General features: G+C 49.5%; 1 protein-coding gene across 3 annotated transcripts; it reads left to right on the top strand.

The window, feature by feature from the left end:
• Window positions 1-18,421: 18,421 nt before the first annotated feature.
• Window positions 18,422-69,735, top strand: LOC149369623 (snRNA-activating protein complex subunit 1-like). 3 transcript variants are annotated; one of them, XM_089559121.1, is made up of 8 exons: window positions 18,422-18,652; window positions 18,727-18,754; window positions 45,952-46,080; window positions 54,147-54,287; window positions 58,158-58,265; window positions 58,964-59,073; window positions 62,924-62,972; window positions 68,956-69,735. In XM_089559121.1, the coding sequence occupies exons 1-8, from the start codon at window positions 18,513-18,515 to the stop codon at window positions 69,079-69,081; spliced, it is 831 nt and encodes a 276-aa protein (XP_089415247.1). In that variant the 5' UTR covers window positions 18,422-18,512; the 3' UTR covers window positions 69,082-69,735. The 3 variants fall into 3 exon arrangements, with proteins under 3 accessions (XP_089415247.1, XP_089415251.1, XP_089415240.1); XM_089559125.1 differs by lacking the exon at window positions 68,956-69,735 and adding an exon at window positions 63,315-63,444; XM_089559114.1 differs by having other exon boundaries at window positions 18,425-18,652; window positions 68,981-69,735.
• The last annotated feature ends 1,792 nt before the right edge of the window (window positions 69,736-71,527 follow it).

Below are 71,527 nucleotides of genomic sequence, written 5' to 3'. Positions count from 1 at the left end.
AGATCAGATCATCGCAAGGCTAATCGTAAGTTCACTTACCAGCTTATCTAAACGCGAATGTATGCCTGCTACTGTGCGTGCATGTCGTAGAGTGCTTTCGCGACGCGATTGCTGCTGTGATCGTTGTCTTTGGGCTACGTGCGCTTGCATGCGGAGCTTCAGGTGTTGTATCTGCCATGCCGACGAGCTGTGTGTCGGGCTCCACGAGCGGCTACAGAAACAACAAGACTGCGAGGCATTTTTTCGCGGCTCATCGTGACGCGGATATCCGTGCGGCATGGGATCGAGCCATTCGCCGTGTTGACAGAAAACTCTCCGACAAATCACGTGTGTGCGATCTTCATTTTCACGAAGAAGACATACTGAAGACGTACACCCATGTTATTAATGGGGAAGAAGCAAAAATCGAGAGCGGTTAGTGGAGCCTCGTCGAGGAATGCGTGCGCAAAATGTGTTGTGAATAAAATGTAAAAGTATCTCTGTATTTCTGTCCAGCAGTAGTGCACTGCGTGAAGGATCGAAAAATATTGTTGGAACGGCAGCGCAGGCTAGGATCAATACACTGAGAGCGGTAAACTCAAAATACTGAAATTTCTTGTCTGGAATTGGCGTCAGACATCCTCGCTGTTGCAGGGAAAGAGAAACTGACGACACAGGAACCCGAGGAAGTTCACTGCCTTCGCAGCTCGGGTTGTGAGCAGCGCGCGGAATCATTCACGACGCTGTGCGTAAAATCTGCTTATTTCGGAAAACTGAACCACAGAAATCGTAGGTACTTGTGGTCTGCTTTTGAGTGCCATAAATGCGGGACTTTGCGCTATGAAGCTATTGCTAATTTATGTTTAAAACACACTGCACCAATGCCAGCCAGACATTCGCGTTTAGATAAGCCGGTAAGAGCGATGATCTGATCTCCACCTTTCAAGTAGATGTCTAATATGCTACTTTGGTGAAGAAACTCTTATAACCACGCTCCTTTCAAAATGGAAATGAAGATCGCACACACGTGATCCGTCGGAGAGTTTTCTGTCAACACGGGGAATGGTTTGATCCCATGCCGCGCGGAGATCCGCGTCACGAAGAGCCGCGAAAAAATGCCTCGCAGTCTTGTTTCTGCAACCGCTCGTGCAGCCCGGCACAGAGCACGTAGGCATGGCAGATACAGCACCTGAAACTCTGCATGCAAGCGCACGGTAACACAAAGACAACGATCACAGCAGCAATCGCGTCGCGGAAACACTCTACGATATGCGCGCACGTACAGCAACTGATCGGACCGGCTGAAGCCTGGTACGACTGCAGCGCCACTCAAAGCAGCCAGTGGTGGCGGCGCCGCGAAACCGCTCTGGGTTTGGCAACTGAGTTTAGTTCTATTAACGTTGCCCAGCAGGGAATGACGGCCATCGCGGTAGTGCACCAAAACAAAACAGTGGACGGACTAGTACTGGCTAGCCAGGACATACTGGCTGCGGGAGAAGTGGCGATTGCTTTAGCTGCAACATTCACAAACAGCGTATCGCAATTACCTCAGGGCTAGGATCGCACCACTAGCAGCTAAAATACTGCAAGACAGCTACAGCCGTGGCTACCAACCCACACACAAACACTTAATATGGGTGCCAGGCCACCAGGGCATCCCTGGGAACGAGAGCGCACATGCCTCAGCCCGAGCATTTCTCCCCCGGGCACCCAGTGCGGATGCCGTGGCACCTCCCACCCCACTACTAACTCACAAAGACATACTTCAGCACTTAAAGATTATCCCGTCGGATATACCCTTCGCCGGCTAAGACACTGGACAAAGGGGAGGAACTACACCTCCGAGAGCTACAGACGAACACTTACAACAACCCACGAAGACTACATGCAATAGACCCAGAGTCATCTGACTCACACTGCAAATTCTGCGGGGAGAAGGTGGACCTGTACCATGTGGTACGGCCTGCCAACGAAATCAGGCGGTCACTGTCAATAACCAGCCAACGCAGGAGGGGTGGAAGGCAGCTCTGACCAGCTCGGACGAAACGAGTCGAAAAGAAATCGAAAGAGCGCAGACCTACGGCAATGGGGTTCCGGAATGAGAGCTTCACCCGCCGCTACAACCCCCTAAACAGTTTCATTAAAACATTTTGACCACCACGCGTGGCTAGCGGCCGCCGCTGCATGACGACTGAAAGCGTGTTCGGTAATTTTTTATGCGAAGCATACTAGCCGCACAACCGAGCTCTTCCTTGCTGCGCTCTTCCTTGCTGCACTTGACCTTCATCGGCGCACCAAGTGATATGACGTCACAACAGCTGTGAAAGCTGGGGCCTCGTGCGCTCGCTTGCGGACGCGCAGCCTCCACCGGCGGCCTAACTCCCGCTCCTACCGCTAGGAGATACTGACGTCACGCAATTGTATACAAGGCGACGCACTCGTTGAGTCAGTTGAGCAGCGAGATGTCGGCCAGGGAGAGGGCGGCTCGCCAGACCGCAAAGCGTATGTTACAAAGAGCCATGGGAACGGGAGAAGAAGGAGAAGTACGGCTTGCCAAGCGACGTGCACAGTATGCAGCTAGACGGCAGCGTTCGACAACCGATGCCGTATGCTTCGCATCCTAGGCTTAACCATAAGCTAAGCCAGGCCATTTTTTATATTTTGTTTTTCATGTTGTTGCGACTGAGAGAAAGAAAACAAATGGCTGAGGCTTAGCTAAGGTTAAGCCTAGTCTGATGCGAAGCATATTGATGGCTAGGCTTGGTAATACATGGCTTTCCTTGGCTGACGTTCATCCCGCTCTTCATCGGTCTCTGTGGCACGCTGAAGCTTTCGCTTCTCGTTCAAATCAGCCCTGCTTCTAGGCGGCATCCCAACACCTGGCCGCTATTAGGATCGGGTGAGCGTGGTCGGGCCGGTGAAGGGACGAGGAAGGCGGGAGACGGGGTTACGAAGAAGAAAACAAGGAAGGAGGACTTTATACAAGAATATTTACATGATTACAGAAGAGCAACTGAGAGTGGTGGTGGTGGTGAAAAACTTTAATCAAAGAGAGCTTGAGGGTTAAAAAAAGAACCCTGCTGCATGGTCGGTATCCTTAGTCCGGGACACCGCATGACGAGGCCCCGTCTCGCGCCCGCTTGACCAGAGCCCTTTGGGACTCCAGTGTGGAGCAGTTGAGGAGGGCAGTCTCCCATGCCTCTCGGGTGGGGGTGGGGGAGGGGGGAAGGTGAGGATTCTGAGTACATGCCCACACCATGTGAAAGATATCGCAGATCTCTCCACAGTGCGGGCAGCGCCCATCTGTGTTCGGATCGAAGTGTTTTACTATTGCAGGACAGAGAAGGGTTCCTGTCTGCAGGCGCCGCAGAGTTCGCTCCTCCGCCTTACTCAACCCCTTGGCAGGTGCCGGGTAGAGACGGTGGCTGTCGCAATAATAAATTAGGATTTCGCGGAACCGCAGAAGCGGTTTATGAGCTTCTGAGCCATGAGAGCTAGGATGAGGAGCCCGGTGTGTGAGCGCTCGGGCGGCCGCATCAGCGGCCTCATTGCCTCGTATACCCTGGTGGCCAGGAGCCCAGATCACTTTTGTGCGAGTTGGATCGGCGAGAGCACGTCTTAGAATTTGCGAGGCAAGAGGTGATATTTCGCCTGCAAGATAATGTTCACAGGCCCGGCGAGAGTCTGTGATAACCGTTTTCGATTTTGGATCGGCGGCAGCGAGAGCTATTGCGACTTCCTCCGCTCGTGTTGAATTTGGGGCCTGAAAAGATAGCCCATCGACATTCATTCCCCGGTGGACTACGGCAGCCGTGAAGAATCCCGCGGGCGACGGCCCTGTGATGTCAACGTAATAGACGCCCTCTTTATAGCCATATTGCCTCTCAAGCGTGCGAACCCGCGCTTGTCGTCTGCCTTCATGTGAAGCCATGTCCATGTTACGCGGGAGCGGAGCGACCAAGAGCATGTGGCGCCACAGCACCGGGATGTTCTCCGTCCCCTCTGGTATGCATGTGTGTTGGATGTGTAAGCGGTTTAGCAGGCGGCGCCCAGGCACCGTCTGCGATAGCCGCGTATATTGGTTCACGAGGTGGGCCTCCCGCAACTCCTGATAGGAGTTTACCACTCCCAACGCCTTCAGTTTGGCGTTAGAGGCAGCCACCGGGAGGTCCAGTGCTCGCTTTGTTGCCTTCCTGATGATGGCGTCAATGCGCTCGTCTTGTTGTTTGGTGGTGCGTAGGTACGGCACGGCGTAGAGGATCCGGCTGGTCACGAAGGCATAGGCGAGCCGTAGCGCGTCCCTGCCCCGCAGACCACCCCGCTTGTTGGAAACACGGCGGATCATGCGCCCTACCTGTTCACCTATGCTCTTGAGTTTCGCTATAGTAGAGTCCGGCCTAAGTTTGTTATTGATGAACAGACCCAGGATCCGGAGCTCCGCCACTTCTCTGATGGGACCGCCCGACAGAGATATGTGTAGAGACGTGTTGTCCTTGTGGTTTGTCCTGACGTGTAGAAGCTCTGATTTGGCGGGAGCACATTGGAGATCACAGTCGGCAGCATATGCTTCGACTATGGAGGCGGCCTGCTGAAGGCGGTCCTCCATCTCCCCAAGGCTCCCCTCGGTGGTCCAGATTGTAATGTCGTCTGCGTAGAGTGCGTGTTTTATGCCATCCACCTGAGCCAGTCGGCCGGGCAGGTGCATCATGGCGATGTTGAAAAGGAGCGGTGATAACACCGCCCCCTGTGGTGTACCTCGTGTACCCATAGAGTACGGGCCGTATTCCTCGTCCTCGATCCGGAGGAGTGCCTGACGCGCAGAGAGGAAGTCTCTGACATAGGCGAAGACCTTCGCCCCGCAGTTAGTGGTGTTCAAGTTAGAGAGTATGGTGCCATGTTTAACATTGTCAAACGCCCCCTTAAGATCGAGGTCGAGAATGGCCTTGTCGTTTTGTTGCATGGCTGTGGGTCGTATTATGTCCCTGTGTAGTTGGAGTAGGACATCCTGTGCAGACATGTGCGGGCGGAACCCGAACATAGTGTCGGCAAAGAGTCCCTTACCCTCCATGTATGGAGAGAGGCGATCCCGAACCATCGTCTCCATGACCTTTCCCACACACGAGGTTAATGAGATGGGTCTCAAGTTGTCCGTAGTCACGGCTTTACCTGCTTTGGGAATGAACGTTACAAGCGATGTTTTCCATTCGAGTGGGAGCGGACACCCATCCCAGATCTGATTTATGTATTGTAGCAAATGGAGGTATGCAGAGTCGGAGAGGTTCGCCAACAGTTTCACTGTTATGCGATCCCGACCCGGTGCCCCACCTCGGCGCATTTTAGCCAGGGCCGCCTTAAGGTCATGCAACTCAAGGCGGCCCTGGCTAAAATGCGCCGAGGTGGGGCACCGGGTCGGGATCGCATAACAGTGAAACTGTTGGCGAACCTCTCCGACTCTGCATACCTCCATTTGCTACAATACATAAATCAGATCTGGGATGGGTGTCCGCTCCCACTCTCAGTGGATGAGGACTGCTTCGCTAACGGGAGTGCACTGGAGTCCTCAAAACAACACCCGTTAAATAACACACGGATTCCCCTGATCCCTGTCTGGGGAGTATAGTTCGAAGGATGATGTCCAATAGCATGAGCAGACGTAGACTCCGGAGGTACCACCCACGGCTGGGGCGGCGTCGGGCTGTGGGGGTCTCTCGCAGCTCGGTTGATGGGAGAGGGTAGAGGCTCAGTAATCAAACACTGCTGTCTTTCACTCAGCACACCACCACTCTGTTCGTTGACCCGAGGGTCGACTCGGCCACGGAACACCGCCATCGTCGCCGCATCTTCGGCCTTCGGTGGTCTTTGACCTTCGCCGCTGCGACCATGGTCCCACGGTCCTGGAAGTTCGCTGCCTTAATCCACTTAGGCAGGAGGGGAGGCATCACAGGCTCTACAGCACCCCTCTTTGACCTTCGCCGCTGCCACGTCGCCACCACGTCGCCGCTGCTTCTGCCGCTGCTGCCGTCTTTGCCAGCCCCCGCCGCATCTTCTGCCTTCGCCGGTCAGGGTCCGCTGCCTTAATCCACTTAGGCAGGAGGGGACCGCGAGCTGCCTTAATCCACCCAGGCAAGAGGGGGGGGGGGCATCCCAAACCCAACACCGCCTCGTAAGTGCCCGGAGAGCGAGGCAAGCTCAGCTTTATACCGCTGCTGTAGCGTCACGTGGTCAGCTGCAGCGCCTCTGATGTGGAGAATCCACCGCCGCGGCCGACCGCGCGAGCCGGCAGCCCATCTCTCCTCTGCTGTGACGTCATGTTGTCACGTTGTCAGCCGCCGCGCCTCTGATGTGGAGCCTTCACCGCCGCGGCCGACCGCGCGAGCCGGCAGCCCATCTCTCCTCTGCTGTGACGTCATGTTGTCACGTGGTGTCACGTGGTCACGCTAAAGGTCAATGGTAGCTCCACCGCCGCGCTCGACGGGATGTAGTGTAGCTCTAGTAACATGCTTCGCATAAAAAATTCAGGGGGCACTTTGACAGTGCGTAGAGGCGAAAGAGTTTTCCGCACCACTTTGCCTATGTGACAGTGGTGACGTTAGCACTGGATGACGTCTCACACATAATTGATGACGAAGTAATGACAAATTAGTAATTAATGACTAATCACTGATTAGTAAGTACTTATTGACTGCTAATTAATGACGCTTAAGCTTCGCCTTTAGTGGAACGCGACAGCGTGTTGTAGCGCTGCCAGGGTCCACGGAACGCCACCACCTGTTCGGCGCGATGCCTTGCCCTTTGAACGCAACGCTTTATGAGGAATGGAAATGGGGCAGTAATTCTCTGTAATCTCGGTAGACACCTTAACCGCACCGTACAGGAAGGGAGGAAGTGGGAGTGAAAGAAGAAAGAGAAAATGGGGCAGTAGTGAAGAAACTGAAAATTGTATTTCAGGAAACGAGTAACTCTCTCACATAGGGTGTATCTGTCCTCCCTTCGGCGAGCGCAGCTTCGGCCGCTTATCTGTTTTTTTCAGCAGCGTCCGCTCCGGCGGACGCAGTTGTTGCTGCGACGCGCGTCTGTTCTTTCCTTTTTCTCTTTCCTCTGATCTCTTAACTCTCCTCTATCTGCACGTGGCAGCGGTGGTGGCTTGGCTCGAGCCAGTAGGCAGGCCCGTGCAATTTCCTTTTCATCGTTCTCTCAGTCACAACACTATCTCACATATCTCGGTGGACACCCGTCAAAACGTGGACACATCTGCCGACACGGCTTCTAACGACAGTATGAGGCATTAAAGGCTTCCGCCTTAAAATTGGCGGGGGTTTAGCGTTGGTTAAGCCTGGTAGGTTGCGAAAGCGAAAGCGCAGCGCCTCCAACTAAGGAACGCAGTGCGCCGCGTCTACAGGGGACGCGTGGTGGTGGTGGTACAATTTATCACCAGCGGACCCGAAGACGCCCCCCCGCTTAAACGGCGGCCGCTATCCCTTGGGCAGCGGCGGCATCTTCAGCCTGCTGGAGGAGCTTAATCTGTGTCCCTGGGTCGGGGCTGAGCAATAGAGCCTCCCAATGAGCAGAGTCGGTAATGGAGTGACTCGCGGGTAGGGACTGCGGGCAGTTCCAGATCGTATGATTTAGATCGGCTTTCATATCACAATTTTTGCATTTGTCTGAGTGGAGTCCTTCCGAATAGAAGCTACACAATTGGGGATTTGGATAGGATTGATTGATTGATAACAACTTTTATTTCCACCGATGTAGGAGGCCCCCACTCCCCGTCCCTGGTACGCAGGCCTAGGGGACGGGGGACAGGACCTCCGCGACTAAAGACTGGCGAAAATACATTGTCTCTTCGCGGCTTCAGCCGCCAGGCGGACAGCTCGTTTCTGGTCGGCGGGGACCTCGCTTCGCAGAAGGGCCTCCCAGGCTTCTCTACTCTTAATATTGTCCTCAGCACCCGGGGATCCAGGGCATTGCCAAATTATATGATCGAGGGTCCCCCTCGCTCCGCAGGTCTTACATTTGTCACCTTTTTTATCGTCTAACGTGGTTTGAAATAACCAGACAGGGTTAACGAAATTTCCGGCCTGTAATCGTCGCCAGGCGATGGCCTCTGTATTGGTTAAGTTTGGATCTGGTGGTGGCATTAGACGCCTGCCTAACCTGTAGTGCACGGCGATTTCCGCGTATGTTTGCGAACGTTCGTCCATCCCCTGGGGGTCGGGTGGCTCTACAGTTACCCGGAAGTAGAGATCTCGGGCTAACATGTGGGCCGCCTCGTTACCGGGGACGGATGTGTGTGCTGGGACCCAAATTAAGGTGATCTTGCGATCAATTTTGGCTGCGGACAGAATTCGAGCCGTTTCTGGCGAGACCCTGTCCTTTCTTATGTTGCAGATTGCTGTTTTGCTGTCACTAAGAATCAAACTAGCCTTGGTTCCGGCGCAAGCAAGCGCTATTGCGACCTCCTCGGCCGTATCTATGTTTCTACTCCTAATAGAGGCGGCGGCGACTGGTGCACCTCGGCCGTCGACTACTGAGGCGACCGCCGCCCCCGACCTGCCACTCGCTATGTCCACGTAGGCAACCTCATTTGCCCTGAAGTTCCCGGCCCTTTTAACCAGCGCCTCCGCCCTCTTCTCCCGTCTTTCCCTGTGATGTTCTGGGTGCATTATGCGGGGGAGGGGGGGAACGATGATATTCTCGCGAGATTGTGGCGGTAGGGCGACCTTGTCGCATATGCCCCTATCTACTTTTCGGCCGACCCACTCTAAGATGGTCCGACCCGTATTCGTTGTACTCAGTCTTTCGAGCTGGGCGATTCGCACCGCCTCGGCTAGTTCAATCCAAGTATTATGCACCCCCATTTCCAACAGGCGGTCTGTAGAGGTGGAGATAGGTACGCCCAGCGCCCTCTTGACGCAACGCCGAATAATTGCGTCGATCGTCTCTCTCTCGTTTACCCTAATATCGAGGAATGGCGTGGCATAGCATATTCGGCTAATAATATACGCTTGCGTCAGTTTCAAGAGGCTACTTTCTTTGAGGCCCCTGTCCTTCAGCGCGACCCTCCTGAAGATCCCTGTTACTTGCGCAGCGTAGCTGCTGAGCTTCTTGATCGTTCCTTCATTGTAACCGTCCTCTTGGATAAAAAGTCCGAGGATCCTGATGTGATTAACTTTCGGTACAGCTTTGCCCTCTACCTTAATTTCAAAATTCCAGTCGCGCTTGCACCGGAGCGCTTTCGGATTGTAAACAAAGAGTTCCGATTTCTGCGGCGAACACACAAGGACCCTTTCGGCCGCGTAGGACACTACAGTGTCTGCTGCTGCCTGCAGCCGCTCTTCTATGCTACCGTCACTACCACTGTTCAACCATATGTTGATGTCATCTGCGTACAAGCTAAATTTTATGCCGTCTATATTCCTGAGCGCGGCGGGAAGGCCCCTCATTGCCACGTTAAAAAGGAAGGGGGAGAGCACCGATCCCTGTGGCGTTCCCTTACTTCCCAGGTAAACCTTGGGGAATTCTGTCCTGAAATTTTAATTTTATCGTCCTGTGCGACAGGAAATCCTTGATGTAATTATACGTCCTTTCGCCGACACCTATGTCCTGAAGCCCCGCAAAGACGGCCGCATGCTTAACATTGTCGAAGGCTTTGGTTAGATCTAAACCTAAAATCACCTTTGCGTCTTTGGATCTCGAATTTATAATGTCATGCTGCAAGCGAAGCATCACGTCCTGCGTACACAAGCCCGGCCGGAACCCGACCATCTCGTGCGGCCACAGGTCGTTTTGCTCCATGAAGCGTGTCAGTCTAGCCTGGATGACGCGTTCCATAAGCTTTCCTACGCACGAGGTTAGGGAAATTGGTCTGAGATTTTCTAATCCGGGCGGTTTACCCGGCTTAGGGATTAGCACCACGTTTGCAGTTTTCCATTGCTGAGGGAGACGGCCGCTACTCCATACCTCCTGCATGTATTTCGTGAGCGCCGTTATGGACATGTCGTCCAGATTCCTTAAAATTCAGGGGACACTTTGACTGTCTAAAGTGGGTAGAGGCGGAAGCGTTTTCCGCACCACCTTCGCTGTTTCTGTGGCACTGGTGGCGTCACATATAATTGAGTACTAATTATTAAGTGATGACAAATTACTAATTAATGGTTAATTACTGATTAATGTGTAAATACTAATTAACTGCTAATTAATGACTCTTAAGCTTCGCCTTTAGGAGTGGAACGCGACAGCGTGTTGTAGCGCTGCCAGGGAGTCTACGGAACGCCACCACCCGTTCGGCGCGATGCATTGCCCTTTGAACGCAACGCTTTTTGAGGAAAGGAAATGGCGCAGTAATTCTCTGTCATCTCGGTGGACACCTGAACCGCACCATAGAGGAAGGGAGGAAGTGGGATTGAAAGAAGATAGATAAAGAACAGCCGAAATGAAGAAAATGAAAATTGCATTTGAAGAAAGGAAATTACGCAGTAACTGTCACACAAAATTCAGGGGGGCACTTTTTTGACCTAAAATGTGGTCACTGATGTGTGGTTAAGATGTTAAGCTTCGCCCCTAAGAGTGGAACGCGACAGCGTCTTGCAACGCTGCCAAGGAGTCCATAGAACGCCATCGCCCATTCGGTTGTACGCCTCGCTCGTCGGTAAATTGGTTTTTTAGGAAAGGAAATGTATCTGTCTCTCATTTGTCGGTGGACACCTAAACCTCACCGGAAGGGAATGAAGGAGGATGAGAGTGAGTGAAGACATCGTATTCACTAGACGCGCCTTTGTTCATTCCAAACCATCGAGCTGGCATGGCGGAGTGGATAGCGTGCTCGTCTCTCACGCCGAAAACCGGGGTTCGATTCCTGAGCTCGACCAATTTCTTAATCGGTTTTATTTATTTATATCGCCTGACTAGTAAAGCTAATTAGGCTAATTTGGTAATTAAGCAATTAACTAAGCTCAGTCCCACTTACTTGGAGCATCACTATACGACCCCTTCAATTGGTCGCATGGTTACTAGCCAAAGTACAATTGGCCCAGTTTGAAATTCGCGCACTGTGACGTCACGACTGTTTCCACCAATTGAAAAGCGTGACATTTTCTGTCGACAACTCCTGCTTACAACGATGAGACATTAAAGGCTTCCGCCTTAATAATTTGTTCGTAACCCCGTCTGGGCCGGGGGCCGATCGCGTCTTTAAAGTCAAAATTTCGGCCCTAACCTCCGCCTCTGTTATGGGCACATCGAGAGTCTCGTTAGGAGGGCCCTTGTACTGCGGGAGGGGGAGGGATTCTGTGTCGCCGATGTAGGTGTTTACTAATTTTGCCACGAGCTCCGCGTCCGTCCCCTCGAACGCGTGCCTGGCCTTCGCCAATCTAGTGCCCGATTGCGTTTTTGAGCTATCAGGGTCCAGGAGATGTCGCAGCAGGCCCCACGTCTTGGAAAGGCTCATATTGCCTTCCATTTCATCACATCTACTACACCAGTCTTGGATTTGGATAGGTGTTCGAAGTTTACGCCATGCTTTGGCCTGTTGCTTGGAGAGGGTTTTATCTGCTGGAGGGAATCTGAGTCTTGCAAGCCTGTAGTGCTGCAGGATTTCTCTGTAAGAAAACAGCCTGTCCTTGCCAGAGTATAGGGCGGGTGGGCTCGCGACCCCGCTCGGCGGGACAGTTCTCGAGCTAGGTTATGAGCCGCCTCATTATCAGCAAGGGAGGCATGAGCAGGCGTCCAGATTAGGCGAATGCGCCGCGTGGGCTGTGGCTAACGACATAAAGGTCGGCGCCTGGCACGAGCGGAAGCGCTAGCCCGATATTATGGCAACAAAACAGGTGTATACTACGAGGACGCCTCCGGCCCTCACCACGGGAGATGGTACACGGCCGCGGTAGTTCACAACAGCAACACAGTTAACGGCCTCACTTTCAAAGCCCGCAGTGCAACACAAGCAGAAGACGTCGCGATTGCTCTCGCGGCCTCACATTCCAATTCAAAATACATAATCACCGACTCGCGAGGGGCCTGTCGGAACGTCGAACAAGGCTGCACTCCCTTCCTAGCCTACCGAATATACCAAAATTGCATACAGGATACGGATCTCGTTCACCGTTACCTTATATGGGCCCCTGCTCATCAGGGGTTGGCAGGAAACGAGGCAGCAGACGCAGCCGCCCGCGCGCTCTCTCACCGGGCTGTTTTCTCCTCCCTACCGGATCAGGAACCCGATTTTAATTCGGTCAAAGATATTCACAACACAGATTCAAAGATATTCACAGATTCAAAGATATCACAACGGATGAGCGGCTCCTTCTCCGCTTCTTCACCAATACATTGCTGTGCCCAGCAGTCCTAAAACATTTCGACCGCTCCTTTAGCGGCAACTGCCCGCACTGTAGTGCGGTGTCTTCGGACACCTATCACATGATGTGGGCCTGCCCCTCCAACCCGGCCATTCCCCCCATCCCCAACCCAACCTGGGATTACTGGGAGGCGACCCTGCTCGGCTGCCACGACTTACAGGCCCAACAAGCCTTAGTCGGGCGCGCCCGGGCGGTGGCTACCGGCACTGGGGTCCCAAACTAGGGACCTCCATCTAGTGTTTTTAAGGATCGGTCCCTTACTGGCTGATCCAAACACCTCCTGTCCGTTCTGAATAAAGGTTTTCACCACTACCACCACCGGCCACCCCTGCGCGACGACTGAAAGCGTCTTGGAACGCAGTGCGCCGCGTCTACAGGTCACGCGTGGCTACCGGCCGCCGCTGCGCGACGACTCAAAACATGTTCGGTAATTTTCCAGGTCACGCGTGGCTACCGGCCGCCGCTGCCCGACGACTCAAAACATGTTCGGTAATTTTTTTTATAGTAAGCATGAAATGCTTTTAGCTCCCGTTGTCGGCAGTGTGGTGACGTCACGCCGAGACCGAGAGCAAACATCCGGGCACTGAATTCCACTCATCCGGGCACTGAATTCCACACATCCGGGAGCTGAAACGAGATGGATGGAAAACTTTATTGAGCAAGTGAGTTTGGACCGTACAAGGTCTCAGGGCCACCGCACAGCCCTCACATTACGCGCATGTGTCCAGGCCACGTAGGGCCATGGCGCATCCGGGCACCGTACGAGATTTAACGAGATTTAATGAGACTCTCTAAGCCCTCCTACAGGACCGGCATACAAGCGCCGGTAGCTTCGCGCCGAACGGGTGGTGGCGTTCCTCCCTTCCTGTCCGGTGCGGTTCGTGTGTCCACCGAGATGACGGAATTACTGCTCCATTTCCTTTCCTCAAAAAGCGCTGCGTTCAAAGGGCAAGGCATCGCGCCGAACGGGTGGTGGCGTTCCTCCCTTCCTTTACGGTGCGGTTCGGGTGTCCACCGAGATGGCAGAGAATTACTGCGTAATTTCCTTTCCTCAAAAAGCGTCGCGTTCAGAGGGCAAGGCATCGCGCCGAACGGGTGGTGGCGTTCCGTGGACTGCCTGGTAGCGCTACAACACACAGTCGCGTTCCTCTCCTAAAGGCGAAGCTTAAGCGTCATTAATTAGCAGGTGATGAGTATTTAATCATTAATCAGTAATTAGTCACTAATTACTAATTTGTCATTACTTCATCATCAATTATGTGTGACGTAATCCAGTGGTGACGTCACCAGTGTCACATTGGCAAAGTGGTACAAATAACCGAGGAATGAAAACAACTATTACAAAGATGAAAGGCAAACAGAAACCGGATACAGCTGACGAGGCAGAGCGGAACAGATTCCCCAGACACACACAGGAAACGATTGTGTCCACATGGACTAGTGCACAGTATGTGTGGTGTGGTGTGTTGAACACTAGACCCATTTCAAGATTTTCATTAGTACTATCTACAACCAATGTGTTAAGCCCGTAAACATTTCATGCTTACTCTACTCTCGGTTACGGGAGAGGTAGAGTTTTTTGTTTTTGATGTTGTTGCGACTGAGAGAAAGAAAATTGGCGGGAGCTTAGCTTTGGTTAAGCCTGGTAGGTTGCGAAAGCAGTAGCGCAGCGCCTCCAACTGAAGGAACGCAGTGCGTCGCGTCTACAGGTCACGCGTGGCTACCGGCCGCCGCTGCGCGACGACTTAAAGCGTCTTGGAACGCAGTGCGCCGCGTCTACAAGTCACGCGTGGCTACCGGCCACCGCTGCGCGACGACTGAAAGCGTGTTTGGTAAGTTTTTTATATTTTGTTTTTGATGTTGCGAATGAGAGAAAGGAAACATAATCTACAGCTGGTATGACGTCACAGCGGCAGTAGCGCTACAGGTGCGCAGCGCGGCGAACACAGACCGTAACTGCAGCCTGGCTCTCTAAAGGAGCGAGTTGGTCGCCCATAATCTACAGCTTGTATGACGTCACAGCGGCAGTAGCGCCACAGGTGCGCGGAGCGGCGTAACTGCAGTAGTAGTAGTAGTAAAAACATTTATTTATTTTTTTTTTCAAAAGGAAGAGTTAGGGAGTAGGGGGATGGGGATAGATAGATGTGGAGCTACAGTGGTCGGTCTTCCCTAGTCCAGGATACCGTTGGCCTCCGCCGCTGCCTTGGCCCTCGTCACCAGCATAAGCTGAGTGCTCGGGTCGGAGTCAGCCAGGAGGGCCTCCCACTGCTCTAGACTAGGGCTATTTACCTTTGGTAGTAAAGGGCTTTTTTCGCAGCCCCAGGTGGCGTGGTACGTTGTGGCGTAGCCCCCACACCACACGCACTCTTTCGCGTATCTGTTCGGTCACATTTTGTGATACATGGCTCTGCTTGGGTAGGTGTCTGTTTGTAGTCGTCTGAGCGTGGTGCCCTGCTCTCTGTCGAGGATATCCGCCGGAGCCGAGTACTTCTTGCGCGCTCCCAACAACGCCTTCATTGCCTCCCCGTAAGATTCTGGCGTGCTGAAGGGTTCCACCGGCAAACCCGCCCTCCTGTTCGTGAACCCTCGGACAACGGTGTCTGCCATGAGATTTCCCTCAACCCCAGTGTCAAGGACCCAAATGATGGTGTGTTGAATGTTTGTGTTGTTTGATCCATGTCTGTGTTGTTTTTGTTCGAAGAGGATACTCGCGGCTTTTCGGCCGATCCTTCCATCTCTGTACGCCCTTGCTGCAGCCTGAGAATCCGTGGCTATCCAGTAACTCAGTCCCTGCCGATTGGCTTCAGTCAGGGCTAGAGCTATGGCGATCTCTTCCGCTGCTTGTGTTGTCCTTGTGCGCACTGATGCACCAGTAACTATATTCCCATTGGCGTTCACTACTGCTACCGCCCTAGCGTTTTCCTTCGTTCTGTACTTGGACGCGTCAACATACAGAACCATCTGTTTCTTCTTTAGGAACCTGTCCAACTCCAATGATCTCGCCGCCCGTCTTCCTTCGTGGTTCTTCGGGTCCATGTTTCTGGGCACTGGTTTAACCAAGAAAGTGCTCCTAATTTGGCTGTCAATGTCTGTCTTGTCTTCGCCCTCGTCTTCTGCCGGGTATCCTAGCTTGATCAGTAGTGCGCGGCCAGCGGCTGTTCTTTTCAGTCTTTCCATTTGAAATCTGAGCATGGTTTCGCTGTGCTCCTCATAGGTGCCGTACACCCCCATGTTCATCAGCTTCTCTGTCGAGGCGCAGGTCATGACGCCTAAGGCTTGCTTATACGCCCTTCTGATGCATGTTTCCATTTTGTTCTTTTCCCCTTTGTTAGGTTGTAGGTACGGAAGCGCGTACGTCATCCTCGGTATGATGAGCGCAGAAGTGATCCGTAACGCATCTCGCTCCTTCACCCCTTTTCTCTTGTTCGTAATCCGGCTTAACATCCTGCATATCTGTTTCGTGGAATGTTCCAAGAGCTGGATGGTATGGTCCCGTTTGCCTTTCTCCTGCAGCCACATTCCCAAGATGCGAAGCTTATTTGTCCTTCTTACGGGTTGTCCATCTATCTCTAATTCTATCGTTCCCCTGTCCTCTCTATTTTTGTGAAGTCTAATAAATTCTGATTTTTCTGGGGAGCACTGCATCCCGCTAAATAAAGCAAATTGACCGATCTCATCCGCCGCTCTTTGCAGTATTTCTTGCTTGTTTCCCGTCGATCCTTTTGTCGTCCACACTGTGATGTCGTCCGCATAAACTGAATGTTCTACATCTTTGATGTTTTGCAGTCTCCTAGTTTGTCCAATCATTGCTATGTTAAAGAGCAAAGGTGAGATGATGGATCCTTGTGGCGTCCCTCTGTTTGGCGTCGTCTTCTTTTCTGACCTAATGTTGTTGATGCCGATCGTTGCTGTTCTGTTAGACAGGAAGGCCTTTACGTATGCGAAGATCCTTTCCCCACAGTTTGTTGCCGAGAGTTCTGTGAGAATGGCATTGTGGCCGATGTTGTCGAAGGCCTCCTTGAGGTCTACGGCCAAGATTACGCCTTCTCGAGTGCCCGATATTTGTTTTAGTACCGTGTCTCTTAACTGGAGCATCACGTCTTGCGTGGAGAGCCCCGTTCTGAACCCGAACATGGTATCCGGAAACAGACCGTTGTCCTCCATGTAAATGCTCAGTCTAGTCTTGACCACTTTCTCGTATAGTTTACCGAGGCATGAAGTTAGTGAAATGGGCCTAAGGTTCTCCAAACTGGGTGTTTTCCCTGGTTTAGGTATCACGATAATCTCAGCGTGTTTCCACTCCGCCGGGACCGTGCCCCTCTCCCAGTGCTCGTTGATTAGTTCAGTCAGGCTTTCGATTTGGTCATCACTGAGGTTTCTGATCATTCCATTTGTTACTTGATCTTTTCCCGGTGTTGTGTTCCTTGTGAATGACCTGGCAGCCGCGTATACCTCGTAGTCTTTTATCGGTTCATCCAGCTTCGAGTTCCTTGTCCCTGAATATACCATGGTGCAGGGTGGCACTTGCGTGCTTCCGACGTACCTGGACCAAAGAAAATCTGTAATCTGGGCGTCCGTTCCCTGAAAATTGTGCGTGATACGTTCTATCGTTTTGCTGTTTTCTCTTTTCGATTTTGTCGGGTCTATGAGGTGCCTGAGCAGCGCCCATGTTTTAGTGCTACCCAAGTTGCCGTTTAGTTCATTGCAAATTTGGTGCCAATTATCTCTAAGTAAGTTTGCAGTGTGGTCTTCTATCTCCTTATTGATCTGAGCTATTCTGAGTCTCAATTTCCTGTTATGTTTTTGTTTCTTCCATCTTTTCGTCAGTCCCCTACGAGCCTCCCAAAGATGCAGCAATCGTTTATCCGCACGTGGAAATTCATCGGTGACCTCTAGCTCTGTAGTATTGTCTCTGTGGACCTCCCGTAGTCGTTTGGTCCACTTTTCGATGTCCGTTATCGCAGTTCTTCCGGCTTCATTCTCCAACTGTTCACGGAATTTTTTCCAATCTGTGATTTTTGTCTTTCTCTGGATTGTGCTGAACCTTGTAAGTTTAATTTGCGTTTGAATTACGTAGTGGTCGCTTCCGAACTGCTCCCCGGTGTTAGACCATTCGTAGTCTAGGATATTTCCTATGATGGTCAAATCAGGGCTAGTCTCTCTTGAAACGCTGTTTCCGACCCTAGTAGGGTATCTGCTATCGGTAACGATTTCCAGCCCGTGCGTGTCCACTCCATCTAGGATGGTTTTTCCTTTCTTTGTATTCATCTTGTAGCCCCACTCTTTGTGCGGAGCATTGAAATCTCCTACAATCACAAGGTGGTTTTGTTTTACCAGGCCGATCACCGCTCTAAAGATTTCTCTGAAGTCATGTCTCTTCTTGCGAGGTGGTGAATATATGTTAAGTACGAATAGGCTCTTCTCCCCGCGCTTCTTAGGTATTACCTCTATTAAAAGGTGTTCTATATCTTCTTCTGGTGTCGTGTGCTTGTGCGTAGTGACCCCCTTCTGACATAAAATGGCCACTTTTTTAAATCTTTCATCTACTATGGTGTCGTAGCCGACTATCTTCGGCGAAGTGTTAGTTACTTGCAGCGCAATTACAGTGGGAGGGTGTTTATGCTAAGCGGCGAGTTGGTCGGCCATATTCACTCCGCTAAAGGTCAAACGTAACTGCGGCCGGGTCACGCGAAGGCTTGAAAGTGCGAGTAGTATTGCTTTCGCAATAAAAACAGCGAGAAAAATGGCTTCACAAACAGTTGGCTTGCGAACGCTGGCTGCGTGACGTCACGCTCCCTCCTCAGTTTTCTTTCCTCCATGCTTACGGCGTTCGGGTGTCCGCCGAGATGTGACTGCTCCATTTCCTTTCCTCAAAAACCAATTTTCAATTTTTCCACTGAAGTTGGCATTCTTTAGTTTTAAATTTAACGCCCGTTACTCTGCTCCTACTCATGTATTTGGCTTTTTTTTCTGAGTACTTTCATATTCTCTCTCTGCGTCGTATATCAATTTTTCGCACGCAAAAACGCTCCTCTATTTTGTCTCGAAAGTAGCGCCATCACAGCACCTGGTGGTGCTTTCAGCGCGGTTTTGAATCTTCCTCGGTCCTGGCACAAAGCGACGAAGGAAGGAGACGCGACGCAGACTAAGTGGTCCTCAGGTTCCGCGGATACTGCAAGAATGACGTCTGTGCGCGAAATCTCCGCTGGTTTTAGCACTGACATGAACGCTCTTTTGGAAAAATTCCTGGCAGCAAAAACTACCCGTTTCACGGAATTCTCGAAACTTTGGAGAGAGATGAAATTCTCGCTGATTTTCTGGTAAGTTTCCGTTTTGAGTGGCTGAAAAGTTTCCTAGAGAACGCAGTTTCTTTTAATGACTTTTTTTATTTCAGCGGAAGGAAAAAAGAAGAATTGCGAGTGGTGAGTACTTGACATGCATGCGCTCGTGCACATTGCGCGTGCTTTGTTCTTGACATGCATGCGCTCGTGTACATCGCGCGTGCTTTGCTCGCTCCTGTCGTAGCGTACTCCTCCAGCGAAGGCATACTTTACTGGTCAGTTCAGAACAGGGTGCCGGGTCCACCCAATCCCTTTTCAGTTTCCCATGACGCTCGGGCGACGGACACTTCCATACACGAACTTGGGTTTCCTTGTTCTGTAGTCCTTGTAGCAAGATGGATGATGCGAGCTCCAGCAATTGCTGAACATCCTTAAAACGAACTAGTAGGAGCCGGAATACTAGGGATCCACGCAAAGCTGACGGGATCCGCATGGGCTTTGTGTTTTTACAGTTTTTGGCTGGCCTTGCGGCCCTACTATCTAAAACGGTACGTGAATACCCCATCCCATCACGGAACCTTTTGTTTTGGACTGTGTCAAGCCCCAGTAAAGAAAAAAAAAATTTCCCGCCGAAGCGGCGGCCGCCGCGCTAGCCTAGGCCAGGCGCAGACGCGGCCGAACCGGCTTTCGCAACGATGTAGTGCGCTGCTGAGGGGGAGGATATTATTCCAAAACAGCTTGCCGAAGGACACTGGGAGACGATTCGCCACCACCATGACCGCTTCCCCACCACCGGGATAGAAGCCCAACCAGCAAGCCGCCGAACGCCGTGGCGGCAGCAGCGAACGCGGTGTCAGCGTCTCCCTCCTAAGCAGATGCGGCAGCTTATCGAGCCACCGAGCTGCGAACGCGAGGTCAGCGTCTCTCCCTCCTAAGCAGACGCGACAGCTTAACAAGCTACCGAGCAGCGAACGCGGGGTCAGCGTCTCTCCCTCCTAAGCAGACGCGACAGCTTAACAAGCTACCGAGCAGCGAACGCGAGGTCAGCGTCTCTCCCTCCTAAGCAGACGCGACAGCTTAACAAGCTACCGAGCAGCGAACGCGGGGTCAGCGTCTCTCCCTCCTAAGCAGACGCGACAGCTTATCAAGCCTCCGCCGCTCCCGAGAGTGCCTCCAAACGACTTCGAAGGCGTGGTACGTCCGCGGGTTGAACTCGCTCTAACCACATTTAGCCGCAAGAATCTCACCATTTTCTTCTAAGGACTGTACATCCCTCTGCCGATAGCCTTCGACACTGACCGCCGCAGAATCGACCCCAACACGTTCGCCATAAGCAGCCTGATTCAAGAGAGGGCTTCGGTGTATGTGCAGCTGAAAAGTCTACAGCATTGGGGCCAAATGTACGAGATGGCAACGTATATCGCTCGCCCTGCCCGACGACACGGTGAGAGGCATATTAAGGCGAAAGCCTTTAATGCCTCATACTGTCGTTACCAGACGCGTCGGCAACCGTGTCGACAGACGCGTCGGCAGCCGTGTCGACAGACGCGTCGGCAGGAGTGTCGACAGGCGCGTCGGCAGAAGTGTCGACAGACGCGTCGGCAGGAGTGTCGACAGACGCGTCGGCAGCCGTGTCGACAGACGCGTCGGCAGATCCGTCCGCCTTTCGGCGTCATTGCTTAAAAGGCTCAAGGTTCCAGCATGAATAAAGGCGCATCTATTGAATGCATGGGCTTCATAAATAAAATAAAAGTAGTACAGTCAAGAAAAGGAAAATAGAAAATAAAAATAAGAAAATAAACAAAAATAAAAAGAAAAGCTAAGATGTGAAAATAAAAATAAAAAACACTAAAACTAAGAAAAGGAGCAAACCAAACAATATATGAAAAATAAAAAACAGTGGCCAGGAAACGCTTTTGCCTTGCAGCACTTTACAGAGCCAAAGTGCCCCCTGAATTTTTGATACATGTCTCAAGTGACGGCTGCTTTCCCGCCAATCTGTACTCTGCCACCGGCAGTAAAGGATGGGCACGATTGGGGAATACGTTCCGACGGAGGCGACGTCTTGGCCCCTTGTATTTGGAGCGCCTCGAATTTTTCTTTCAAGCGAACGACACCGACGGTAACGAGAGAAGTGAGCAATGCTCTGCAGCGTTTGCGGCCCAGCAACGTATGCCATCGTTCGCTCCCTTTATTCTCCGGATGCGCCGTCGGTGGTGGCCTACGATGAGATCGTCAGTCGTCTCTCAAACCACTTCTCGCCGCTACCGTCGGTGACAGTACAGCGTTTCAAGTTTGGCACACGTTAGCAGCAGCCCGTTGAGTCAATTGTCGACTGCATCACAGAATTGCGACGTCTCTCGGAACATTGCGATTTCGGTGCGTCGCACTACATGTTGCACGACCGGCTAGTGTGCGGGGTGCGAAGCGAGACTCTTCAGCGTCGGTAGCTTGCGGAGCCGGAGCTTACGTTTGCGACAGTTCGGGAGAAAGCCATTGCAATGGAATCTGCGCAGCGATAGATGGAGCAAATTCGCGGCAGTGCCGCGACGTCTGAAGTTTGCAGTGTCAGCGGGAAGCGTTTCGACCCATGTGTTGCGAAGGTCTCTGCGCCAGTTACAGCCAAGGAGGGTACCCAGAAGCAGGCTGGTTCGCCTGGGAGCACAAGCAGATGTTTCCGCTGCAAGGGTGCGCATTCGCCAAGCAGTTGAGCATTCATTAATGTGCAGTGCCACTTCTGCAAGCAACGAGGGCACATAGAGCATGCGGGAGGAAGCGGCTGAACCCAACTCTCAGAATAAAAAAAACGAGCCAATGGAGGCCGCCTCAAGAATGCTGCATCGGACGTTTACGACGTGTTCGTGCTGTCTGGTGAGGAGGCAGGGCACTTTTTTTCTTATTTATTTTTAAGCCCACACTAATATCTGTCTGGTGAGGAGCCAGTCGTGAGAGTGGAAGTGCGCGTAAATGGAAGTCCCCTAGAGGAGGAGGTTGACTGGGGTGCAGTGTGTTCAGTCATCAACGACCGGACTATGTGGAAGCTGCGAATATCGAAAAGGGCGTTGGGCCCAAGTGATCTTCATCTGCAAGCTTACAATAACAAGGAACTGCGAGTGTTCGGTGAACTGGCCGTGACAGTGGAATTCAAGGGGCAGGAACATCGCCTTTGATTGGTGGTGGTTAAGGGTGCTAGTATCGGACTTCTCGGTCGGGACTGGTTCAAGTCCTTGGGAATAAGTCTGAGTGGCGTTCACAGTGTGTGCGAGCCGAGTCGAACTGGCAGTAGGGGAACAACGGCCTTGCTCAAGAAGTATTCTTCAGTTTTTAAGCCTGGACTTGGGACAAGTAAAGGGCCTCCTGTACGCATAGAGGTGAACCCGGCAGCTCCGCCATGATTTCTGAAGCCACGACAAGCACCGTTTGCATTGAGACCGAAGGTCGACGAAGCACTGGACAAGTTGTTGAGCCCAGGCAATTTCCAGCCTGTCCAGGCACTCGAAGTGGACAAGACCCGTAGTTCCAGTTGTCAAAAAAAAAATGGATCGATAAATATAGGCGGGGACTACAAGAGCACAGTCAATTGTGTAGTGCAGTGGGAAACGTATCCCCTGCCGACACCAGAGCAGCTGTTTGCCAGGCTATCCGGTTGCTCGAAGTTTTCAAGGCTAGACCTCGGACAGGCGTATCAACAGAAGACTGTTGACGAAGAAACAGCAGACTTGTTGACGGTTGCAACACATCGGGGACTGTTCCGCGTAACCCGTCTTCAATTCGGCGTGGCAGTGGTAGTGGCTATTTTTCAGAGGTACATGTAAGAACTGTTGCATGGAAGTGATGGTGTTCTTGTGTTCTTGGACAACATCTTGTGGGAATCCTGGCTTCCCGCCGTTGCCTTTGCGCGGCTGTTGCCGGCTTCCCGCGTTGTTTCTCCTCTTTCCCTTGCTCCCGCCTCAGGCGGTGGAGAGGCGGCTGAGTGACTAATCACTGTCATTTAGCCACAGCTCCGCCCCGGCTCCCCAAGGGCCTTTGCCATTGGCGCCTTTTGGCGGGAATTCGGGACCCGTTTGGGGCGGCCGCGCACCGCGCGACCGTCCGAGCGGTGCCCAGAGAGAGAGATCCCTCCGAGAGAGCGTAAGGTGCGTACGCTACTGTTTGTCCGTGCCGGCCTTTGCCGTTCGCGGACCAGTGCATATACTCGAGCTCGCCCGCACGTGTCCTCTGACCTGCAGCGGCTCGAGCCTGTCCAGCGGGGTCCAGCAACCTCCGACAGGCGTACCTTGCGTTTATTGCCCGCTCTCTCTCGCAACCGGCCCAACGGTCGACACGAGAGAGAGATCACAGCACTGCCGCGGGGACATTCTCCTGCAGCGGCGTGCTAGCGGCGCGCATTGCTCGAGTCGCTTCGTGCGCGCAGCGGAGCCTTGCTCCTCGCGCGCCCCCGGGACGGGGTGACTATTGAGTGTGTGTGTATCAGCTGGAGGACGACGTGAATAAACGTCTCCTTTGTGAGATTGGAGGCCTATTTCTTTGCGGCGAATCGCTCTCCTCCCAGCGGAGGTTGAGAGCACCGCATCGGTGTCCCAGTGTGTGTGTGGTGACGGCTGATCGGGGCCCTTGGCTCGCGCGAAGCTCGAACCGGCGGTGGGTGGTGGCCTGTGTCCACTTAGAAACCCACAACTGGCGCCCAACGTGCTTAGTCATTGGCGCTTACGCCTTTGATGGCACATTAGCCGAGCAGGTCGCCTTGCCGATCACGCTTGCGCACCATGTCTAATACCCCCAGCGAGGCACTCGGCAGCTACATGTCGGCTCCCTGCGGAGTTGTAGCGTCGTTTTATCCGCTGGCTGCTGTTCCTTCGAATAGCTAGACACCGTGGTTGGCCGCGGCCCCATTGGGATTTTTCGGCGACACAACCCAAAATGTCGACCACGTGGCTCCCATTGGAGCTGTATCGGAAGCACCCTGCGGTGCACCCGCTGGTCACATGCCTCAGCTGTACAAGCTTTCCGCCCAGTGCGAAAGCAGTTCGTGTCACGCTGCCGCAACCGGCAGTGTCGAACAGCAGCAGCCGTGCCCCGCGAGCAGTCAATTCTGCTCTGGAAACGGCGAGGCGCTGGCCCGGTTCCCTGCGGAAACCGCGCCGCTCATCGAACTAGGAGCCTTGTCTCCCTCGTTCGTGCAGCACGCCCAAGCCTCCACTGAGGCAGGGGCAGTCGCTGAGGCCGGGGCTCCATTGAGCCAGATGCGGAGAAACTTCGAGCCATACTCGGATTTCCCGCGCCCAAGGACGTACGCGGGTGTGGGAATGGCCAACTATTATCGTCCTGTGCCCGCGTGCAGGCACCCTTGACCGAGCTCTTGGGAAAGACTGCCGCGTGGCGATGGGAGCCCGAGCAAGAGCGATCCTTTCGCCTCCTGTCTAGTGCCATTGCCGAGACAGCGCAGCTCAGGCTACCCGAGCTGACCAGACAGTTCGTAGTCAAGACTGACGCGAGCGATCTGGGTTTAGGAGCAGTTCTCCTACAGGAATTCGATGGCGTGCTGCAACCGCTGGCCTTTGCCAGCCGCTCCTTGCTGCCCCCGGAGAGGAATTATTCCGTGACCGAGAAGGAGTGCCTCGCCATCGTGTTTGCACTGCGCAAATTCGACGTCTACCTTGATGGAACGCAATTCGTGGTGCAGACAGACCACAGTGCGCTCAGCTGGCTGATGCGGCTCCGCGAGCCTGCGGGTCGGCTGGCGCGCTGGGCTCTCCTGATACAGCATTACGACTTTTCGGTGCAGTATCGAAAGGGGAGCACAAACGTGGTAGCTGACGCGCTATCCCGTGCCCCACTCGCCAGCGGCGCCTTGACGCCTGTAGGCAGAGGGGGCGAAACAGCGGACGAGCCGCCGGGCGGCAAGGAGGGGCAGCCCGCAAACGGGTTAACCCATTCCGCTAACCAGGCAAGCAGCGCTTCGCAAAGCGGACGAGAGGCAAAACTCTTCGTGAGCGCCTCGGAGTTGCCGACGCGAAGGGACGAGACCAGGCTCCCCTCTGGGATGACTGGAATCGTTTTCAGCCGTAAAGAGCTACTGAAAGCCCAGCAAAATGACCCATTTTGTCGCGAGGTGAGCGACGGTCTCAGGGAGACGGAGCGCCGTGACGCTACTGGTATTGTAGCGGGCGCAGGGGGGCTGAAGCCAGCGTGTGTCGCGGCGAACCCCGGGGATTCATATTTGCTGGACCATGACGGGCTCGTGCTGAAGTACATAGCCACCGATGACGAGTCCATCGACCCGTTCAAGGTGGTTATCCCCAAAAGTCTGAGAGGCGCCCTGTTGCGATTCTCTCATGACGAACCAGGGGCCGGTCATCTGAGTGGCTCCAAAGTTTTTGCAAAACTGAGTCAATCGGTGACGTGGCCCGGCATGAAGCGTGACATTTTCCGCTATTGCCGTTCCTGCCATGTCTGTCAAGCGGTGAAGTCACGGGGTGGCAAGCCGCCTGGAATGATGAAACCGCTTGACAGTGTGCGTCCGTGGCAGATGGCCACCTGTAATTTGATGGGGCCTTTCCCCAGGAGCAAGCAGGGGTTCATAGACCTGAAGGCCTACGCGTTACGGTCTGACGAGCTTGCGCCGGTACCCATTGGTATCAAAGGCAAGCGCAAATGCACAACTGGTGCTGCGGAACGGAAGCGTACGGAGCACCGGTACAATCTGAGGCGACGGTCACCGGTGTGATTGATGCCGGACGGCGGACTTTTCCGCAACCGAAGGCACGCAGCCTCAGCTAGCTGGCGAGCTTTCTCGTCAGGCCCTGCCCAGGTGAAGCACGGTGTGTTATTTTTTTTGATGTTGTTTTGGCAGCATGCTCAGTTCCAGACTTGTGTGTTTACCAGTTTATTTATTTGTTTGCTTGAGGCAGTTTCTAGCCACTTTCGTTTCCTGCTTGTTCGTCTGTTTTCGTTCTAACGTACCGAGATGTGCAGAGGTGACATGCGTCTGCGTTGGCGTTCAGTTTTTTTTACCAGACTTGTACATAGGCAAACATCAGCCCGCTCGTGCTTGCTCTTATCTTCTAGAAGGAATAGATTGGATTAGGTGTCGTTTGTACGGCGCGCCTTTTGTCATTTCCGGCCCGACTGTGGGTGGTTGGCTCGTTAAGGAGCCGTGTGTCGCGGTGCGAGTTTTGTGCGGCCCGTATGGAGGGGAAGTTGGCGGGGCGTTTGGGGCGATGGGGGGCGGAAAGTGCACCCTTTGACCCTCGCCGCGGCACCTCTGGACGCTTCTGATGAGGGGATCGTTGTCGCCGACCAGCGTCCGCGCACTTGCCGGTGTATGCGTGGTTGTGGCTGTGACTGTGTGCGCGCGTAACCATGAGCCAAGGAGACGCCGGTGAGTTGTGCCGTTGTGTGCTTCTGCGTGAGCGCGAGGATGAGAAGGACCCCTCGCTGTGGCCAAGGTTACACATCAGGACGCCGCCGAACGTCCTCGCCCGTTTCAGCCGGCGTGAAGGGGGTCTAACTGTTTTGTGCCGAACGTGATGTCGTGCCCAAGGGCGCGAGGTTAGTGCTCTGCCGCGGCCCCGTCGTCATCAACAGAAAGAAGACCGCCATCAGTCGTCAGCCCTCCCAACCCGTTCAACTTGAAGTTTGCGAGCGGTGAGTCGCCGACAGGCCCACTGGGCCGCGCCATCGAACTTTGAGGCTGGCATCCACCTGTCACATAGCTGTACAGTTGAATTCACATCTTCTTGTGTACCGTGTATATAATCTGCAAGCTGTTTTGATTTACTGAAGCGTATGGCAGTGTTTGTTTGTTTGCCTTGTTTTCCTTTGTGTTTTTTTTTACTTTGTTCTGGCTGGAACTGAAGTGTAGCTAGTTTTTCTTTTGTGTATTCATTTCTTTAGTTTGGAACTGAAGTGCAGCTTATTTTGTTTGTGTATTGATTTCTTTATTTTGGCCGCGTGCTTTGCCGATGGGTAGGAGGGCATTTAAGGAGAGGGGGATGTGGGAATCCTGGCTTCCCGCCGCTGCCTTTGCGCGGCTGTTGCCGGCTTCCCGCGTTGTTTCTCCTCTTTCCCTTGCTCCCGCCTCAGGCGGTGGAGAGGCGGCTGAGTGACTAATCACTGTCATTTAGCCACAGCTCCGCCCCGGCTCCCCAAGGGCCTTTGCCATTGGCGCCTTTTGGCGGGAATTCGGGACCCGTTTGGGGCGGCCGCGCACCGCGCGACCGTCCGAGCGGGGCCCAGAGAGAGAGATCCCTTCGAGACAGCGTAAGGTGCGTACGCTACTGTTTATCCGTGCCGGCCTTTGCCGTTCGGACCAGTGCATATACTCGAGCTCGCCCGCACGTGTCTTCTGACCTGCAGCGGCTCGAGCCTGCCCAGCGGGGTCCAGCGACCTCCGACAGGCGTACCTTGCGTTTATTGCCCGCTCTCTCTCGCAACCGGCCCAACGGTCGACACGAGAGAGAGATCACAGCACTGACGCGGGGACATTCTCCTGCAGCGGCGCGCATTGCTCGAGTCGCTTCGTGCGCGCAGCGGAGCCTTGCTCCTCGCGCGCCCCCGGGACGGGGTGACTATTGAGTGTGTGTGTATCAGCTGGAGGACGACGTGAATAAACATCTCATTTGTGAGATTGGAGGCCTATTTCTTTGCGGCGAATCGCTCTCCTCCCAGCGGAGGTTGAGAGCACCGCATCGGTGTCCCAGTGTGTGTGTGGTGACGGCTGATCGGGGCCCTTGGCTCGCGCGAAGCTCGAACCCGCGGTGGGTGGTGGCCTGTGTCCACTTAGAAACCCACAATCTTGATCGGTGGATAGGATGAGGCGCAGCACAATGCTCGTTTGCAAGAAGTGCTCAAAAGAATTCATGAAGACGGTACGCGACTAAAATTTGACAAATGTCAATTTTCTGTTGGTTGATTGATTGATTGATTACAAACATCTTTATTTCTTCAATGTTCTCAGAACATGTGAGTGGGCCGCCCAGTCCGGTAGTCCACTGGCTGCTGCTGCTGCGCTGACCCTCCCCACCAGCCAGTGCTGACGGTCAGGATCATCGCTGAGCAGAACAGCCTCCCACTGCTCCTCCGAGGGGTTGGGAATCGGGTCAACTAAGGGATTATATTGGCATGACCACACCATATGGTAGAGGTTAGCTACCGCTCCACAATGTGGACACTGCGGAGAGTATAGTGTAGGGTACCACTGGTGTAATTTAGCTGTTGTTGGGTATGTGTTGGTTTGTAGTCTCCTAAGGGTGTTCTCTTCTAACTTGTTGAGGGATTTGTGTGGTGTTGGGTACTCTTTTCTGGCTGTTCTGTATGGCGCAAGATTGTCAGCATACACTGCTAAACCTATTAGGTCGCGGCACCCTTCATGGTCATCAGGGGGAGACGCCCGGTATAGAAGAGCTCGGGCATGCCTGTGGGCGGCTTCGTTTCCTCCTGGTAGTCCCAGGTGACCGGGGAACCAGATGACTGAGACCTGGTTGGGTGGATGCTTAGTCAGCAATGACAACCCTGACTTGTGAATTAATCCATTATTGAAGTTGCGACAGGCGTTCTGAGAATCAGTGAGCACAACGGCGTTGGGGTTAGATGCTACAGCTAATGCAATAGCTGCCTCCTCTGCGTGAGTGGGGTTAGATGTTTTCACCGAGGCGCAGTTCACCATCGACCCTGAAGGCGTTGAGACCACAATAGTCATGACTCCATTCTTTGGTCCTGCTGCGTGCACGTAAAGGGCGTTAATTTGCTTGTCCCATTTCTTCTGCAGGGATTCACCTCTTGCTTTCCTCCTCTCGGTGTTATATGCGGGATGCATATTCCGCGGAATGGGGTGCACGTTTATGCGTCTTCTCACATCGCGTGGGACCTATTCCCTTTGGTCAATTGTATAGGCCAGATTAACATGGATTTTATCGAGCAGTTCTCTGCCGGGTTTTGTAATTGCGAGCCGATTCAGTTGTGAGAGCCATTGTGCTTCCCACATCTCTTTGAGGGTATTATGTACTCCTAGAGCCATGAGCTTTGCTGTTGGCGTGGAGTTCGGTAGCCCCAGTGCCGTCTTGTAGGCTTTCCTGATGAGTACCTCCAACTTTTCAATTTCCGACCTGGAAAGGTTAAGGAATGCCGTCCCGTACATTATCCGAGAGATCACGAAAGCTTGCACTAAGCGGATGGTGTCCCTTTCCTTCATGCCATGGTGTTTATTTCGGATACGATGTATCATGCGGAGGATTTGCTCAGTGGATGTTGTAAGCTTCTTCATAGTGGTGGTGTTCTGTCGCCCCTGCGTGATATACTGCCCTAGGATCTTGATCTCCGTGGGTTTCTGTACTGGGTGGTTCTCTATATACACCGAGATGTTCTGCGCTAGGGGTGTCCTCGGGTTCTTCAGGATTAGTAACTCGGACTTTTCCGGCGCACACTGGAGGCCTCTCTCCCTGGCGTACCGGTCCACCGTGTCGGCTGCTGCTTGAAGACGCTCCTCGATCTCGGCGTCACTCCCCGAGTTGCACCAGACAGTGATATTATCCGCATACAATGTGTGTTTGATGCCGGGGATTTCGGAAAGAAGGCCTGGTAGATCTTTCATAGCCAAATTGAACAAGAGGGGTGACAGTACCGCCGCTTGCGGAGTTCCCCTCGGGCCTAGAGTGATGGGATCTGATTTTATTCCACCGAAGTTTATAGTGGCTTGCCTGGCTGATAAGAAGTTTTTGATATAGTTGTAGGTTCTTGCGCCACAGTTGGTATCGACGAGGCTTTGCAGGATGTTTTTATGTAGAACGTTATCGAAAGCTCCTTTCAAATCAAGTGCCAGGATGGCCCTTGTCTGTGACTTGGGAGGTGTCTCAAGGAGGTCTTTGTACAGGTACAAGAGGGCGTCCTGTGTCGATAGGTGAGGGGGAAAGCCGAATTGAGTATTAGGTTGGTGGTTGTTTTCTTCTAAGTATCTACTCAGTCTCGTGTTGATGACCCTCTCTATGAGCTTCCCCAAACACGAGGTCAGCGATATCGGTCTTAGATTATCCAGTTTAAGGGGTTTGTTCGGCTTCGGAATGAACCGAACCTCGGCTGTCTTAATTGGATATTGGTAACGTTCCTGTAGCCCAATGCTGTTCGTTGAAGAATTCCACCAGCGAGGTGATGGTGTCATCGCTGAGGTTAAATAAGAGCTTCGCTGTTATTTGATCTGGACCTGGAGCTGTATTTTTTCTCATGGCCGCGATTTCTGCTTTGATTTCTTCTTTCGTGAGTGGGATGTCCAGCTTGGGATTTGGCAGTCCAGAATACTCCGGCTGTTCCACGACTTCGCCCGTGCATAGATACCTGGTCTTGAGCTTTTCGATCAACTCTGTGTCCGTACCCGGGAGGTGTGTACGATCTTCGTGAGCCTGTCTTTAGTGGCCGACTTGCTGCTGCTGGGGTCGATTAGGACACGTAGGAGCTTCCAAGTCTTTGACACACCTAGCTTCCCCTGAATACCATCGCAGAGCGAATTCCAGTGCTGTCTGGTTAAGGATATGGCATAGGATTCTGCCTTTTTGTTTATCTACTGTATTTTTTTCTTGAGTTTGCGGTTAAGCCGTTGTCTGCGCCATCTCTTTGTCAGTGAATGCCTCGCTTCCCATAAATGTAGAAGGTGCGGATCGACCGCTGGGCAATCTTCTGTCGTGCAGACCTCTTTTGTAAAGGCTTTCAAAGAGTGCACCTCATCTTTAACCCATTCCTCTAGGTCGGTAATAGGGTTTGCAGTAGATGCCTGGGCCTTTCTTCACCTGTCCCAGTTCGTAACTCTTGCGATACCTATTTTGCGCTTGCACGCGTTTGTGCTTATCTCCAGAGAGAGTATGAAGTGATCGCTTCCCAGGTGCTGTTCGGTATTCTTCCAAATGGCGTTTTGTATGTTCTTGGTGAACGTCAGGTCAGGACATGTATCTCTACTGACACTGTTTCCCAGCCTCGTAGGGTAAGTGGGATCGGTGAGGATCGATAACCCCTCTTGCGCCACTACTTCTTCCAGTTTTCTGCCTTTTGGTGTCGCCGCCGGGTAGCCCCATGAAGGGTGTGGTGCGTTGAAGTCGCCTCCAATCACGCAGGGGGCATGGCCCGCTAAGGTCAGAAATTTCTTTATGAGGAAACCCAATTTTGCGTGCCTGTCTTTTGGAGGGCTGTAGACATTCAATACGTGCGTGCTTGCAGCTCCTCTTTGGAGAGGAAGAATAGTTATATAGCAATGCGCAATGTCCAGCTGGAAAGAATCATGCAATATGGCAGTGTATAATTTGTGCACTAACGTGGCAGTGAACTGGTCGTGCTGATAAGTCACATAGTCTTGGAGTTTAATAGGCATTAGGTGGGGTTCTTGAATTAGGATAGCTGCCGGTGGGTCAGATTCCTGAGATAGGAGATTAAGAGCAGCCTACTTTCTCCTGTATCCCCTGCAGTTCCACTGCCAGATCTTTACTCTAGGTTTGGCTGGCATGTTGAATCCGTATCGGATGGCTCGTCCACGTGCATTGTACGAGCGAATTTCGACTTATGTCTTTTATACGCATGTTCCTTCCGAAGTGCAGAAATTGCCGTCTCCGTGTATCGTCGGTTGTTTGCAATCTGCTCTCGAATTTCTTGAAATTGAGCGTTCACATAAATTGGAAAAGCTCGAAAATCCTGCTTGAAGGACCTCAGTTCTTGGATGATTTGTTGGTAGACCTCGCCTAAGGCAGGCTGGGAGCTAGGTACTGCCTGCTGTTTTCGGTTTTCAGGAGTCGGCTGAGCTACCGGCGTTATTGCGTTAGTAGTTGCTCGCTTAAGCTCTTGGATCTTAAAGCGCTCACTTGTTTTTTCAGACCTTCTATCTCTTTTTTGAGTGCTGCCACCTCCGTGTTATTCTGAGGGGAGGACGAGGGGAGGGGAGGCCACTCTGCAAAGCTCACCTTCGAATCTGAAAGCTGGCCCGAGGACGTCTTCTTCAGCGCCCCGGTGGGCTTGATGAGGTTCTCCTTCCCATGTTCTTTACCCGCCTCCACTTGACTGGCGTTCTGGTTGGAGCCTGTTGCCCGGCGTCTTGAGCTCGAACGGCCGCGAGAGGCGGAACGAGAGTGAGAGACTGATGACGACGCTCCTCGCCGTCGCGATGCAGGCTGCCTCTTCTGCCTCGGCCTGCTCCTGCCTTCTTGATCTTCAAGTTTCGTTGTTGATGACGCGTTTGATGACGCGATACTAGCGTTCTTGTTCAGCGGTCTCCGGAATTTCTCCTTGCAGTCTCGTGCATAAGTCTTGTGTGGGCCCTTGCACAGCGCGCAAACGGGTGTGCACTCGTGCGTCTCATCTGGACTCGGCGTTCCACAGGTCTGGCAAGCAGCCCCCTTGGGTTTCGGGCAGACGTCTGCTCGGTGACCTGGCGTTCCACAGTTGATACAAGCAGCCCTCGTTTTACGGTAGATGTAGCAGCGGCGCTCTGACCACCCGTAGTTGACCGTGAAGGGAACCTTCTGCCCGGCGAAGACGATGACTGCCGACGTAGTCTTGCCCAGTCGGCGCGCTCCCAGGATTGTATCGCTGGGTGAGGAGAAGTCTTGGAAGATAGAGTCATCACTCACTTCAGGCTTGACATTATGTATTACACCCCTGCAAACATCCTCTGGCAAGGCAACGTAGGCGGTGACCGTTATACTCTTGCCGTCGAGGTGCAGACAATTAAGCTTGGCGAGACAGAACGCGTCTTCCTCACAGTGAGTACACACCATTATAATGTTCTGCTGGCTAACAACGCGAGGAAGTGTGTTACTTGGGATTCCGCATGAACAGTGCAGGTGTGCAGCCGACAGAAGACAAGGTGCGTACTATTCACGAGGCCCCGGAGCCGACATGCAAAAAGGAACTTCAAGCCTTTTTGGGAGCTCTGAACTTTTACAGCAAGTTTCTTAAAGGAACAGCTCATGCCTTGGAGCCACTGTATCGGCTGTTGGACAAGGATTGTGAGTGGCGTTGGATGGAAGCCGAGACAAAAGCATTTCACCAGGCAAAAGATCTGCTGCAGTCATCGCATGTTCTGGTGCACTATGATGTCAACAAGCCCCTAGTGCTGGCCTGTGACGCATGCCCGTATTTACTTGGCACTGTGTTCAGTCATGTGGGTGGAGATGGCAGCAAGAGACCAGTTGCATATGCATCGAGAACTATGAGGGCGGCAGAACGGAATTATACCGCGACAGACCGATAAGCGCTCGCCATTGGCTTTGGCATAAAGAAATACCATCAATTTCTATAATGATATACCATCAATTTCTATATGGGAGTCATTTCAAAATTGTGACATACCACGAACCTCTCTTACGACTTGCACCATGCCAAGCCCATTCCCCAGGTGCTATCCCCACGGATGCTGCGTTGGACTCTCATGTTATCGGCTTATGACTATGAAATTGAGTATCGACCAGCGGAGAAGCTTTCCAATCCTGACGCATTCAGTCGTTTACCACTTAGGGCCAGTAAGGCAGAAGAAGAGGAGCAGCGTCTTTGGGAAGTAGGGATGCTGGAAATGGCGCCGGAAGTAACATGGAACTCTAGGAAGGTGGCAAGGTTTACGTAAAGGGATAAGCGGTTGGCTAGAGTCTGCAATTGGGTGCAGCATAGGTGGCCAGAGGGCAAGCTGCCAGAAGAGTTTGCAGCGTTTGTGAGCCGCAAGTATGAACTGTCGGTGTACCAAGGCTGTTTGCTGTGGGGCAGTCGTGTGGTCATCCCGGAGCCACCTCGACCGTATGTCATAGACATTCTTCACACAGCTCATCCAGGAATTGTCAAGATGAAGAGGCTCACGAGAGGAGTCGTGTGGTGGCTAGGAATTGACAGAGATGTTGAGCAGAAAGTGAGGGACTGTGCGCGTTGTCAGGAATCCAGGTCTGCGCAAGCAGCTGCAAAGATTCACCCTTGGGAATTCACCAAGCGACCTTGGACAATACTAGACATCGATTTTGCTGGACCCTTCCAAGACAACGTCTTCTTCATTGTGGTGGACTCTCACTCGAAGTGGTTGGAACTGTGCCATATGGATTCCATGTCGGCAGCTGCAGTTTGTGCGAAGATTCGTTTTCTTTTTGCTACCCGTGGCATTCCAGAAACTGTTGCTTCGGATAATGAAACTGCCTTTTTTTCGGGGGAGTTCAGAGACTTCATGTGCCGAAATCAAATCTGACATGTGACTGTTGCCCCATATCATCATCATCATCATCAGCCTGACTACACCCACTGCAGGGTAAAGGCCTCTCCCATGTCTCTCCAATTAACCCTGTCCCAATTTGCCCCATATCACCCTTCTTCTAATGATCAAGCAGAGCGGATGGTGCGCGCAACCAAGGAAGTACTCAAGCGCATGGTTGGAGGCGATATCGACACACGTCTGGCTAGGTTTTTAATGACCGAGCATATCCTGACTCATGCTACAACGGGCAAGAGCCCAGCCAAATTGCTAATGGGCAGGAAACTTTCAACTGTGTTAGAGCGTCTGCATCCTGACCTGCAGTCCGGTGTGCAGCAGGAATAAGAGCAGGTGATGCAGCGCCGTAGCCAGGCAGTGCGACTGTTTGACATGGGGTATCGAGTGTTTGTGTGCAACTACCTCTATGGGCCCAAGTGGTTGCCGGTCATTGTGGATGCTGTCACTGGACCAGTGTCGTACTTGGTCATCACCAAGGATCGACGTCGATGGAGACATGTTGATCAGCTCAGAAGTCATTCCGCGAGCTACGCATTGGACATTTCAACTTCTGGGATGTGCGAAGAGGAGGAACTGTTGGTTGCTTCCCAGGCAGGGTGTTCCGAACTTGGCATTCCTTCAAGCCCAGAGGACTTGGAAGACGGGACTAAGGAGAAATACGGGAGGAGGCTGCAACGCCCAGTACCGAATCTGGTTCCTGTGGTGAGGACCGTGAAGTGAGTGCATCCCTTCAAGTCCAGCGGCCACAGCGCCAACGCAGCCGCCCTGCGTATCTGAAGGACTTCGTGACGTGGGGGGGGGGAGAGTGATAGCGGGACAATCTTTAGGGCCAAGCAACCCTGCGTTACCATGTGTCACGTGACGGTGGCTTTCCCGCCAGTCTGTACCCTGCCACCGGCAAAAATTCAGGGGGGCACTTTGTTGACCTAAAGTGCGGTAAGGCGAAAGCCTTAAGCGCAGTGTTGCTGCTTGTGTCACTGATAAGTGTTTAAGATGTTAAGCTTCGCCTCTAAGAGTGGAACGCGACAGCGTCTTGCAACGCTGCCAGGGAGGTCCACAGAATGCCATCACCCATTCGGCTCTACACCGTGCTCAACGGTGTATCTCTCACATATCTCGGTGGACACGTGAACACGCCTTTGTTCATTCGAAACCATCGAGATGGCATGGCGGAGTGGAATAGCGTGCTTGTCTCGCACTCCGGAGACCCTGGATCGATTCCCAAACTCGACGAATTTCCTAATCGGTTTTATTTATTTATGTAGTCTTACTAGAAATGTTAATTAGTCTAGTGATGTCACTCTCTAGAATGAGCGACAAAGTGTCTATGAAACGTCTAGAAATGTCTAACTATTAATGATAGTTAAGCATGACTTGTACATTTCGTGATACTAATTAAGGTATGGTTAGTGATAGTTAATCTGACCTTAACTAGTACACTGATTAATTAGTGTCAAAGTACAGGCGCAGTGCACAGTCCCATGTTCCACTTCTTAACTACTACTAATTACCATTTAGTCATTAAGTACAATGATATAATCATGAAATCCCTTTATATCATGTGCCGATGTCTTTCGATTGCACCCGGTTTACTTAACCGGGTCGATTGGCTATTGGCTAATACCGATTGGCTATTGATTGGCATATGCCCATATAAGGCACGCATCCGAAACGCGGACACATTTGCTAACAAGTCTTGGTCACGACAATATGAGGCATTAAAGGCTTTCGCCTTAATAAAGAATGTAACACATATATAATGCCTTCGACAGAGAAACCTGCGAAAAAATCTTCAACCTTACCAAGTCCAATCCCACCCTACCGATTGTGGACGCTCTCCCACTCCTCAACATACTTACTAAGGCGAAAGCCTTTAATGCCGCATACTGTCGTTAGCAGCCGTATCGGAAGCGGTGTCGGCAGCTGTTTCGGCAGATTTGTCCGCGTTTTGGCGTCACAACTTAAAAAGAAACTGCGTCGAGGCTGGGAATTGAACCAGGGCCTTTGGCATTTGAAGCGGAGACGCTACCACTTCGCCACGAAGGCACAGGGTTTGAGCATGAATAAAGGTGCATCTAGTGAATGCATGGCTCTCATAAATAAAATTGAAGGAATAAAAGCAATCAAAAATACAATACAAATATGAAGAATATTAAAAATAAAATATGAAAAATAAAAATAAAAACAACAAGGAAAGAAACAAATATAAAAATAGAATTAACAAATATAATGAAAAAAAAACAATGCGCCAGGAGAAGCTTTCGCCTTGCAGCACTTTAGAGAGCCACAGTGCCCCTTGAATTTTTTTATTTACCTTCACCGGCACTCAGGTCCCAACGACATTTGTGTACAGAGGTGGCACTTACACCTGCTGCCCATTCTACACCAAGATCGAGGCCTGTTTCAGTTGTTGTTCTACCAGCCACAGGACCAACGTGTGCCCCAACCCAAAGCGAGACCGCTGTTGTCGTTGCGGACAATCTCGTCCCCTCCAAGAAATCAACGGTGCGCTTTAGCTTTTGTTAAACCGAGTGAGAAGTGCTAGTTTCACGATGGTTTAGTCTGGCAAAGTCGTGTTATGCTGTTCGTTGAGCCTGTCTTCGGTCAGGCTAAACCATTGTGAAGGTACCACTTAATTCTCACTTAGTTTAATCAAAGCTAATGCTTCCTTGCTCTTCACACATCGTCGGCACGACGCCGCTTGGCGAGACGGTCTCCCCGCTCCTTCTGCGTCTCGGCTGCTCTCTTTACCCTCTCCCTTTCACGAATTTTCCGCACTCTCGAATCGCAGTGCTGTCCGTATCGTCAGACGAGGCCAAGCGCTGGTTCTATCTAGTGCCAAGACACCCTTGTTATATAAGCACAGGACTCCATTTCTCTGACTGCTAGGTGACTCTGCAGCTGCTATTTGTGGTCATCTAAACGCGTTACGTCACGGCCTAGCGTGTAAACACCGCATGTGCAACTTTGTGCCAGGCCCGCCGGTGCTACTTCCGTTACGTACTCGGTTTAGGAGGCCGTGACGTCATGGCCTTGCGTGTGAACACCGCATGTCGACTTATTCCTTGGCGCGCCGGCGCTCCTTCCGTCATGTACTCGGTTAAAGATGGCGTGATATCACGCCCTATCACGAAAATGCCAGGTTTAGGCTCCTCGCCGAGCCGAAAGAAGATCATGTGACCAAATTTTGGCTGACCTTGATGTCCCCGGCTTGTCCTTGATGACCTTGAAATGACCTTGATCAGTCCAATTGCTTGACCATTGGTCTGACCATTGACCATCTACCAGTTCTCCAAACTTGTAAACTCAAGGTTCGACCTTGGCTGAACCTAGAAGGTCATCGGCAACGCACAGCGATCTCAGCCGAAGACCTCTAGTAGTGAAGCTACCGCTTAAAAGGAGCAACCGGAATGCGACCCCGTCTGCGTGGTCTGCGGAGCATCATACACTACGGGATGCAATGAATGCAAGAAGATATTCCCAAAACCCAGATCGTCTAGAGGAAATGTCAGCCAGCTGGCAGGGCAAGAGCTTACTCCAAGGCGATACAGAGGCAGATCCAAGTCCCCACCAAAGTCCTACCCGGAAAGAGATCGCTTGTCCTCCTTCCTCCCCTTAGAATGACAAGCAGACACCATTGGCCACATAGAACCTAAAGCAGGTGAGCTGGGCAAGTAAAGTCTCCCTAAAAAATACAAACACCTCTGAAAATCAATCCCTTAGAGCTGAAAATGTATGGCTGCAAATTCTGATAACCAAGATGCAGCGCGAAATCAGGGAACAGAACACTGAGACCTCCTCATCCCCCGCACATATATGCCTTACCCCACGCACAAGCCTGAATGCCGCCAAAAATTCCCCCGTCTGGAACCGAGAAAACAAAACAGTCCGGTCCCCACGAGTGCATGAGCATGGAGAGGTCAGAAGTCTCAGACACAACAGAGGATGAAACTTCGAGCCCTCTGCAACCCTCGCTTCGGAAGAAAAGATTGGCATTAGACAGCAATCTTACAACAGATCTCTAAGCGCTGGAACAGCGCATAAATGAAATCGAAGCCCGAATAGAGAAGCGAATGGCTGAATTCGAATCCAGGATGGAAAAACGCTTCACTGAATTTGAAGCTAAAATTACAGCGCAGTACACTAAAATAGAGATGAACATCGCAGCTGTCGAAAATAAGATCAGCATCCAAATGAAAACCTTAAAAACCAAGCTAGAGAAACTGCTCTTTGACTTTGGCACGAAAATAGAAGATCGATTCACGCACTTTACGTACCACGATCTGGCGGCACAAAATATATATTGACCCGTTACAAGCGCGCAACCTCCGCATCAACATGGCAGTCAGCCATAATCTTACTGTATGGCAGTGGAAGTACAGAGTTTCAAGCCAAACGAGGCCACCTACAGCTCCATGTTCGAAATTCCACCCCACCATCCGATATTATAGCGATCCAGGAACCTTGCGACCTACGTGACTTCCCAGGATACCAAACCGCCTACCCGGACAGCGTAGGTAAGGCCTATGTAGCCACTTTCATCCACCGCAACCTTACATCTGGCATGGCATAGACTACATTAACTTGGAGTGTCTTTTTATAGAAATCCTTCTGAAAAGATGTGGGCTGCCACTCTATTCCTTCTAAATCTTTATAGCCACCTGAATAATACATACCCCCCGCTGATTTGAGCCCTCGCTAGTGTAACTAAAATAGCTAAACACTCCCCTCTTCAGAGTAGGTGACTTTAACGCTCCTCGTACAGAATGGGGGTATAAGTCTAATAAACCCAAAGGCACGCATCTATCGGAACATATCCACCAAAACCAGCTCACCTTATATATGGACACTGATCTTTCAACTAGGATAGGCAACAGTGTCAGTCATGTCAGAGCCGTCTTGAAGGACAGGACAGCGCAAATACAATTCGGCTCAGTCAAATTTAGCACCTTCCATCTAGGTGGAACTGGTACCCCACCGGGCGCGGTCCTCTCACCGTTCCTTTTCAACTTGACCCTCATTCTGTTGGGACATAAGCGCGGAAAAATTCCAGACCTGGATTATTCTCTGTACTTGGGCGATATTACCCTCTGGACTGCTACGGCAAATTCTGGCCAAATTGAGGAGGCACTTCAAACCGCTAAAGATGTCATCCAGTCTCATGCCAGGGGCATTAGCTTAACCTGCTCCCAGAGTAAATTGGAACTTTTGGTTTTCGTGAAACGCCCCGATACTCTAACCCCCCCTCCCCCTAAGGCGATAGTCACCCTAAGTGTCGGCCAGATATCTGAAGTTCAAACCATCGGGGCACTAGGAATGCTCCTACAGAACAGTGGAAGAAATAATGCGATCATTGGCTAACTCAAAGCAAGTGCAAGCAATACCCCTAGTCTCGCCTCATCCGCAGAATTACTATCAAAAGCAAAGGAATGAGGGAGGCGGACACACGGCGACTAGTGCAGGCCTGTGTCCTCAGCCGTATCACATATACTATCCCTTTCGCTCATCTCTCCCAAGCTGAGAAAGAGTCCTTAGAAATAATCACTTACGCAGAACAGCCCTCCATCTCCCCGAAAATACCTCCAGCGAAAAACTGCTCAAGCTAGGGGCGCATAAGACGGTTGATGAACTGGCTGAGGCGCATCTTGCCGCTCACTATGAATGGTTCTCTCACACAACCACAGGAAGGGCTATCCTTAAAAAGTTGGGTACACCACCACGGCTACCACTGAACTTTCTCTCCCTAATGGAGTTGCCAACCGTGTATTCATTTCTCCCCTTCCCAAAAACAGGCATGCATGACCAAGGCCGATGCACCGCCAGAGCCAAGGCATTGCATAAACACTACTCCCCCTTGCTGAGAACAGTTCACGGAGATGCGGTAGAATACCCCGACAAGGAAGCATTTGCACTCACGGTCGCAGACAACCATGGAAAACCCCTGGTGATGGCCACCTCCCTCAACACCCGACTTTATATAGAAGCTGCGGAGGTGGCCATAGCGCTCACCATAGCCTGCGCCAAAGCAGGATACATCCCCAGTGATCCGAAGACAGCAATCAAGAACTTTGCTAAGGGAAGGCTTCATGCCCTAGCTCTCTCCATCCTGGCTAGGGCCAAGTTATCCACAGAATGGTTCCAGCTGATATGAGTACCAGCACATACCTCCCACCCGGGGAACATGGCAGCTCATGAATGTGCTCGAGGGTTCATCAACCGGGCACAGCGCGGCCAGTGCCCCTTGTTCAGAAGAGAGCGCTTGATAACCAACCATGAAATTGCCCTCCACTATCAAAACGATCAGCTCAAATACCCACCCTTGCACAAATCCCTCTCCAAACCAGAGCAGGTTGCCTGGCAGCTACTTCAGACGAGTACAATTCTAAATCCTTATATCGACTCCCAGATGTATCCCGCGGAATACAGTTCCACCTGTACTGTCTGCAGTCATTCTAAAGCAAACCTCAATCACATCCTATTCGAACGTCCGGGGGACCAGCCACCTTTGAGCTTCCAAATATCAAGCCAATGTCAGTGAGAGACTGCTGCTCAGCCGTGACTCGGAGGTACAGTCAGGCCGGAATGAAACGCGAACACGCATATGTCATACATTTCTGCTTTGCAGCGAGATATTCCTTTACAACCTATTTTCGATTATGCATTTCAGTAGGCCCTTTACCCAGACACATGAATCAGGCTAGTTGTACACTTCAGCTGAAAGTAAGCAGGCAAAATATTTTGTTTTCTTGACATGCTCTGTTCGCGTTTCATTCCGGCCTGACTGTACAACTCCATGTACTGGGTAGAGCCCTGGAGGTTGCAATGAAGCATGGACTTCAAGTCACCTAACACTGTAGAGAGGGCCCATGTACTGTCTAAACCATGTCCCTAACCCGTGCCCTCTTTGTCTTATGACAAATAAAAGTTTGTTCCTCCTCCAAACGAACTAGTTAAAATCAGTACAGGCACGTTTAAGGTATGAGACCAAAACTAATCGAAAAGTTTTCAAATCAGCAATTAGGGTTTTAGTTATGTTATCTGATAGAGCATGACACCACAGAGTGTCGGGATTCTGTCTGACTCCCCAGGTCCACACCTGAGCGCCAGGCAGTGCAAGACTCCAGCAGATAAATATTGGGTAGCGTCTGTTCTGCCGGCAGCCAGGATAGAATTTCCATGCTCTGATTGACAACACGAAACCAAGTGAAACCTTGCCATGAAAACTAATTTTTGGTGCCTCCACGGTCGTCTTTCAGAGAAGAAAGCCCTCCTGGCATTCCGTGCTGCACTGCAGTTATAAATTTTTATCGATAGAAATTTTACTCCTTTTTGGGCTGCAAGCTCCTGCAAGAGGCAACACAACTTCCCCCCTATGTAATGCCCGAAAGGGCCCTTAGGGTAAATAAATTAAATGAAACCAAACAATTTCCAGGAATTGCGGTATGGAATTTCAGCGCGTTGAACACCGAAGCAAGTTCAGTTTACCATGATCATATATGGAGAAAATAATTAATAGCAAAAGTACTAAACGGGGAAAGGTAACAGTATGAATCGTTGGAGGGTTCAGTTTCCAAGCTCAAGACGTGTATCACGCTCGACATGAGCAACCACTACATAGCTTAGCTTAACTTCATGTTGCACTTGGTGCAAACTGTTGTTCATTGTGTCCACTTTCGACTATGTCAAGGTGCACGGACCTTTTAAGCTTAGTGTTGGGGAAGTTTTTAGTAGCCAAGAATGGCCGCAAGAAGTAACAGAGGGACTACTCTCAAGATGTTGTCTATCGCTGGCAAGAGTTGGGTCTGTCCGGCACTTGTTCAAGCAGTGGTGAAGTTGAACTGCGCTAGGAGAATCGTGGCTGTGAGAACTTGCTGCTACCACATGCCAATCTTTGTTCCTGGAAACAATCACGCGTCTACTTGCTGAGTGAAAATCTTATATTTATATAACTTACAACTTATCTGTTACTTATTCTGTTTTTCATTTCTGTGTGCCCCTTATGTAATACCCTCTAACGAGGGTCTTTAAGGCATTAAAGTGAAGTGAATTGAAGTTGTTCTCATGGAGATCTGAGTAGCTGATCAGAGGCAAGTGCTGGAATTGCAGCCAGGAATTTCTGGCTGCCAGTAGAATAGATACTGCCTAAATTTTAACTGTGGTCTCTGGCCTGGCTCATGAAGCTTCAGCACAAAGTATTTAGTTTGTTTCCAGTGGCTGCCTTCTCGCATTCGAGTGCCTGTTAACATGGCTGCATATCTTGTCCAAGGAACTGTGTCATATTATCAAACTTCAGTGCGTGCACCGAAGGACGAGAGCGCCGCAAAACAGCTAGTGGTGCACCAATTTTCTGCACTTTGGCTGCCTGTGCACCTTCCTTGCATTACACGAGGAATGTTGTGTGAGATAGGTACTCCCTTGTATTGTCTGTGTACAAACTCCACCTGTGCACCCGTATGGCTGCGCTAGATGCACCGTACCACTTCACCTATGTGTGTTAATTGTGCTGTCGTAGGTGATTTGAGCCACTTTTTAGTGTGTCCACGTATTCGTGACTAGCGTGAGCCACTCCTGTGCACACCTGATATGACTAAACGTCCCATTGGATAAGGTCTCTTGCATCATGTACCCCGAAGGCTCACGAAATGAGTGGCAAACAGTGACTTCTAGAGGAAACTCGCCTTACAGGACGGTGGTAGAGATGCGTTCCCTCAGTTAAGTTACTCAGGTGGAGTGGTTGTCCTAAGAGACGATTTCCAAGAGATCCCACCTACACATAAAAATCACACTTCCTCCCTGTGTGGAGAACAGAAAAACCGAAATTTACTTCTCAGTTGTTTATTACCAAAAACTACATGAAAATTGCTAGTAATATTGACAGTGGTTAGGAACCATTGAAACGCGGAAATAAAGCTTTGGCATTTATGAATGTGTATGTATGAGACATAGCCTAATGTTATGAACAGTGAAGATGTAGCCTTAGGAAAGCAAAGTGAACTGAAAAAAAATTTATGCGGGTAACATCAAGAATTTTGCAGCAGTTTTATTTATGTTAGTTTATCGCATGCACAGGTATGTGAGAAATGAGTGCATAAAAATTGACGCTAACATTGAACCTCTGCCTTAAGGGTATTACTATGCAGTAGCGTTGATGGTACAAAAAGTGGAGGTTTAAGGAAAAGGATTGTATGTAGTCGCTACATCACAGTGGAGAATTTGGGGGTAACATATCTTTGGATTGGAAAGCAAGCAGTATATTAGATTGCAATGAAGAAGGCAGAGCGCCAGCACCAACGACGACGAAGCGATTTGTGCGTCCTCCGATTCCGGCGGCCGCGCGCGTGGAGAGCTCGAGCTCGCTCTTGGTTCTGTTCTGGTGCCGCCGCTACTCGAACAGCCTGTGCCATCGTTTCGCTGCCAGTCCTTCGAACTTGCCAATAAACCCCTCTTCATTTGGTGGAGCGTGCGGGTTCGCCTAGTACACTACCAACGTGGAGCTCCGCAGCCGCACAATTCCGATGGCGACGACCAACGAAAGCCAGCAGCCAGCAGTCCCATCGCAGCCCGTCATTTGCTCCGGTGCCGTCCGGCAGAGAGACCCCGTCGTTTTCAACGGACACTGCGACCAGGATGTCGAGGATTGGCTGGCTTCGTATGAGCGGGTGAGCCGTCACAACAACTGGGATGACCGCATGAAACTAAACAACGTAATATTTTACCTGAGCGACGTCGCGAATCTCTGGTTTCGCAATCACGAGGCTGATATTCCAACATGGGCTACTTTCAAGACAACGTTTGCCGAAGTTTTTGGCCGTCCCGCCGTGCGTAAACTTCGCGCTGAACAATGCTTGCGCGCTCGTGTTCAGTGTGCGGGTGAAAGTTTCACCGCCTACATCGAAGATGTGGTCGATCTATGCAAGCGTGTCGACCCGTCTATGCTTGAGGCCGACAAGATCAACCATATTATGAAGGGCATCGACGACGACGCTTTCCATATGCTGGTGGCCAAAAGTCCCACAACCGTCGCCTCCGTGTACAACCTGTGCCAGAGCTTCGATGAGTTGCGCAAGCAGCGACTTAACGCTCGTCGCCCGCCCGCACCTGCAGAGTCCATCTCCAGCCTGGCCGTCAATAGTGACCTTTTGGATCACATCAAAGACTTCGTGCGTCATGAGGTGGCCCGGCAGCTTTCGCTCCTCTCTGGCGCGCACTCTACGCCCCACACCCTGACCCCTGAGATACGGCAGACCATAGCACAGGAGGTCGCCGATGCGCTTCCCGTTCGTCGGCAGCCGGCTCCGGCTCCACTGGCTCCTGAAGTCAACCTCCTCTCGATGCAGACCGCCCCCGTCGCTGCACCTTTGAGCTACGGCACTCCTATTGCTACGCCGCCTGCCCCTATGCGTGCGCCTCTCACGTATGCCGAAGCCGTCGCCCTACCACCGCCACCGCTGGCCTTTCCATACGTCCGGACAACGCCGCCTACACCTCGTGCTCCCCGGCTCCGACCGGCGCCTACTTCCTACAGTTCTTGGCGCACTGCTGACAACCGGCCGATTTGTTACACGTGCGGTCTCCCAGGCCACGTCGCCCGCCACTGTCGTCAGGTTCTGGCTGCGCCTGTGCCCGCTGTGCCGAACTACTACCCGTCTCGCGCCGCTCGCACACCTTCAGGGCTACCTGGGGAGGCTTTTGCTTACCACTTGCCACGCCGGCCCCACGTCTCTTCTGATCGGTCACCTTCCCCTCGTCGTCGGTCCTTGTCACCTATGCGGCGTCGCAACATGACCGACAACCCGGAAAACTAGGAGCCGCAGTTCTGGGGGCACGAACTGCGCACACTTCGACCTGCTCAAGACCTCGCCTTTCACCACCGAACTTTTTAGACGTGTTAGTTGACGGCGCAACTTTATTTATCTCCTGTGGACTACATGTTGCCCACAGGTTTGCAACTGTTTAAATATATGCGTACAGTAATTGCACTGTTGAGCTCAATACAAATTGCAACAAAGGAATGACTAAAGTATGTGCCTGGGCAAATTGGTTGTGGTGCCATCATACAACATGCCCTGAAACAGAGTGAATGGCTTTGTCATTCCAAAAAGCACATATTATCCCCTGAGCACACAGCTGCAAACTGTATCTGGTTTGACTGCATTCACTGTTTTTCATGTATTCCTACTGTGCAACAGCACTGCATTTCCTGAAAGTGAAATGAAACAAACGAAGTGAAAAAACAAATGAGATAAACAGTTACACACGGATGATTGAAATTATGAAACTCTCACCTTGTCTTCTGCCTTGTCGATCATGTGATGGCGTCAACTACATGCCACGTTGCCATTGCTCGAGCATTGGAAGTCCCGCCGTGCACAGCAGTATACTTGGCTGCATCCGTGCTTGTAAGCCAGAGTCTAAAGAACAGTTTCGTACCTTGACTTATGAGGATACGAAGCTAAACTAAGTCTTTTTTGGAATGTGGTTGGCATACTGCACAGGTCAGTATCAGTGACAAAAAAAGAGAGCATTCGCATACTGCGAGGGTGCGATATACATTCATACATTAAAAAGCTCCATAAATACTAGAAGGCAACAAAAATTATAGCAGACAATGAGCTGCTCGTATTTAGAATTGCAGTAACTATAACACCCTGACAAAGCACAATAAAGGTCCTCTGGTATGCGCATTAATATGTTTGAAACGCTCCATGAGTCCGAAGAATGGCACCAGACCAACACTTGCTGAGGATCAGTTCATGATGCATGTGGTACAGGTGCAGACGTTAGTAAATGAAAGACGCTATTCTGTTCGAAGTGCAGTTATGCCTTCCCTACCAGCAATGAAGAACTATTTTTGTCCATGAGAACACCAGCATCATGCATATACTATAACTGGCAATTTTGATTTAGAATGCACTTGAAAATTGTTAGAAGGCATTAGCAAGCTCCGTTTACTTTTGTCCACACCTGTACGTGATACCCTAAGATGTGCACTGTGGATGTGATGGGGACTAACAAGATTGCTTGTAAGTTTTTTCGCAAATGCTCATTTCTCATTGCCTTGTCACAAGGCTTGATGCATCCCACTTTTTTAATTTTGTTGCTGTGCCTGTTTCTTATGCAGTTCTTTGATGACATAACCAGGACCATTTTGAAGCTGTGGAATCCTTCCTCCAGTTTCCAAGAGAAGGTTTTTGCTGCTTACATGCTGTATGCAGTGTACACCATGCAACCGATGAACCCCAAACTGAAGGTTGGTTGCTACACTGGCTCATTGTTGCACTAGCTCTTTGTTTTTGTAACGAATTTCACACCATAACATATCTTTATCGAGGGCAAGATTCTCTACAGCATACAAAGGACATCATGTATATATAGACCAATGCCGCCATTTATATATATTTCTATATTCATCATTGTCATGTATAGTATGAGTGAGAATGATCTGTACAATGGCTTCCCTGACCTCCATAAAATGAACCCTGAAATAACTTGAATAATGATTGCAGGAAATACCTGGTTGGTGCTGTAGTCTGATAGAACACAGGAGCGAAATGGCACGTACCACTCGAAGAATGCCTTCCAACCAGTTGTATTAACTGTGATGCGGGGTTCAGTCTCAGGGCTTCCTTGCTGAAATGCTGAGCCGTAAGCTGTGTTGCTCTGAGGTGTTGCACCAGCTTCTCTTTGTCTTCGTCGTCTTCTGACTGGGGTCGCGTTCTCAGACACCAGTACAGTTCATCACACGACATACTATCCTGACATGGTTAACTGCCCACCAATGCGCTTAGACTTTTTCCAGAATGGCATCCCGTGCTGGTCACATTTGCCTATTGCTGTTACCCTCATAGGCCATGGAACAACAAAATATTTCACTGGATGATGACTTTGCCATTCACTGAGCCAAAGCTGGAATGAGGTGCAAGCTGCTACCTGCTACTTTTGCCATGATTTGTTCCTGACTGTAGCTACAGGAGGGCGTCTAGCAACCTGGGAAGCCTGGAATTGTGAGGGAAGTTTTGTGCAGGTGGAGAAGTTGGGGAATTGTCAGGGATAGTGTTAAGTTAGAAGCCTACGGCGCCGATGGCTTCTTTCCCCCTTTCGCCGGTAACTGGCGTGTCCGTGGGAATTCTGGGGAAGGGGGGGGGGGGGTTAGGAATGATGACAGCGCGTCGTGCGCTTTGGACACTGCCCAAGGCCGTGTGAAATGGGGAGTAATACCGCGAACAGCCTTGCCAGGGACGGAAAGTGCCGACGACTTCTCAAACGAGCGTCAGCGACTTCTCGAACTGTCCAGCTAAGTGGTGGGGTTCTGCATACTAGCAGCAGTGACAGTAAAGCTGATGCGGAGTGCCTCGATGTGTTGCAGTTGCATAGAAATGCAGATGCGAACCCGCGCGCCCTGCATGTTCCAGGAAGAGTGCGGGGTCCGGGGTCCGCTGAGTCGGGTTCTGGCGAGCGCTCGGCTTCGCCCACTTGTATCTATAGTGCCATTGCAGTGGTATTAGTCGGAATTGGGCGAGAGCAGATTTACTAAAGCTGCGCCGAATTATCGAAGGGTTTCAAGCCAGCTGCAAACAAAAAGTGGGTGAAGAAAAGAGCGTGTCGAATCTCAGTCTCAGCCGCTTTTAAACAGCCTTTCTTTTAAACCGCCTTTTTCTATTACTGCTTCTATTTTGGTGTCGTCTTTAATAAATCAGTTTTGTGTGTCAAGAAGTTGGAACTGCTGCCCCAACCGCAACGTATCGCTGGACGAGCGGACGAAGACATGAAGTGCTCTTCATACTGCAAACCGCATACGATCATTGACCAAAGTGCCATCGATGTTCATCGCATGGACGAGCATCTAACGAGCACAATCCAGCCTGCCGACTTTTACGGAAAACTTAACTGATAGCATCAAAAAATTTGGCAAAGTCAGTGATCTGTAGTGAACTGCGACAGTACAGCAAGTTATCAGCACATGGTCGTGCACATTGGCATGACCTTTTTGCTTCGCATAGTTATAACCATGACGTGTTCACCCAATTTGATTTTATTTGTCTTTTTTCTTGTCCATGAAGCAAGCACGCTGTGTAATACTTTACGCTGATTGCTACACTTCTCAATAGGTTAACACTGGTGCTGATCAAGATAACCTGCATACAAAAGTATTTTCCACAAAAATGTGGGAATGAGTAGCGAGCAGAACTAATTTTCACTTTTACATTCTTACTACGAACATCATATGCCGGGAAATAAAATAAGGCAGCCACCCTTATTAAAGGGGCAGTGAGGTTAGCTCCGTTCAATTTTTGTTCTTAGTAAAAATTGATCCTGTGGCTCATTCTGGTTATGATTATGCTTTTTCTGGCAGCAAAATATTCATTGATTGCTGAGACAATTGGATAATTTTTTTTCACCGGCTCAATTCAGACTTGTCACCAAAATAGTTTCTGTGATGACCATTTGCAAGTGAATGGCAGGATAGCCAAGCGTTAGGGTCTGTATGCTAAACACTCCAGTATTTACTCATGTTATGAACCCACAGTTTTTCCAGAAAAGTTGGTATCGACCTTAGGAGAGGGCTCATTATACAGAGAAAAAAAATTCCTGCAGGTATTTTTTTTTCAGACAGTTGAAGTTTTATATATGACTGCCTGTTCATCCATCCATCCGACGAACGCACTTGGCCAGCCGTGTTCGTGCACTGTTCACTTCAGAAAGTGTTTAGTGTATCACGGAATGATCCGATAATTATTTTAGTCGCTACCGGCCAATAGCTGCGAGATAAAGCGAGCATGCAGAACACCAGCCCTGAGGGTCAGGTGCACATTTTTTGCAGATGGTTCGGTTGAAAAAAACTAGCCGGACAGTTATGAGTGTGTAATGCGACTGTTTTAAGTATTATCTAGATGGGTTAGCTGGCAAAATTGCTTGGGGTCTTAAGATCCTGCTTCCTCCATAGCATTTCAGTGATGCACGAGTGCTCGCCTACTCTCTAAGCATATACTGGCGTACCTGGGCAAGCAGCAGCCTGCCAAATGCTCCACTGCCGCCGGCGCCCCAGTGAAGTGCGCACAGTGTCTTGGTGCACTGCCAAACTCGCCGAGCACACCGCCCCCGCAGGAGCTCTCACCAAAAGATCAGCATGCCAAGATGTTACCGGTGTGGTGCTCAGGTCATCGCTGCGGATGTTGTTAAACTAAGGAACACGCTAACAAAAGCTAACTCTTAAAAAAAAGAAACAAATAAAATGCCTTGGTTTATTGGTTTATTGGGGTTTAAGATACCAAAGCGACGCAGTCTGTGAGGGACGCTGTAGTGAAGGGCTCCGAAAATTTTGACCACCTTTGACAGGCGGTTTAGCGTGGCTAGGCCAAATGTGTATTAGGTGCGCTCATTCGTTTTTCACTTCAGTTTTGGTTCGGGGCTTGGTTTTCAACGTCAAGCAGGCTTCAGGCAAATGCGGGTGAAATCGGTGAGTGCGGGCTTTGAAGCTAGTTCAGTATAATTGGAGGGGACACTTAAGCTCCTCCTTAAGTGTATCACATGATGGCGTTAATGGGTGAATGCCCATATGTGTGAAATTGGTCGTTCTTTACGTTCATAGATTGCTGGGAGTCCTCATATCACTTCTGGCTCTGTGGTGCTGCAGTTAAGCAATGCGCCACTGCCTTGTGATGGCAGCTGCTGCCACCAGTGGGGCTCGTGCGACCCATGTTGCTCGTCTCAAGCAACCTTTCGCGACCAGCCATTAATTTAATTGCCACCTGCTACGATGGGCGGTTTGCTTACAATCCGATGGGCTGGTTCTGATGACATCACAAGGTCACATAACCTACAGACACGTACAAGCGCAAAAACACGGACAGAGAAGAGACTTGGACAACACGAGCGCTTGACCTACGTTGGCCTACACATGACCTACGTTGGCCGCCTAGGTTGCTTCAAGGTCAAGGAGGCTTCAGAGACTGGCGAAATTGCTGACTATGGGCTTAACATACTAAAGGCAAATTCTCAAAGACGAAATTGGGGAGTGGATTCAGTGTGCAGCTGGGTCCATTACGCAAGTAAGTACGGTACCTGCCACTGCGGTGGCTCAGTGGTTATGGAGCTCGGCTGCTTACTCAAAAGATGCGAGTTTCATCCCGGCCGCGGCGGTCGAATGTCTATGGAGGCGAAATTCTAGCGGCCCGTGTGCTTTGCGATGTCGGTGCACGTTAAAGAACCCCAGGTGGTTGAAATTTCTCTAGCCCTTCACTACGGTGTCCCTCATAGCCTGAGTTGCTTTGGGACGTTAAAACCCCAGTAAACCATTAAACTTTCTTCTATCTTCCTTACCATATTTATATAAAGCATGAACAGGAGTGTTGATAAAGAACAACCTTGCCTTAATTGTTTGCGTACCTCAACAGTGGTAGTTCTCATCCCTTTTCATGTACTATTTCTCTATATATTTGGAAACAAATTATCTCGTGACCGATACCTTCATAATTTGGTATGTTACACAGAAGTTCCCTTTTCACAATGTCATATGCACCACTTATGCCCGGGATAGAAAGGTCTGTTTACTGCTTTGGCTATTTCTATGCATAGGGTAAGCATGAAAAGCTACCATCTAAGCATCTACCCCTTCTGAAAAACCATTCTGAAGTTCTAAGAGTATCCTATTACTTTCTACCCATGGTTGCATTTTTGATTTCACCGCCTGCATTGCCAGCCTGTGTATAACAGATGTTATTGTAATAAGTCCAAAGCATTTTATGCATCAGCCGTCGGAAAGGGGCACACATCTCCGTATGTCTTGTGCTAGCCCCCTTCATGCTCATGCCGTCGGTCATGTTTAGTGAATTTGATGCGGAGAGGAGCGCTGTGGCAGCTGCAGTCAGCTCGGACTCATTCTGAGGAAGTCAAGGGAGCCGCACACCCTCTGATTAGAGAGAGATAGCATAATGCAATCCGTTTCTGTGGGGAGCCACTGTGCATGCGCAGGTCGCCCTGAGGATGCCACAAGGCACCACCCAATGGGCATTAAAACTCCCATGGGCGTCGTGCGGATGTTGAAGATGTCTGCAGGATGTCCAAGGGAGTTCCATTGCCCACTGGGCAGGTGCTGGCCAGCGGTTTGCATGCCTGGCCCATCGGGACTAATCAGCGCGTGCACACTGGTAGCGCACACACTGGTAGCAAGACTTTGGTATTCAAAATTTTCGATACCAAACATTCGGATTGAATCAAAGATCGAATACTGTACTATTTGACCGGATATTCAAAATTATTGAACACACCTATGCCATTGGGCACATGCCTAATCTTTATAATCAGTACACGGTAACCTGTCGATACAGGCGAACTTCAATTACCATATTTTCCTCTGTATAAGTTCAATTTTTTTTTCTGAATTGTTTGTTGCTGCATCTTACACAATGGTGCTACTTACCATATTTACTCGCATAATAGACGCACTTTATTTGCAGAAAATCGAGCTCAAAGTTCGGGGGGCGCCTGTAACGCAGGGTAAAATTTCTGGAAACTTTTTCGACTCGCAAAATTGAACATACTGCATAAACGCGCCCGTGTACGTCCCGCACCCTGCTTTCCCGAAGGAAATATTAAAAAAAAATTGCTGAGGCTCAGCTTGGCTACGCCTGAGGAATGCGAAGCATATTAGTGGCTAGGCTTGGTAATACATGGCTTTCCTTGGTTGAATACTTGGTCATTTTAATACAACCACTAGAAGCCTTCGTCGTGGGGGAAGACAACGGCATGGCTACAGCGGAACGCCCACTAACCCCGAGACGCGCGTTGGGTGAGCGCCTGGATTGCCACGGAAGCCGCGTCTGCCTGCCCGGTGGAGCGAGCGTTTCACCTACACCGAGTGTGAACGCGCGTTCGAAATGCGCGGGTGTGACGGCTAGGGGTCCCACGGCGACGGCGCGAGGTGGAGGCCGGCTCTCTCATCCGATGTCACGTGGTGTGACGTCACAGTATCACGTGGCGTGACGGCTAGGGGTCCCACGGCGACCGCGCGAGGTGGAGGCCGGCTCTCTCATCCGATGTCACGTGGTGTGACGTCACGGTGTCACGTGGGGGTCCCACGGCGAAGGCGTGAGTGGTAGCTCTAGCAATATGCTTCGCATAAAAAGATCGATGTAAGCGCCGCACCGAAACTTCCCATCACCCACGCAGGAATAACCTTTGAAATGCACGCGCAGTGGCCTCCGCGATCAGCTCCGGCGGCACGCAACGGGCGCTTGATTGCCTTGATCGCGGAGGCCCCGCACGCGCACAGGAGCTTCCAGGTGCCGCCCATGAAGGGCGCCCAAGGCAAAGCTCATCATCATCATCATTTTTTTCTTCGTTGTGGTCGAAGTGCCGGGATTTGTGGTAGCGTGTTAGTTTATCGTGGTTTGTGGCTTTGCCGCCGGGCGTTGCTGTTTTAGCACGACGGGCAAGCGTCTTAATAGCTACATGGCTGGGAGTTTGCTCTTGAACACGGCAAGCGTGCGGCAGGCCGACAATTCGACGTGGCCGAGAAGTGGGTCAGTTGCGACTGCGGCGTGCCTAAAGTTTCGTATGCGACTCCAAGCGCCGAGGTTTTCACTGGCCTAAATCGGGAAGGTTTCCAGCTGGAGATGAAGGTTTCCAAACAGGCGTTTAAAGTGAGCATCCCTGAAAACTGTGTGCGGCTGTTCCAAGCAATGTCGTTGTACGTGCTGTGGGTTGCAGCAGATGCGACGGCAGCGGTACTAGTGAGGACGAGTAGTCAGTTCAGCAAAAAAGGATTTGGGGGTGGGGGAGGCGTCGGCTCGCTATCAAGTAAATACAGTATTGATCTCAGGGTCAAGTTCGGGATGCGACTATTATACGTGGAAATAAAAAAATTGTTTCGCTACCAAACTGGGGGTGCGCCTATTATGCGAGTAAATACAATATATAGAGAAAAAGTGATTGCCACTGCATGCCGTCTTATGCTGCGCCTCCTGTGTTTGAAATGTAAATCAATGTGTAAAAGAAACGCAAATGGAGCTATTTTGACTATTGGTATTTTCAGCTATTGGTAGAATTACAATCTTGATATAACAGGACTGAATGTGGTGGCAGCGCCGCCACTGCATACAGCCTAGCTGTATCTTTAGAAATTTCGATTTCGTCATCATTTATGCTTGGCTTCGCATGCGTAATGCGATGTTCTTGCTTAATGTAATTCTGCCTGTGAGGCAAAGGAGCAGTATGCTAAGCTGAGGTAGCGTGCCATTGAATATTCGCTGGAGCATTGAAATCGGGCAGCATGGATGTTAGTTCAATGTGAACGAAAAAAAATGTCCGGGACTGACACAAAGGCGCAGGAGCGCTCTGGTCAATCATGCAAAAAAAAAGTAAGGCAGACCCTGTGAAGAAGGCATGCTAGCCAGAGTTCGATAATTATCTGCATATGGCAGCCGCAACTAGTGTGCATTGCCGTTGCTTTGCTTAGTATAGGGGTCCTCAGTGTGTTTTTATAGCACTCAGCGAAACGTGTCTCTTGTATGCCGATATGACTTACTGCCATTTACAGGGAGGTGTGACTTACACACCAAAAAACACGGTATAGTAGTCCTCAGTGTCCCTTTAACGAGCTGGAAGAGCTGGAAGATAAGAAGCAGCCGTTGCTTCGTAAGCCACAGCTTGGAGCTGGTCTTTCAGGAAACAGTAAGCTCTGTAAAACAGAAAATCTGGTTTCAGTGCACCATTTAGTTTCATAAATATTGAAGTTTTAGTAAAAAGTTTTTTTTTGTTGTGAATGGTTCATCCACTCTGTTACCATCAACCAGCATGTTTTTCTTCCTCTTTTGTGATGAATGAATTTTGCCTAAATGGTTGCAAAAACATGAAAGAGCCAGGTATCTTCGAAAGAGCTCGCTGACGCTCTAGTAAAACTGAAAAAAAATCCCTTTTTCTTGCAATCCACATTGCATGGTTTGCTTGCCTTTTTTGCTTATTGTTGCTTTTTTTCTGGGTTGTTTGCTTGATCAGTTTATTTCTGTAGTTGCTGTTCTTATTTGTGCACATGCGTATCATTGCATATGTGCACCTTTAGCTATAAACAAAGGAGCTTTTTTCTCTTGCCAGCTTTTTTGCTTGTGCAAAATAAAATGCTCTTGATTGATTGATTGATTGATTGATTTATATTTTGTCGTAGTTGTGTAGATTTCCGAGATCACCAAGTAGCAGTGTATTTTTCAATTTTTTTTTACGCAAAGGGTTGAGTAAGTGGCTTAAGCCTGTGCTCTTGTTTGCAAACAAACAAAACAAGTGTATGCGGGAGTAACTCTTAGGTGTAAAATGTTCTTCCAGATCAGACTGCGACTGTCAGACTGGAAGCAATCTGAGGAGCTCCTGCAGCAAGCCAACAAAGAGAAGCACTTGGATGTGTGCTATGCCATCCATAGGATGCGCCTGGAGAAATGCTTTCATTTCGCCGCCTGCTTGAAACGGGTTTGTGGAATTCGTTGTTGCAGAGTTACCTCGCCAAGTCCTTTGCTGCTAACAATTTGCTTTAGGAACTCATTATAATCAATACGTAACCACATATAAAGCGTTCATGGTAGCCGGTGGCATTCGGCCTCCTTTTTACTGACAACCGGGGAATGTTCATACTTTGCATACAATGGCTTCATTAGAGCTCATCTCTGTGATTTTGGTGTCCACACCAACAAATTTTGGGTGTCCACACCAACCGCTTTGTGGCCAGTTTCTGGTAATGGACAAATGGTTCCGTCACCTCTGAGGCAAAAAGTCAGCTATTAACCACAAATAACGTGTATGTGCATGGTGATATATAAAACTTGTTTTGAAGAACCGCTTTAGACTTCTGAAGCAGGATGGCTTGGGGACAACTTACTTAAGCGGGCTTGTAGCCACCTTGCTTAGCAGAAGGCATAAAAATTCCTACCAAGACAACTTCGAGACGTCCTGGATAAGACGTCTTCTAGGCAAGTGTAAAACAGCATCTTGTAGATGTATTTTGTAGCCCAAGATATCTATGACCATCGGAGACGTTTAAAGACATCTACGAGATATTCTTTGTTCAGTGGGAAAGTCATCCCATGAGACATGAGGCTAGTGCATCAAAGTCGTGTTTCCTGGGCTTTCAACGACATCACCTGTCGTTCCTGGCCTGATGCAGCGACGAAGGTGGTGTAGTGCACGTTTCCAAAGAATGTGTACCAGCAGCTGCACTGTTTCTTGTATGTGCACTGTCTGGACACAGGCAAAAAGTTTGACAGCCGACTAGGTAGGAGTCGCATACTACGTGACCAGCTGTTCCAGCAAGGGATTCCAACTTTTCAAATTGCTGCCATTGATTGACCCACAATAATGTGCAGTGTAGCTTCACTTTTAATTAAGAAATTCTTATTGATGTAGTCATAGTTATGAAATCTTCAGGGAACGTCTTCTGCCCATTCTAAATATGTGATTTAATTTCATGCACAAAAATTCATAGAGCACTTTCCTGAAGTTACTTATGAAGACCTTTGAAGAAAATTTGCTGCTAATAATTTGCTGAAATGTATGTTGTGGGTTCTCGTGACAAGTTGAGTTACATGCTTATGAAGTTGCCAATTCTAAACTGCGAAGAAAAGTTTGTATTCCTGTATATGAAGTAGTTGCTTCAATGCACTATAACTGTTCGGTTTAAACCAAAAATACCCGTTTAAAGTATACGCCGCCGCGGTGGCTCAGCGGTTATGGTGCTTGGCTGCTGACCCAAACGACGCGGGTTCGATCCCGGCCGCGGCGGCTAGAATTTCTTTGGAGGAGAAATTCTAGAGGCCCGTGTACTGTGCGATGTCAGTGCACGTTAAAGAACCCCAGGTGGTCGAAATTTCCGGAGCCCTCCACTACGGCGTCTCTCATAGCCTTAGTCGCTTTGGGACGTTAAACCCCATAAACCAAACCAACCGTTTAAAGTATGTCGAATTCACCGAAAAAGGTTAGTATTTTTTTGGCTTGCAAGGCATAGCTTTCTGGCTGCTGAATGCGAGTTACACTCACTTAATGTACTGAGTCAACTAAGTAGGGAATCCAGCGGCATGGTGCAACGATAGTATTGTAGGATAAGCAGCGCAGTTGTGCGATTTGAGGTATTGCTCTGCTAGCTTACATGCCTTTGCAGACCAGGAAGCCTCATCTCCTCTCTTATAGCTAGGCACTGTTTCTTCACTATCAGCACCTGCTTAGGGTAGTTAGTCGGTTAATTAAGTTAATCAGATGCATGTAGGACATTGAAACGAAACCTAAAATGGGAAAAAGTGTTTTCGCTACCACGGCAATTGAGCAGCAGCTCCATCGCTGTCATCAACACGCAGACCATGTGTTGCCCCGTCCTCGCGCTTGACTCAGCATGACAACACAAGGATAATCTAGTTCCATGAATTAAACCTCCACATCTGTTTTGTCGTCATTTAACTTCGGTTACTCTTTTAATGATGGTAGCAACTTATTCTACAAGCATAGCTCCAGTTATACTGCCATTTTCATGCTAATTACTGCTAAATAAATTGTTCAGGATGACAAAAATACAGAGATAGACCGCACAGAATTGCTACGTTAAGTCACAGAAAAGGGCCAGTATTTCATTTGTGGAAAAAAAAACCGGTAGTAGTCTCCTGAAATAAAAACGAAAAACATCTTGTGAATTTTCCAAAAATAAAGGCAAAAAGTTCATTCCCTACCTATAACTTAAGTTCTACAATAGGCAGCTCGATAATTATACCTTTATTGCATTCCTTTTGTCACGGGTTCGGTGACTAGGCGACATCATCACCGAGTCCGGACAGTGAGGGGGTGGCCGTTTGATGCCCGGCGTAGCCGGTAAGCAAACGTAGTGACTGAGACCGAGGCGTGTTAAGAGGTAACAACAACAAAACAACGTTTATAGCTTCGATTGAACAATGCGGCAGCTTTCACAGACACGTAATTTACATTCTACAGAGCAATTGCGGAAAGCACATAGCAGTAAACATACTGAATTAAGTTATACATTGAATATTTCTACACAGTTCAGAACACAAGTGAGAGGCCAATTGGATACAGTCGATCAAAAGTCAGAAGGTGAACAAACATACAGTCAACCGGGAAGCGCGGCTGCAGTCCATCCACAAAAACGCAGTCAGTGCGGCCCCCGAAGGCGACGTCCGTCCAGGGCAGCTTGCGGTTTCGAGGATGCGGTGCGGCGGCTCGGAGACCCGGGAGTTCGCGGCGGCTGCGTTTCCACCGACGAGCGGACTGAAGTTCGTTTCCATACGGCCCCCTTTAAAGCCCTCGGGCGCTAGCCAGCGAGCACTCGCGGCGCCACAGCGTCGGCGTAGAAAAAAAAAACAAAACACCAAAAAGCGCGACGAGAGCACGTAGGCACCTACGCTTTGACTCTGCATGGCCGCCATCTTGGAGGAGGAAAAAATTAACGCACAACTAATAAGAAGCCCCAGGCTTCGACTCTCGATTCGGTGACCTTGGAAACGCAAAAATGTAAAACACAACCAAAAAGCTAGTCACGTAGGCCGCAACTTCTTTCCTGCTAATGGTCAGTCCAGACTTCGGCAGATCGGGGCAGACTTTGAGCCGCCTCCGCTTTCGCAATGCGAGGGGTTGTCTAAATAACTGAAAAAAGCGTGCATGCATTCTTGCTCTTCCAGAGACACACACAAAGAAACTCGGACGCATCGGTTTTATACAAACTATACGCGTCAGTTTTATACGCATCAGTTTTATACAAAAAAAGTAATTTACAGGCTGCCGCCACTTCTGTGACATCTTTATATAAAGAGAACACAATGCCATGCATTTTAGCAAGTTCTCTGTGGCAAACTTTCTAGAAAGCTCTTCACAGCATAAGTGTTCAAGGAATTGTTTTACACGAAATACAGTTACACTAATCGGCACGCGAAAATACACGTTCCATGAAGATTTCATAATTGCGACTACTTCAAAAAAGGTTTTTCTCAATACCAGGCTCCCGCTTTAAATCATTATTGACACAACTGCGAAATGCAAATGCTAGATTGATTTGCCTGGTTGGAAGCAGAGTGAGGCCAGAACTAAGTGTGAGTGGCATAAATATACCTTCGCATCATAGTGTGAACAGTGCTGCTACTGAACATCATGTGTATGGATGAAGCATGCCTTTGAATGTGAATGTGAATGGATGAAGCATGCCTTTGAATGTGAATGTGAATGGATGAAGCATGCCTTTGAGGCATTCGAATGAAAGCTGGCACATCAATAACTGCTCAAGAGCTTGTTTGCTATGTTTTTGCTGTTCTGCTTGCAATGTTCACAACCGACATTTATGGTGTATTGCAGAGAACTCCCCTCACTGCGATGGATAAAGAGGAGGATGATGACTCTGCCACACTGGAACTTGAGATGCTTTCTAAGTTGGAACAGGCGTGTAAAGCTGGTCCGCTCCAGGTATGCGACAGAGTGTGATAAAATCTTTTTCTCAGTATGGAAGTATGGCTGACACAGCGCAGCACCGAAACGTGCAGAGTGTGCAGTTCACATCCAAAAGGTGAAGCGCTCTGTTACACCTTTAAGTACTTCTGAGCTAAACTGTATTGGAACGCCGATCAACAACAACTCGGAACCCAAATTTACCGAAGGTTGTGGGCAAGTCCGGGTTTCATGTTTGACTGGTGCCGGGAGTCGCTGCTGAGACTGAGAGTAATAGCTATTCATGACAGCCTCCTGTGCAGTTTCATACCAAAATGAGCTTTTTTTTTAGCAAAACTCGGTAAATAAAACTTTCAACTTCGGCAGTGCGCACATTATTTTTTCGTGTTGCTTGTTTCTGCAGTGTATCCGGTGTCCAGAGTATATCTTTGGTCCGAGATCAGATACGAATGAGTTCTCCAAACTTATTCGACTGACAACGTCATTTGAACCTAATGATGTTAAATGTTCCCATGTAACCGGCGGTTAATGGCACTGCATGCTAATGCCACTTGATCTGAATGACATTAAATTTACTAATGAGGCAGTGGTATAATTTTTCAACTATCTCTTGGCAGGGTGAAAAAAAAGTGTGAAACCAGTGTAAAATGTATATTTATGTACTTGTCTGTTCATATAGTTGTAGTGACTGCATTGTGCTACTACCTTCTCCACAGGAGATCGCACAGATGCATGAAAAATATATGTCACGGAAGGCTTCACTGCAGCCTTCTGCTGTGCGAGACCTCGCCATGGTCAAAGCGAACGCAGTTGAAGGACTGATCGGGTGAGTTCAGCATTTGTTCATGCCAGGAAGTTTATTGATAGATTTGCATTTATTCTGTGAGAATGGCTAGCCTGTCTGGTCATCTTTCAGAAGTTAATGGCTTATCAATTTAGTTCTTGATGAGCAGTCATACATTTCAAAGATTATTTGGGAGAGTGGGGTAGAATGGAAATGGGTAGTGTCTAAGCTCAGTTTCGAGTGGTGTCCGGCACTTCTCAGCAGCAGCCTTGCCTGTTTGTACGGTTCATTTTGTCAAATTATGGTATCCTTCTTATCTGGTACTCTATGATGTGAGTTTGGAGACGAGAAATATGATGTGGCGTGCTGCTGCATGTGGTGCAAATTGCGCCGTAGTACTGTATTTTGTGTCGCCCCTTAGGAATGAACCTGCGTATTCATTCGCACCTCATGGGTGAAGCACAATATACTTAAATAGGCAGACTGATGATGATGATGATAGTTTATGTGGGTGCGGTAATGCATGGTATGGGTGAGAGGCTTTGGCAGCATCACCATGTCACTGTGCAAGGGGCGGAGGTTCTTTGTCATGCGTCTCGGTCAGCTCGGGGGCATGCCACTTGGACACTTCGATGAGCCTATGTGTGTCTTGTGGCGAAACGAATGAGCCCAAATGAGCTGAATAAGCTAATGGTGCAAGGAGACACTCTACACCTCCATCCTCACTGAAGCACTGGTGCTGCAAGCCGAAGCCATGTAGTTTTTCCCGTTGCTGGGTTGTTACTCCCGTCAACAACCTTACCCAACACGCTCATCTGTGTTCAGGCTCTGCTTCATAAATCACCCATTTCTTGCACCACGCCATGCTCCTCGAACACGGAGTGAGTCAAAGTGAGTCAAGAGTTGTAACAAATGGCTGAGCCTGGATGAGCTGTGATTAGGAGTGAGTCCGCACGAGCTGTAAGCCTAAATGAGCCTGAGTTCGAGTGCGTCCGGGGCTGTGGGAGTCTGAATTTGAGCGAGCACTCGTTAATTCTCCGAAGTGTGCAGCACATGGAACACATCACTGTGGCGCCCGCACGTCCATGCGAGAGAGATAGCCTCTGGAGACGTGTTGAAGGAAAGCCAGCTTCCCGAGTCGACAGATGTCCGAAGTTCGATGGAGCCTTCGGTTAAGTTAACCCCAAGAGACGTGTTGTGGGAAAGCCAGCTTCTTGAGTTACCTGGTGTTACCTGAAGTTCGATCTATTGCAGCAATGGGAATGCTGCAACAGTTGCGGCAAACTGTGCCATTGCGTTAGACCTGCTACATGCTGCTAGAAATTGGGGGTTTTTGGCGAAATTGCAATTAAGTAAAATTCCAGCTACCAAGAGCCATGGCAGATACGGAGAGGCTGAGGCTACCACTTAATGTGCAGAGGCATGCCTGGTTCAGTCTCCTGATGTTTGACAAGAAGGATGGCCAGAGGAATTCAACACCAGTGGTTTTGCTTTCTAACCCTTTTGCACTTCTGGTTCAGTGGCGCTGCTAACAGTGTCCCTAACGAATGTGGGAAATGCACATGCAAAGAAAAAATTTGCTTAGGCTCAGCTTGGCTAAGCCTTGGGAATGCGAAGCATCCCACGGCGACGGCGCGAGGTGGAGGCCGGCTCTCTCATCCGATGTCACGTGGTGTGACGTCACGGTGTCACGTGGTGTGACGTCGCGGTGTAACGTGGTGTGACGGCTAGGGGTCCCACGGCGACGGCGCGAGGTGGAGGCCGGCTCTCTCATCCGATGTCACGTGGTGTGACGTCACGGTGTCACGTGGTTTCACGGCTAGGGGTCCCACAGCGACGGCGTGAGTGGTAGCTCTAGCAATATGCTTCGCATAAAAATTGCTTTCAAGAGGCTCAAGTAGGGCAAAATTTGGGGCCTGCTAGATTTATTTGGCTTTTGTATAGCACCATCATGTGTCCAGTAAGGTCAGCGTACGACCGCAAGAAAGGCATGAGGCACACTTCAGGGGATAGCTCGATTCCATGGACTTCATTCACACTCTAAGGTGCCTCGAATGATTCATTGAGGCACCCTATTGTGCTCGCTGTCACAGCACTGTCAACATCAGAGCTTCCAGTTTGTGTTTACCATAAAACCATGTTAAATCGAACTATAGACGTGGAAATTTGCCTCGTAAAATAGGAGTTGTAATTAAATTAAGACACTTCCATTGATAAAGTGGCATTCTTTGTTTGGTTTGGTTTCGTTTATGGGGTTTAGCGTCCCAAAGCGACTGAGGCTATGAGAGACGCCGTAGTGAAGAGCTCCGGAAATTTCTACCACCTGGGGTTCTTTAAAGTGCACTGACATCGCACAGTACACGGGCCTCTAGAATTTCTCCTCCAAAGAAATTCCACCGCCGCGGCCGGGATCGAACCCGCGTCTTTTGGGTCAGCAGCCGAGGACCATAACCACTGAGCCATCGCGGCGGCCTAGTTTGGCAGGGTGGCATTCTTCGTAGGTTGGCATGCTTTTACCTGATTGTGCGCACATAATCCCGAGCTTGTGTCATTGCTGGATGTTGCCCGCCACATCAGCTTGAACTATAGTTTTGGCACGAGGAAGACCGAACAGAGTCTCTTGGCTCACACAGCGAAGTGTGTGGGAAACACACGGGAACACTAAGCCCATCAGCAGAAGAAATTAGTGGTGTTCCGTAAGAGAATACTGCACGTGTGCATTAAAATGCTCCGTCGCGAGAGGTGTGGCCATATTAAACTACAAGAAACCTATGCTATGCAGTAAATGGCAATGACGTGGTCACATTTCCGCTGCGGCATCATAACTAAGAATGCGCAAGTAGTAAATTTTCTAAACTGAATCGAATACAAATTGTGTTCCTTTGCTACCGTATCGAATACGGATAGTTGACTAAAACCTGAATCGAATAAAGGTAAAACCGAATTGAATCTGAAACGAATATTTTTACGAACATTTGTACAAACATTTGCCATGTGTGCGAATATAAACGAGCAAGTGGTTATGGTGCTCGGCTGCTGACCTGAAAGACGCAGATTCGATCCCCGCCGCAGCAGTCCAATTTCGATTGAGGCAAAATTCTAGAGGCCACTGTACTGTGTGGCGTCAATTCATGTTAAAGAACTGAAGGTGGTTAAAATTTCCAGAGCCCTTCAATATGGGCGTCCCTCTTAGCCTGAGTCGCTTTCGGACGTTAATCGCCCATTAACTGATCCAAGCATCTGTTGCTTGCATTCGTTTCAAAAAGGCCTTCCCATCAGTACCTTGCAATACAGACCCCTCTCCCAGTCAGTTTTATTTACTCGTGCGGGGTAGTAGCTAAGGCCGCTGTATATAACTGCAGCTTTCTATACATTATCCATCACTAAGGCTCATTTTGTGCTACTCCTAAACTTCGGGAAATGCTTTTTTCCCCTACATTAAGTCTTCCCACTTTCAAACTGGGGATTTGCATGCCTCTTCTGTGGTCTTAGGGTTGAAGCAGGTGGGGCATGGATTGACTGGAAATGCATAAATGTGCTGGTATTTTAGTAGAAAGTGAACACCTCAAAGGTTTCACAGCTCGCCTGATTGCGATCTCTCTAGGGTGGCATGTTCTTTCAACCTAAACAGATCCACTACATTTGAAAGCATGGCTTGCTAGGTGACTGCCTAAGGTTTTCAAGGTGCACTAAACAGCTAATTCCCAGGCTGCATTCGCAAATGTGATAGTCCTGGTAAGTTCAGAAAAAGTGCATTCTATTACTTGCGCACACTCTATTGCAAAATATGCATTATTAGTGTATGCAGGTTATCTGTGGGCTCTTTGGGATTTTTCACTGCTTGTTTGGCATCTGAGTGTGTGTATGCAATAAGAAAAATTTTCTTGTGCAGGGCTGTTAACAAGCTACAAGCCAAGTTCAAAGTCGAGCCACAAGAATCGGTAATGAGCTTACATTCCTTATTTTTTCCTCTCGAAATGTTTGCCATGAAGCAGGGGGTGAGAGAACGAGCAATAGTGCGCATCTGTAATTGTGTTCATGGTTTTATAGCATATGTAGTTGTAAGGAGCCAGCATATAGCATGCACATATACAGTTGCATCGCTGTTAGAATTGGGGATATCAGCCATAGAGTTGAGCCATTGTGATAGTGCAGGCCATGGTTTGCTGGCATCCTTGTAACGGAAAGGTGGGTTTTGGGAGCAGTGTGGCGCTACTTAGCGGGCCTCTTTATTTACGACGCTCAGGCTGCCTGCAACCAGTTTGACTGTTCTTTTCATGTAGACTTTTGTGCCATGGTCACATGAGCTGTTTGGAAACAGCTGCATGGAGATGCACCAGAAGTTGGGCCTTCCTCACTGACACCACTGTACATTTACTGCAATTTGCATTTAGATAAAGACGTTTGAACTGACTTACCAGTGCGGCAAGCTAAAGTTAAGCAAGGTGATGCCTCGGAATTCATGGGTGCGAACATTTGGTGACAATAATACATGTGATAGTTCACCTGGGCCCATATTTCGAGTTTGGTTATTTTTGGCAATGCACGATTGGCGAAAACGTCACAGATGGATGAGACAGCTCGGATGCATGAAAAAGTGCCATAGAATCCGGACGGCGTTGTCCCACACATAGCGTCCATGTTTATAGCGGCTGCTCAAGGACCTCAATGAGATGAATAGCCAACATAGCTGTACTCTGAGGCTGAGTCTCACTTTTGAATGAACTTGTCTATGTTACTATGTTTTTTGTACCCCAGCTGGGTATAAATTAAGCACAGGGCTTTCGCTTTATCTTATCTTGCCTATGCACACTCTTGAAAACAGCCAAGAAAGGGACGCCACGCAGAAAAGAGCACACACACACACAAGCCTTATGTGTGTGTGCTCCTTTCTGCGTGGCGTTCATTTTACAAATATGTCACACCAACTATAGCCCGGACTCAAGTCCTTTTGCCTATGCAAACTTGATGGGTGATAAATTTGCACTTTTTTTTCTCGTTTGGCTGTTTGCCAGCTCCTAGGCCTAATGAGAAACACTGATGTGTTGCAAAAATGCTGCACTTTATGGAAAACAAATAGTGCCACGGTCATTGGAGTTCTTATGGAAAAAATAGAGTGCACCCAGGACAACGGACATGGAAGACCAAACAGCACAAGCGCTTACTCGCACTCCCAGCATGCTATATCTTTTCTATGATGCTGTACCCACTACCTAAATTTCAAATCTACTTCAGTTGGAGTTATCGTTGCATCTGCGTTTGCATAAAGTTATTGTTGCATCTGCGTTTGCATATATTGAACGATATGACATAGAGCGCTATGTGCCGCAAAATGCCTGTGTTTACTGCACGCAAACATGCATTCGCTGTTCAAGAACTCTGTTAGCTCTTGGAGTGTCTCACATCATGATCGTGTGCAGTGTCTGGCAGCATGAACCCGCTCATCATGATGATGGTCAGCCGCCAGCGACGCCTTGCTATGCCGATGTGTTTGACATGTTCAGCGTGGTTTCCCAGTGTCACGTACGGTTTCGAATGGCCGCAGTGCACTCCGCTGCATTCAGCTGAGGGCATTCAGCTTTGCATTCAGCTGAGGGGTTAGCTCACTAGTTAGGGCCGCTAGCTCATAAGCCGTACCTCAGTTGGTAGAGGACCGGACGTGAAATTCTTATCTCGTGGGTTAAGTTTCCACTGGCAGCATATGGCTGTTTTTTTTCTTCTGGTTTCTAATCAGTTACCTTTAAAATAATTACTTTGTTAATCTTGCATTGATGAACACCACAAACTAAAAGCCTCTATGCATCTTATGCCTCTATGAACAGCCCCTATGCTCCTTGGTTTCGGTGACTTTTGGCTTCTCGCACATGTATAACGAGCCCCTCTTTTTCATTCCCTTATCTGCTCAGTAACTAGCAAGGGCCTTGATTCTGGCAGTCTTGATGCCGTAGGAAGGGAGTTCTCGCACAGCTTCCACCCTCACTGTTCGATCATGTTCCTACGTGGCATTCGCGGCAATACAAGACGTACGACGTCCGCCACTATGAACGAGTGTGGCACTGGTGAACACTCTCGAGGCTTGGTTACACTGCACACAAATACCCCCAAAAGAAGCAGATTGGCCAGCCGTCTCTGTGGCTCAGTTGTTAGAGCACCGGACGTGAAATTCAGAGGTCATGGGTTCAATCCAACAGGTGACATATGGTTGTTTTTTTCTTCTGCTTTCTAATAAGTTACCTGTAAAATAATTACTTTATTTATCTTGCATTGATGAGCGCCACAAATTTAAAAAAATGGCCCCTATGCTTCTTGGTTTCGGTGTCTGTTGGCTTCCCAGAAGTCAGGTTGGGGTTTAGTTGTCATTGGACATGCATGCATGCACTGGCATGAAAACTACCAGGTTTGTTACTCTGTGTAGAGTTAATGAATACTACCACATAGAATACATGCCTCTCTTAAGCTTTCCTGCCACCTATGCCTGAATAAACGAGAGCTATATTGCTGGCGCCTCAGTGAAACTGCTGTCAAGTTGTCCTGCATGTTCAAAAAAAGTGCTCCTCGACGTAAAAATACACAGTTGGACGTTAGTCAACCCTAGGAAATCTATAGGTGCCGGTCTTGTCTTGTACATACGTGGGCAAATGCTGGGGTCGTACTTTGGGCAGTTATATTTCTCTGATTGCCGATAAAATGATGACTACAGATGCCGGAGCGCAGTTTCCGCTCCCAGGCTCCCGTGTCGTAACTCCTGGGGAACAGAAGGCACAAAGCTTCCGGTTACTGCAACATTTTAAAAAAATTCCGCAAAGTATCCGCGACACACTGCAATCAAACCCGTGCATTCGTACCTCTGTCTTCGAACCAACGGTATCCAGGTCGCCCGTCATTTTATGCTGGTGCAGAAACTGTTGTGATGGAAACCGGTAGTAATAAATTGGCTTAGAAACGTCAGACGAGTTTGCGTAGCTGTTAGTGCAGCCATCAGCAAAGCACGTCCGCCTAGACTTCATTTCACCGGACATATGATATTCTCGCACAACACAATGTAAACATTACGAGCACCGAAGCAAACTCCACACAAATGAATGATAGGCTGTGCACTCCAATGCACCGGCAGGCACCGGCCCATTCCAGTAACGAGGTAAGCGCCGAGAGGCGGCGCCACATCCCGAGAGGCGGCGCCACCATCCAGCTGTCCAGTCCCTATAACGCACTCATTGGTTAAAGTGACCATGAAAAAATTTCAGCACATTGTTTTGCCTGTCGGTCGTATAGAGTGAGTTACAGTGTTACTGTTAGCATTGGTCGTGCAGCGTATATTCTGGTTTTTAATAATTTAAGTAGCTCGCAAAAACCAAATCATAGTGCTGATGGTGTCCCGCACACTGGTTGGACAAACAGCTTGGTTGGACAAACAGTAAACATATTGCAAATTAAGTTAATACATGAAGGTGCATTTTGTCATGTTTTTTGTGTTTTATGTTAGATCAACAAAACCAACACATTTGCCATACGTAAAGGCACTGCAAAGCAAGGAAAAAAATAAAAACCACCAGAGGCTCTCACCATTGTTTTGCATTAAAGGACTTTCACCTCTATGTTTTTAGCAGTGGATATGACATCATCGGGTGGTGACATGCTGACTGGGCAAACAGTAAATTTACTGCAAATTGTGTTAATATATGAAGGTACGTTTTGTCACGTTTTTGTGTCTTGTTAGATTAACAAAACCAACACATATGCCTTACGTAAAAGCACTGCAAAGCAAGGAAAAAAGCTGACCACCAGAGGCTCTGGCTATTGTTTCGCATTGAAGGACTTTGCACCTCTCTGTACGCGTATATGACCTAGCACACTACTCTCTATGTATCTCAGAACAGCTTGGCGGAATCGATATGAATGACCCGTTGCATTCTAAAAGCATTGCTTTCGGTACCAAGGAAGGACGCGAAGAAAAAGCCATTCGTTTGATATTTACCAGTGCATACCATCAGCTTATAGACAATTACCGGGCGGTGGCGCCAGATAGCTCTACGTTCTCAACTGCGCATCCGCCTGCCGCGTCGCTGACCAGTCAGTTTGTGCGCAGTAAGGCACAGTACGCATAAGCGGTGGTGGTCGCGCTACACGCTATGCTAAGAGTACCTGACGCAGGTCGTCACTCTTCAATATCTTGTGCTCGAGTCCGGATAAAACAGGGAAGACCATTGATCGGTGTTTCCTTCTGCGCCGTCGATGTGACGATGAAGCATCACTGGACCATCAGGGCATTCACGTGGTGGCTGTAACCATGGAAACGACGCTGTCAGCCTTGTTCTTATTCTTTTTCTTGCTGTTGTTGTTACCGCCTAATTCAGCCTTTCGCCCTTCATTATTGGCCAACGTTGCATTGTGATGTATCGTTTTTCATTTTATTGTATTGCATTATGTTTTGTTGTATTAACGTATTATCCTCAGTTGCATTTGCTTTGTGCCCCCCCTCCTTATGTAATGCCTCAAGAGAGGCCTTTAAGGGTAAAATAAATGATGATGATGATGGCAAGAACGAGTTACAGCGAACACGCAACCAAGGTGTGCAAACTTCCGCGACGTGCTCATATGGGTTGTTTTGATTGGTCATACCCAGTGACGTCATTGGAAAAGTGACATGGGATTGGAAAGCACCACGAGAATCGATTTGAGGGCAGCATTTTGTTTGCTTGTATTTTAAAATTTGTTCCTTTAGTAATTCTCGTTCCTATTTGCTGATTCCTGTAACTTTTTTTTTCGAGTCAGCATGTGTGTGACAAAGAATCCACCTGAATTATAGCCGGCATCCTTTCAAGCAGCGTTTTACAGTCCCTTTAAGTGACCATTGTATTGTCACACTGACCAAGCATTCCATAGCACTGAGTGGCATTGATTTTTTGTCACTCCGTTACAATGTATAAGGAAAGAGGATGCTACAGCGGCAACATAACGATTTCCAGGACCATGTCATGCAAAACTTTTCCCAGCCTTTCGTCAGCTGTGAATTGTAAGAGGGGTATCGTGGTATGTAGCAAGTGATCAGGCTCATTTTGCATTTTGAACACAGCAGCAGTTTTTTCTGGGTCATAAAATTTTTATATGCACCTTAACAAACATTGGGTGCACATCCTTCTTGACAAAAGAGAGAGGTGCTGCACAAATATGTAAAACCCACAGTAGCTGAGCATTTGACTGCAGGTTTTTTATGAAATTTTTATCTATATTTTTTAGGTGGCATAAGCAGTTTTTGTAAACTTTTTTCTTTAATTTATATTTATTGCCAGTTTACTGTTAGTGCTCTTAACTTTTTCGCAGCTTTTTTTTCATTTCTACTTATTACCAGTTCACTATTAGTTTGTTCATGGGGTTTATTGCCAAAAGCGACTTGGGCTATGAGGGACACTGTAGTGGAGCGCTCCAGATAATTTCGACCACCTGGGGTTCTTAAACGTGCACTGACATCGCACAGTACACGGGCCTCTAGAATTTCGCCTCCATCGAAATGCTACCGCCGGGGCTAGGATCGAACCCATATGTTTCAGGTTAGTAGATCACCACCATAAACCACTGAGCCGCATTTTACTATTAGCACTCATATGTTCTTTCTCACCATGATTATTCAGGTACATGTAACTTTCAGCCCCAACCACTCCCGTGGTTTCATCATGTTTAGCCCACCGCGGTGGCTGAGTGGTTGCGGCGCTCGGCGGCTGTCCCAAAAGACGCGGGTTCAATCCCGGCTGCAGCGGTCAAATTCGATGGAGGCGAAAATATAGAGGCCCGTATATTGTGCTCATCAGTGAACCCCAAGTTGTCGAAATTTCCGGAGCTCTTCACGATGGCATCCCTCATTAAGTCACTTTGGGGCGTTACACCATGCTTGTTTTGAGGGCAGTTTGTTGTAAGTGGTGCATTCAGCTTTGCACGTGTATTCTTTCCCAAGGCTGCAGGTGGGAGTGGCAACTGCAAAATGGAGGGTTCCAGCTCAGAAGAGGAAATGGACATAGCCTCAAAGCGGAAGGCACTGCGCAAGCAGCAATTTAGTTCAACATCGACAACACGCAAGGGGAAGCGATCTCAACAACTGTTGGAAGCCTCAAGCATGTCAGATTCTGTGAAAGCCTCGGCACCACCTGTAGTAAAACAGGAGAAGCCTAACTAAAGCTAGCACAACAAAAGTGCCATGACGAAAGAGCAACGATAGGGCTAACATTTGCTGTGAAACTTGGTGTAAAATTTTAGCTCTTTTAAACCAGCAGGCACCATCAACATCAAATTACACATAACCAGAAGTATTGAAAATTGAACAGAAGCCCACAAATATATTACAGGCTGGTTAGATTAACACATCCATGCAACAATCTTCGGGCTATCAAAGTGAAAATCGTGATCTAATATTAGTTTTCTTTCGGCTAAAATGTTCTTGTTTTGCTGTTTTCATTTTATTGTTTGCATTTCATTTGACACTGACTGTTCAGGGTTCATTCATGAAAAGTGAACTAGCTGCAAGCAGCAGTGCTTCTAGTCAGTTTTGTTACTGTTTCATTTAGTACACATCTGTGCTCCTTGATGAAGAGGGTTGTTTGAATTCTGTAAGAATTTTTCATATAATCATTGTTCATCAGTGAAGGAGGTTGCTGAGCTGTGTATAATGTTGTGTTGTAATAAAGGTTACTGCATTAAAGAAGTATGCCGGTTTTTGACTGTTGTATGAACAACCCGATGTCTGGCTTTCTGGCGGCTGGTTACCAGTCACACTTCTCAGCTCTGCCTAACAGGCCAGAAAAAAACAAGTTCAATGCTTTAGTACTTGCTTCCAATGAGCCAAAACCTTAGATTTCCAGTAGAATTGGAGTGGGTCTTTTCTACACCCCCCCCCCCCCCCGCAATGAAACTGTATAAATCGAATGCAAAAGTTAAGAAGCGCCATGATCCCTTTCTACCGTGCACGGAAGGGGTGGTGTACAGCATACCATCATCAAGTGGAAAGAAATGGGCATTTAAGCAGATGCCTGAACAAGGGTTTGTGGAAGTATCGTGACTATGTGCAGAAAACTGACAGGCCACCTTAATGTGCCCCGCGAGTACTGTGGCTGTGGGCCTAGATAATGGCGGCACGCATGTGATTGCAGTTTCCCAACCAACTACTCACGTACGACGTATGCCCTTTTTCGGATATATAGAGATATCCATGGGAGATCTGCCTATCTCCGACGGATCTCCCACGGATGTCCGGCCGAGGTACATGTGGAACGGATCCTCACCAAACAGTTGCATGTTAGATGATAGCTTAAACTTGTTCAATAGGTTTGAGCATTCATTTTCCCTCATGATTGTAGGCTTTGATTAAACCGCTTTGGCTAAAAGCATTGTGCAGAAATATATTTTTCCCAAGAATTCGCATCCCGCAAATTTTTATCCATCACTGTACAAGTACACTGCACTACAGCTAGATACCCTCCACTGCACAGAGCAAAAGAACAGAAAGTATCGATTACATAAGGGGAGGAAACTTGTAATCTTGTTCAAACTTGCCTGTAGGCTGCTGCTGTACGCTGCATGTACTATCTAGGTCGTAGGTCAGTCACATCCACATGCGCGGTCAAGGAAATAAAATATGAGAGAGGAACTTGTAATGCATTTTGTCAACATAGCGTTAGATGCCACGGTGCAGCAAAACAGGATGTTTGTCGAAACTGCCCTGCCAAAAAGGTTCACTGATAAAGCATGCAGCCAGCAGTAACAGTATATCTGGTGATCCATAGATCCGCAGGAATAAGACAGGTCTGCTCGTAAGCCAGGGACATGTAGCTCTAGGAGTGCCATATATGGTCCTGCTACCTTGCTCAGCACTGAGCCATTGAGGCATGAACAGGTTTGACATAGCTGCACCAATGCACCAATGATTGCACTCAGTTTGCAGTGATAGGGAGATAAGTGAAGAATGTGTGACTGAAGTTCACAAATATAACAGAACACTTCAGCTATCCGAAACATTGCTGCTGCATAGTGCGAAGTACTGTGCAGTGAATGGTTAATCCATTCAACAAACCTAACATTGAAACAAGTTGATGAGCTGTGAAGGTAGACGACCTTTACATTATTTTCAGCCGACCTGTGATTTTCATGACATGGCATAATCGAGGCACCAATACACTCCACAGGTGGACAAAATCCACACTGAAAAAAGCAGTAAGAAAAGAAAAACTCAGTCGCGATGCATTGCAAAACACACAGTCCTTATAATATGCTTTTCGTGCGTTGTTTTATCGCATTTATGAACCTACATAAAAGTTGTTTCTTCAGATTCACACCATGAGCTACACTTCATCTCAACTTTTTTCGCAGAGTAGAGCGAAAGACAGGCGCGAGACACTGGCTTCCGGAGCTTTGTGGTAGGCTCGCGAATGCGGGCAAACACGTTTGTGACAGCTATCGCACCGTAACTTCCTCTCCGCTGCAAACGAGATGCGCAACAGAGTATAATAGC

The sequence above is a fragment of the Amblyomma mixtum genome, chromosome 1, assembly GCF_055824585.1.
Source record: "Amblyomma mixtum isolate Tamu chromosome 1, ASM5582458v1, whole genome shotgun sequence".
NCBI classification, from domain to species: Eukaryota; Metazoa; Arthropoda; class Arachnida; order Ixodida; family Ixodidae; genus Amblyomma; species Amblyomma mixtum.
The sequence above is the reverse complement of the archived record's forward strand: the minus strand, read 5'-3'. Positions and strand labels throughout refer to the sequence as shown.

Excerpts from the sequence above, each read along its gene's own strand:
- LOC149369623 (XM_089559114.1), top strand. The coding sequence starts at position 18,513 with ATGACGTCTGTGCGCGAAATCTCCGCTGGTTTTAGCACTGACATGAAC. Across the intron at positions 18,755-45,951 it reads AAAAAGAAGAATTGCGAGTG|TTCTTTGATGACATAACCAG; the intron begins GTGAGTACTTGA and ends TTTCTTATGCAG. Across the intron at positions 46,081-54,146 it reads CGATGAACCCCAAACTGAAG|ATCAGACTGCGACTGTCAGA; the intron begins GTTGGTTGCTAC and ends ATGTTCTTCCAG.